Below are 72,089 nucleotides of genomic sequence, written 5' to 3' on the forward strand. Positions count from 1 at the left end.
GAGAGGATTTTGTTAGTAAAATAGATAGTACTTTTTCAATAGTAATTGTATTAGCTATTTATTTTAACAACATACTATCAAATTTCATACTTTAAAATAACGATAAACATATTAACCTCATAGTCTCTATAGATCAGGAATTATGGAGGTTTTTTTGCTGGGCAGCTTTAGCTTGTCTTATCTCACAAGGTCACAATCAAAATGGCAGCTGAGACTGCTGTCACCTGAAAGCTTGGTTGGAGCCAAACACTTTGGTTTTAAGGTGACTCACAGGGCTGGGCAGTTAGTACTGATTGTTAGAAGGAAGCCTCACTTCCTCAGTTGGCTTCTTACAGGGACCACTTACAGGGGCCACTTATAAAGTAAGTACAACTTATTCTTCATGAGTATCCATGGTTGCCGACCTCTCTCACAGCTCGCCACTCAAGAGACCTAAACTCATTTCCACTTCTGAACTTTCTATTTGTTAACAGTAATGTAGTCTGGCTCTCATTGCAGAGGACGGGAATAGGGCTCACCTTTTGAAGGGAGGGGTGTTAGAGAATTTATGTAGGTATTCTAAAGACACAATGTGACGAACTAATGGTACTTCTTATACATGATATGTTACAGATTCATTGAAATAGAATAAACGTTAAGAATAAATCAAGCTGGGTAGGATAGGATGAGAGTAACAGGGTTCTGCTACTTTAGGAATGGTCTTTCTGAAGAGATGGATGAGAAACAACCAAGCGTAAATCTCTGGTAAGAAAGCTCCTGACACAGAAATGTTGGTGCAAAACCTACAAGTTTCAGAGTATCTGGGTGCACTAGCAATTAGCAAGGAAGCTAGTAGAACTGCTTTATTTATTTTTCTTTAGGGTATTTTATAAATGGTTTTAATTAGCAAGTGACACTTTTATAGACAAGTGTATAGTTTTTTATTAATATGGAGAATAAGTGTTAATAAGAGTGATGAAACTTTCATTAGTTTATTTGAGATTATCCTTTTATAGCATTTTCTAGCTGAAAATGGTACTCAGAAGGACTTGCTATGCTTTCTCCAGGCTTTCTAGAAACAATTGTTAAGAATAAACGTTGGTGGGGCATCTGAGTGGCTCAGACGGTTAAGCATCTGCCTTCAGCTCAGGTCTTGATCTCTGGTTTGTGGGATTGAGCCCCACGTCGGGCTCCCCAATCAGCGGGGAATCTGCTTCTTCCTCTGCCTCTCCCCCCTGCTCGTGCTCTCGCTCTCTCTCTTTCTCTCTCTCTCAAGTGAATAAATAAAATCTTTAAAAAAAGAAAAAGAATAAACATTGGTTTTACACCACACAATTGTATGTTTTCCATAGGCAATATTCTGTGTTTTGGAATAACTTCCTTGAGAATTGACTTTATTACTTCTATATTCTAATTCCTAATTCTTTAAATTTGTTTATCTGAAAATTATCTTCAAGCTCTCCTACCTTTATTCATCCAACTCAGTAGTAAATAAATAAAATCTTTACTCAATTTCAACTTCAGACCTTACTGGGCAACAACGAGTAGTTGCTTACTGAAAAATTATTCAGTCAGAACAATCACTTGGTGTGTAATTGGCTCTGACAAAGGGAAGTGCCATGTTGGCCAACATAACAAGTGTTCATTATAGAAATGACTGAATCTGGTTTTGTAGTAAATTTCTAATGGCTTATTTTTATAGTAAAGCAGCACTTTCATTACAGGTGATTTCCTTTTCTCAAAATTTCTGAGAGGCTTTTTTTTTTTTTAATTATCTTAACTTCTATTGTTTTTTTTCTCTTTCTTTCTCACGTTTGTGACTCACTAGGCATCAAGATCCAAAGTGAAATTTTTAATTGTGTGGATATGTTATCTATAGATACAAATATTTATATATTCTGTTCCTTCTGCTTAATTAATTACTGATTTGTGACGACCATGATTAACAAAGTAGGTCAGTGATTCTCAAAGTGTGATCCCCAAATGGAAGAAGTAACTGTAAGAAAGAAAATTCTTGGGCCCCAACTCAGAAGATCTAGGGGTGGAGCCCAGATCTTTGTTTCAGCAAATCTTCCGGATGACTCAAATGATTGCTCAAGTTTGAGAACCACTGGGAAAGACAATATTAGGCTTCACTTATTGCTGCTTCTGTTAGTCCTACGGAAGATGTGAGGAGGCTTATTAACACCATTAAAGCTTGTGGTTAATTATTTTCAAATGATGATCGGTACGTATCAATAGCATAAAATCAGATCTCCGTAATAAAACCAAAAAAAAAAAAAAAGGGAAGAAAGAATTATTTTTATTTGTGGTTTGACTTTCTTCACTCCTCCCACTTCTTTACAATGTTAGCCGTCATAGCAATTGAAAATGCTTCAGGTAAACCTAATGAGGGTTACTTCTGCACTGGAAGATTTGGGTGAAATGATAATTATTCAATGTTATTAAAGGATTTGAATGTCTGAAAAACACTGTCAGAGCAAAAAATTATATAGACTTTTAATAAATTCTAACTTAGAATTCAACACTATTCTTTTCCAAAATTAAAAGAAAATTCGAGAAATATGAAGATGTGAATCTTCATATCCATTTTATAACATATCCAATGAAGTATTTGCAAAATTCTTTGCATTTATATCTCACTCAGAAGAAAATCCAGTAACCTACTAGAGTATGTAATGTATTGTTACTGTGGAAACAATGGGAAGGGTGTATGTGTGAATGGAGTGAAAGGCTTTCAGGAAGAGTAAATTAAAGGTTAGCGTATATATTAGAGTCTCTTGGATTTAATCAGGTTGGGAAAGGTAAACAGTGTTACAAAAACAAAAACAAATCTCTTTCAGGAAGCATTAGAAACCCTTCTTCAATTATTCTGTCCTTTGTCAAAGAGATTCTATTTTAGCTTTGTAAATTTCTGTCCCTTCTCTGCTTTTCCTACTAAGTTTTGTTGTTACATAAGTTAAATAGGTAAATATCACATATCCTTAGGGGGAAAATAAATAAATTGCTGCTATATTCAAATAAGCTTGTTTTTATTCAATGTGGAAAATAATAATGGCTTTAATCACAACAGATGAGATAAAAACTTTAGAGCACAATAATCAAATGGAGTAGATAAAATGTGGGGTAGAGAAGGAATGAATGGTTACTATCTGGAGGCTACAGAAAACAGTGGAAAACGTGTATCAGAGTGGGTTTGTTTGTTTGTTTGTTTGTTTTTACAATTCTAGGGGAAAAATTCAAATTCTTATTTTGTATACTTAAGAAGTTAAAATGATTTATCTTTTTGTTGAGGTTCTTATGTCTGGAGACATCTAGGTATAATACCACACTGGGCAAAAAGTATAATTAAAAATTTCAAGTAACTTTAGATGTTTTAAATGTATTACTACATTCCTATTCTTTTAAGTGGAATTGACTGATGCAAGAGCAATTTTTTGTTCCAGATAGACTAAAGTTTCCAGCATAGGTGAGTTCATAAAAAACACATTTTTTAAAAATTAGAATCTAAAAATCTGTGAGGATTCTATTTGCTCTAGAATGGAAACATGGACATTAGAGTAACTTATATTTGATTAATTTGTGATGTAGAGCTAAGTTCTATAGCAGGGTAATGTTAAACTAAGACATCTGACTAGAAGGGAGGCACCGTATGGTGTCTACATGAAACATAGATGACGTAGATTTTCCTACCTTCAGTATTAAGGCATCATAACATCTTTGTTAAGAAAAGATTTAGGGCGCCTGGGTAGTGCAGTCATTAAGCGTCTGCCTTTGGCTCAGGGCGTGATCCCGGCGTTCCAGGGACGGAGTCCCACATCGGGCTCTTCCGCTGGGAGCCTGCTTCTTCCTCTCCCACTCCCCTGCTGTGTTCCCTCTCTCGCTGGCTGTCTCTCTGTCACATAAATAAATAAAATCTTTTAAAAAAAAGAAAAGAAAAGAAAAGATTTAGGCTGAATAAAAATCACATACACAAAATTATCTCAAATTTTAGTTTTATTTATATGAAATGTCATTTCTTTCTTCTACTATGTTTGTGACATGTACCCATTAAACATTGAAATACTTGAAAGTAGATTTTATTTTGTATATCTTTGTTGGAATTATAAAGATAGCATGCAATTAAATTTAGATCCATTAACTTTCAAATATCAGATCTTTGAAAAATGTTTAGAAGAAGCTTTTTCTTATTTTTAAGACAATGGAAACATTTGGGAATTGTCATTATTCCCAAAGAAAATGTGCATGTTCTAAAATCTAGCAACTTCAAATGGTGAAGGTACCAAATGAATTGTCTTAACAAGATTACAAAACTTATACAAGAAACTAATTATACTGCATGGAATTCAAAACTCAAAACCAAGTAGGGTATAAACTTTTGTAGCTGGCATTTTGCTCTGATTTCAGGAGAAAAAATGAGGTGATGGCTGAAGATTGAGGAAACATTAAATTATGATTTGGGGAAGGGTCAATCTTTCTTTTACAAAAGAAATAAGCAAATCATATGTTATCATTGTTTGAATGAAGAAATATTTTGATGTTTTAGGCAAGAACAAAAATTTAGCTCAAGTCCATTTGTCAGTATTTTTATTTGAGAAGTTTTCATTATGACGATCTCAACTTGTGGTGCTGAGAATATCTCTGTAACAACAAAAATACAGCAACAACAGACATAGAAATTCTACAGGAGTAGAGAATTACATATATCTTAAATTAGCCTATTTTTTTTAAGCAGAAATAGTCAAAAACGTTGAGGTGGCATTTTTGTGAGACTCTTCTGTTTTACAGACATTATTTTTATTTTCTCTTGTTTTTATTGTTGTTTTTATTTTATAAACAGTAGTAAGCTCAATATAAGTGTGTATGAAGTGCCTAACAAAAAAGCAAATTTAATCTCAGTTTACATTAATAGGTTATTGTATTAATATTGGGAAGTGGCTGAAGTGCAAAGACTGTGGAATCAAATTGCACTACTTTTACTAGCCGTGTTTAGGCAAGTTATTTAACCTTTCTAAATCTCAGAAACTGGGATTAATAATGTTACCTCATAAGTTTTTTGTATAGTAAAATGAAGTAGTGTGCTTAAAACTTTTACAAAGTTTGAACCAAGTGAATTGTCCTAATTCCTAGACATAAAAAATCATCATTATTGTTATTATGAAGGTGATAATCATTTGGGGCTCTGTTCTAATCAGATTTCAACTGAAGGGGTTGTTCAATTCTGATCACACATATACACCCCTCTTTACAAATATCTGTTAGGAGAATAAATAAATTAATTAATTATGATCATATTTGAACACACATTTAAAGTCAATTAGATTTGTAACAGAACTATTCAAAGATATAATGAGGTGTCTTAAGAGATAATTGTTTTATTTTCACAAAAATGTGTTCAGTCGTCACCTAGAAGAGCACTAGGCAAGCATGCTGTAGATATGCACAGGCATCTCATGAAATTACACTAAATGGTCTTTAATGTCACTTCCTAATTTGAGAGTGTCCAATAATATGGCAGCTCTGACTGGAAAATAAGTGGATGACTTGTCTTTTACTTATCCCATTCCCCCTCCCTTTTACATCCCCCTCATAACTTTGAGACAATGCACTGTTTTTGGCAACTACTAGTCTGGGAATGGAATGGGAATTAAGCATAAAGATGGTGGTGATTGGTGCCATATCCTCACCACTGCACCGATGGCTGTTCATCTTCTTGTGTCACAACTGCGGACATGGGGTTAAGATGCTGGTTCAGAATGCTTATGTAAGAACAATGTGGCCAAAGTATGGGTAGTGGTGACCATATAAGGGAATAGAGCATCATGGATTATTCAGGGATAAACAACAGATTAATGTGTAGGATACTAACTTCAAGCATTTGTTTTGTTAATACCTGGCTGTGCAAATTTAGAAAAGTGGCTTCTGCTCTCTGAGTCTCAGTTTTCTTATGTGACATGGAAGGAATTGTCCCAGATGGGCTCTAAGTTTCTTTAAATCTCTAATATTCTATGAGTCTATGGTAAATTTATGAGGTCATACAAGCCATATCACCTCGAAATTGTATCCTTAATTTCTATTTACTTAAAATAACTGGAAAATAAAAAAAACTAAGTATCTACATTATTTTTTACTTATACATGATTAGTTTAATGCCATGGTAATTTAGCTTTTATTTTTAATGTCAGTTTTCAATGTGGTCAGTCCTAATAATGATATTCCCAGGTATGTCTTCTATCTTTTTAATATTATGAATACAAACACAAAAATTTCATAAGCACTTGGATATTATGAAATAAACCAGGTAACAGCAATTATAGTCATGTACAATAAAAGATAATAGGTATTCACCTGACAGTTTCTTTCTGTATATTCTTATTAATTTCACTCTTCTAGAAAGAAAATAAAATATTCATGTATTGCAATGGAACTGTTTCTCATTTCTTTTATCTCCTCTAAATGTTCTTTTCTTTTTATACCTGTTAACTGCTTTTACCATCTTGACTTGCCAAACTGCTTTATAGATATTTTTTTCTTTTTTCAGAAGCAATAAATGATTATATGATTATTGTAGAAAATTAAGAAAATATACAACTGTAGAAATAAATGTTAAGGCCAGATTAATTGTAATCTATTAAGAAGGGCCTGTAAACATCTTTGGATTTCTTTCATTGCAGCATATTAGGTCAAGGAAGTGACATAATATTATGTTAAATAATGTTAAATAAATTCACTCTGTCTGCTGTATGTGAAGTAGAATGTAGGGGCAAGGAGGAGAAGCAGAGACATCAGTTAGTAGGCTACTAAGGAGTGTAAGAGGGAGAATAAAAGGCTTGAATCAGGATGGTAGCAGCTGAAGTGGAGAGAAATGGTTACATGGGAGATGCATTTTAAAGATAGAGCCAAGAGAATTTAATGGAATGAATGTAAGGAAAAAAGCAAGAAAGGCGGTCACCTGGGTGGCTCCTTTGGTTAAGCATCTGCTTAATCCCAGCATCCTGGGATCAAGCCCTTCGTCCAACTCCCTCCTCAGTGGGGAGCCTGCTTCTCCCTCTCCCCCATGCTCGTGCTCTATCTGTTGCGCTCTCTCTCTCAAATAAATAAAATCTTAAAAAAAAAAGCAACAAAGAAAGATGAAAATTATGAACCCAAATGAATGGAAGGATGGTGGAGTTGTTTACTGAGATGCAGAATGCTAAGGAGGAGATAAACTGAACTTTGCCTTGGGCATGAAAAGTGTGAGATATCTAATAAGCACCTAAGTAAAGAATTTATTGTTAGGAAGGTAAACATTTGGAGTGTAGGGGACATGTTCAGGCTGGAGATAATTTGGGTGGTCATCCATGTATAGATATAGTTAAAGTCATGAAAAACATGACTAAACTCACTAAAGAGTGAGTTTTGATAGAGAAATGTAGAGCTATGAAGACTGAGTCCTGAAGCTCTTCAACATTTGAAGGGAAAGAATCCAACAAAGAATACAGAAAGGGCACATTGTAATGGGGAAGAACCTTAACACTACGGTGGCCAACTGAAATGGTTTTCAAAATGAGACTGCAGCTGTAGCAAATAATGCCGAGAAGTTAAGCTATATTATCCTATCTCAAACATGTTTTTAAAACATTGTTTGACATAATGTCTCCTCATTTATGTACACCATAATTTATTTAACCAGTTCCCTAAAACTGAGTACTAGTTTCCATTTCTTGTTGTTGCTTTTGCAAGTGATATTACAAAAGTATACATAATGTTTTTGACTGAAGAGATGAGTTCTTCAGTAGATAAAATATAGCGTAAAATTTGTTAGAAACACAAGCAAAAGGGGGAAGATCAAAAGGAGAAACAGAATGATGATGAAAAACATGTCTTTATTTCTCTCAGGCAAATATCTAAGAGAAAAATTTCTGCATGTCATAGGCTTCAATTCATAAGAAACTGCCAAAAAAAGCTTTTCAACATAGTTGTATCATTTTACACTCTCACAGGACTGAACTCCTTCTCCAGTTGTTTCCCATACCTGCCTATGTTTGATATTATTATTTTAAAATTTCAGTCATCCTAGTGGAATTGCAGTGGCATTTTCATTGTTGTCTGAGTTTGCATTTGCAACTAATAATCCTTAATGAATTCTCAGGTGTTTATTGACCTTTTAAAAATCTTCTGCAAATTGTTTTTTCTAGGTTTTTTGCCCAATTTTTAATGGAAGTTTATCTTTTTATTGATTTATTAATGTTCTTTTTTTACTCTGGATGCAATTTCTATGTCGGATACACGTATTGCAACTATACTCTCCCAAGTTGTGGTTTAGGTATTGATTCTATTAGTAGTATTTCTAGTTTGCATAAGTTTTTTTATTTTAATGAACTATAATTGATTGATTTTGAACTTTGTAATTGTATATCTTTCCATGCCCTAGGAAATTTTTTACCTACCAATGGTCATAAAGATATTTTTCTTTCTAGTTGTCTGGGTGTTTTTAAAATTTTATTTTGAATGACTGCTGAATTTTATAAACATGTACACAAATTTTATTAAAATTTTCATTTAAAAATCTGCACACATTGAAATGATTGTATCATTTTTTTGTTTTGTTAATTTAAGTTACATTGATGCTTCAATGTTCAATTTTGCATTTCTGGATTTGCTTTGCTAATACTTTGTTAAAGATTTTGCATTCTTATAAATGACTATGATTGATGTAGAATTGTCTGTTGTTGCAATGGTCTTGTCTGATTTTAGATTCAAGATTTGTTTGCCTTCATAAAATGAGTTGAGAAGTGTTTCTTCCTCTTCTACTTTCTGAAAGAATTTGTCTAATACTGGTATTATTTCTTTTTAAAGTTTTTGAGAGAGGGATGCCTGGGAGGCTCAGTTCGTAAAGCATCTGCTTTCGGATCAGGTCATAATCCCAGGGTCCTGGGATCGAGCCCTATGTCCAGCTCCTTCTTCCCCCTCTGCTTGCTCTGCCTGCCTCTCCTCCTGCTTGTGCGCTCTTTCTCTCTCCCTGACAAATAAATAAATAAAATCTTTAAAAAAATGAAATATTTTAGAGAATTTACCAGACACACCATCTGTTCTTAAAGTTTTTGCTGTAAGAAGATATTTAATTATGAATTCAATTTTTTGAATATGGGATTTTTCTTTTCTTTTTTTTTCTTGTGTCAGTTTTGGTTTATTTTCTTATATCTATAAATAAGTCCATTTCATCTAAGTTGTTGAATTTGACAAAAAATAACTTATGTGTGTGGAAACTGTAGTGATATTTTTCATTTTTAATCTGTTTTTGGCAATGTTTTTCCTGTTCAGTCCAGTCAGCAATTGAGCAACTATGCTGATTCATTAGAAAAGAATTAACATTTAGTTTTGCAGATTTTTCTCTAACATTTGTATGTTTCTATTTCATTTATTTTCACTCTTATTGTTATTATTTCCTTCTTCCTATATACTTTCCAGTTGATTCAGTCTTCTGTAATTTCTTAAGGTGGAAACATAGCTCATTGGTTTAAACTTTATTTTTTATAAAATAAGCATTTAAAGTTTATGATTTGTCTCTAAACATTGTTTTAGATTCATCCCACACATTTTTATTATTTTGCTTTTACTTTCATTCACTTTGAACTAATATCTAATTTCCTTTGTGAGGTTGTTGACCTAAGGCTTGTATAGTGAAACGTTGGATAATATCCAAATACTTGGGGATTTTGTCACAAATTCTTAAATTCATTTCTAATTTAGTTGTATTTATTGTGGTCATAACACATACTCTGTGTAATATAAAATCTTTGAACTTTATTGAGACTTGGTTTCACTATACATGAAATAATTTTTATTTTGTAGTGTGTGGCTATCGTCTTATTTACATATTCATTAAGTGAAGATCACTGATTTTATTTAAATAAAGTATAACTTTACTTGATAGATTGTTTTTGTCTATCATTCCATCAGTTTAAGAGGAAAGCCACTGAAATTTTCAGTCATCGTGGCATTTTTTTTCCCACATAGAATTGTCAGTTTTGCTTAATGTATCTTGAAGTTCTGTTTTTAGTTGCATATACATTTAGGATTGTTATAGCTTTCTATTAGATTGACTCATTTATCATTATGAAGTATCCTTAGTAATATCCTTTTCCTGAAATATTCCTATTTAAAAATGTGTCTCTTGTAAACACTATTTGACTTCTAGTTTTTAAATCTATTAAAAATTTCTGTCTTTCAATTACAGTATTTTTGATGTAATTATTTATATGTCTGGTCTACTATCTTGCTACTTGTTCTTTACTTGCTCTTTATTCCATTTTTCTTCTTTCCTGACTTTTGGATTAATTGAATATATTTGGTATTTTTTAATCTCTTATAATAGCTTTTGAGTTACGTCAATTAATTCATTTTTATTTTAGTGTTTTCTTTAGGCATTACAATATGTATCTGTAACATCGCTCTCTACCTGTAAATAAAGTCAAATCAATATATAACGTAATAATCTTGTACCAGTATAATCCTATTTATTACTTTTCATCCCTTATGCTATATTTGTTACATATTTGCCTCTGCATATCATAAACTCCATAATGCATTATTTTTGTTGCTGTTATTATTGCTTAAGTACTCAATTGTCCTTTAATGAAATTAAGATGAGAGAAAACAGATTATTAAAATAATATATTAGCTATTTCCAGTGATCTTTATTTTTGTGTAGATCCAAATTTCTATCCTATAGTTCACTCAAGCCTGAAGAACTTCTTTTAAAATGTCTCAATATAGTTCCGAAAATGGCAAATGTTTACAGCTTACATTCCCAGCCAGAGTAATTTCTGAATGCGTACTATCCTTATGTTATTTGGAATAAGAGTTCACTCAGGGCCTTCTTTTTGATAAATGTGTCCTTGAAGAAAGACAGAATTAAACAATTCTCTTTTTATAGTGCTACCAGAAAAACAAATGACTTTGCTAAGCTCTGTTACAAATAATACTGTGGTTTGTTTGTTAAAGATCATTCTATGTTCCCTTTCTCTTTCATTGAATAATAGTAATTTGAGAAAAGGAATATGAGCTTGGAATGAAAAAAAAATGGTTACATACTATACGCAGGAAGTATGGTGGACATTTAAGAAATATAATTTTGAGCTTTTACTATATATACTCTTTTCTTATTGTTATCTCATAATTTATTTTGTAATGAATATTCACTTAGTAGTTCTTTTTAAGCTATGTATAGGGGGAAATATCTTTCGCATTCTTTCAAAATATCTATAGTTCTAAAAATTCTTTTTCTAAACCATTTTTATTTCTATAAGGCAATTTTATTTTTAAGGGAATAAGGCTTCTTGCATTGTTATATGTAAATGCAAAATCCTACAAAATTACTTTTATTAAAAAAAATCTAAGTATCTGGCTCTTGTAGTGGATTTTTCAACTACTTGAACCACATGTTTAGTAAATCTGTCAAACAAGGAGTGCTATTAAAAGATACTCAGCATTAGCTGACTCACAAAGGCTAATGGTTAAATTTCCTTAGCTCTTGTTTAGTTATTATGTTATAAAATAAGAACTACAAAAATAAACATTTATTTGTAGTCATAATAGCTGCCAGTTCTATCATGGTTTCTAAATGAGCATATAATTAACTAAAATAACAAGCTCGCAAATATGTACTTGCAGTACAATTTTTGCTAGGTGGAAGCTGGTGAAGTGCAAAGTCCCATGCTGTTGCAAATGGTGTTACTATTAAATATCTCTTGGCACTTTTAACCTCTATTAACAAAAAGAAGTAAAACTGCAAAAACATTAATGCATTCATATTATTTTCCTTTCTATCAAAAAAGGTTTTAGCATTTTCTGCTGAAAAAGTAGACATTTTATTTTCAATAATTCTTTTCCTTTGAATCCCAAGGAATTTCCTTTAGAAATGATTAGATTGAAATAATGTATTTTGCTATTTCAGGTATCTCTTCATTTACTTTAAAAAGTTTTATTTGTTAAAACCTCTATTAATTTAGTTGGTCATGGTAATTATAGCTGGATTAGCAATGGGTATCCTCTAGAATTAGTATAAAACATTTAATTATCATTTAAGCTATCTCTTGCGAATAAACTGTTTCTTCAAAGGATTGAAAGAATAAAGATTATTGGTTATGTCTTAGCCTTTGGTTGATACATAATCTTTGAGATACAATGGACATTAATTTTTTAAAAAGATTTTATTTATGCATTTATTTGAGAGAGAGAGAGAACAGGGGGAGGAGCAGAGGGAAAGGGACAAGGCAGTTACATGCGGAACACAGATCCTGACCCAGGGCTCCATCCCAGGACCCTGAAATCATAATCTGAGGGGAAATCAGGAGTTTGGCACTTAACCAACTGAGCCACCCAGGCGCCTCCACCATGGTCCCTAATTTTTTGGAAATTCTTATTTTGCCTTTTAGTATAATGAGGCAAATTACAACTCATAGTTGTTGCCTACTTTGTAAAACCGGAAATAAAATAGTACCTAACTCATTATTAGTTGTTCAAACTTCATATGTGCAGTCACATATTGTAAAGATTTAGTGCATGCAAGTCTTTGCCTTGTTGCCTGGCTTATGGCAAGTTCATAGTAACTGTTAGCTCTTCTCTTCCTTCTTTTATCGACTCCCCTCCTTCTCCTCACCCTGCTTTTATTATCTCACTACTCAGTTATAGTACTTTCATTTTATTATGTGTGTAATTTAAGAATCAATATCATGAGACTGATACCCATTATTCATCAAATGGTATTGTGCCCATATATATCTGATAAGTCATTTGTATAATTTCTTTAAATTAACACCTATTTGGGGGCACCTGGGTGGCTCAGTAGGTTGAACATCTGACTCCTGGTTTCTGCTCAAGTCATGTTCTCAGGGTGGTGGGATCAGCCAGCATTGAGCTCCAAGCTCTGAGCATGGAGTCTGCTGGAGATTTTTTTCCTCCTCCCTCTCCCTCCCACTCTGTTTCTCACCTAGCTCTCTCTCTAAAAGAAATAAATAAAGTCTTATAAAAAATAATAAATTAACACCTATTTGGCCGATGAGGTTGGTGAATGGTTAAATTTCCTTACTCAGGGTCACATAGGTATTTAGCAATGAAGATTCAATTTGGATCTGGTTTTGTGTTATATCAAAATGTGTGCTATTCTATATTACATTTGCTTTTAATTTTAAAAAGCAGATTTTATACATATTGTAACAGGTGGAAAAAAACTCTAGGTAGATAAAAATAATGTTATTTTTTTAATTCTCTTTCTATGCTTATGTTAACCATTTCAGTATATTTCACACTTATTGTTCTTTTTAAAATTTTACCTAAGTTATACCATATATATATGAAATATACCACATATATATGTATATATACACATTACTCCGCAACTTTCTTTCCTCATCGTACAGCAAAGCACATTGCAAACCTCCCTCTAGCTCAATAGACACCAATCCATCTTTTTAGGCCAATTCATCCTTAACAGCTGTACAATTTTCCTTTGTAAGAATGTGTATCACAAATTTTCAGTCTATTCTTTTCTGTGTGGGTATTTACGTTATTTTTAGTTTTGTCACTATAAGCAATGTTTCAATAGATAGAGATACACGTTTTTATTTGTGTCTGTATGTACTCATATATTTATTTCTAGATAATAGTTTTCCGAAAGTGGAATTACTTTATCAATTGATGTTTGTATTTTAATTTTTGGTAGGTATTTTCAAATTACTTTATAGAATGGCTAAATCTATCACATCCCCACTAGCAATGTTCTGGCTGTGCATTCTTACTGTTATTGGAAGCAATCATCATTTAATATCTTGTCAATGTCTTGGGAGAAATAGAGTCTCATTATTGCTTCAATTTAAATTTGAAAAAATTTTCAAGCATTTTATTGCTTTTTGCAATTTCTTAATCATAAATTCTTGTTTATACTTTTCACCTGTTTTCTCTTGGATTGTTTGTTTCTCTTATCAACATGCCTATAATATACATATTTAATATCTAGAATAGATATTTTAACTTTGTTTACATATTTTTTCTAAATAATTTTTTGGAATTTTTGCTAGTAATATCTGGTTTGTTGTTTTTTTTTGCGGCTTTTATGCCTTTTGTCTTTTTTAAGAAAGTCTTTATGTCCTAATGTTGGACAAATATTATTCTAATTTTGTTTTCTGAAACTGATATTAAGCTATTTTTACTTTTCCTATTTTAATTCATTCAACAAATATTTATTGTTCACAGAATATGTTGGAAGCCAAGTTATAGGTGCTTGGAAAGCCTAAGTGTTAAAAAGTAAAAAAGTTGACAGAATTGTGATATGTACTGCAGAAAAAGGTGTAATGGAGCAGAGTATGGGGATCAAAGCATAGAGAAGTAGGCATCAGTGCCTAGTTATGATTCTAAATGGAACGGTCAGGTAGCCCTCATTGAAAAATAAAATTTTAACAAATGCTTGAAATTTGTAAAGAAGTAAGATGAGCATATATTTAACTGAAGAAGATTCCAAGCAAGGGAAAGAGGAAAAATGGAAGTCCAGTGTGGTTGTGAGTGGGAGTAGAGTGAGAGGAGGGTAGGGTGGTAGGAGATGAGGTTAGGAAAGCAATAGAAGTTGATGGTAGCAACAATGAGAAGAAGAGGTTGGAAGAGAAATTAAGTCAGACCGTACAGACCATTGTCAGGAGTTTGACTCTAACTTGGAATGAAATGGGAAACTAGCAGGACTTTGTGGAAAGGAATAATTTGATCTGAATTATTGTTTTAAAAGGTCATTCTCAGTGTTCTGCTGAGAGTGGATTTTAGAGGCACAAAAGTGAAAACAGGAAGACTACTTAGGGGGCTAGTGTAATCTAGGTGAAGGGTAATAATGCTTCTACCAGAAAAGTAGCATTGGGTGTAGCAAAAGTGGTCACATTGTGTATTTAAAGATAGGACCAATAGGATTTTCTGATAGACTAGAGACAGTGTATGAAAGAAGGAAAGGCACTGAGAATGTCTCAAAGGTTTTTTTAAAGTGACTGGAAAGATGGACTTACAAAAACTGAGATAAGGAAGGGGGTGAGTAGTGCAGGTTTAGGTATGGAATAGAGAAGAGATGAGAAGTTCAGCTGGGCATTGTTAAATTAGGGATGTCTCATAGACTGGTTACTTCATTTAGCATAATGTCCTCCAGGTTCATTCATGTGATGAATGACAGGATTTTCACTACATTTTTTTTATCTGTTGACTGATGCATATATATGAATTTTCCAATATTTTATTTTTTCCTCATTAACATTTTAGTATTGGTTCTAGCTTAATTGCACTGCAGTCAGAGAACACAATATAAATTCAATTCTGAAATTCCTGATGTGTGTTAGCAAATTAAAAAAAAAAATTTTTGCAGTTTTTGTTTGCAATGCTGTAACAGTGAAATACATACATACACACTTATTTACACACATTATAAAGACACAATTAAGTCAAGTTTCCTAAACATGTTTTTTAAGTTAACTGATTAATTATTACTGATTCTGTTGTTTCTTGTTTTATGTTAAAGAGCTAAAGAGAGAAATCTATTAAAACTTTTTGATAGCGTTATAGATTTGTTTATTTCTGATTTTTGTTCTATAATCTTTTTCTTCATATATTGTAAGCCTTTATCTTTATGTTACAAAAAATTAGAATCGTGATCTTTTAAATCAAGTATAGCAAACTTTGCTTTTAATAAGAGTTTTAGCCATTTATCATTAATGTAACTACAAATATAATTGAATTGAAATTTATTTTACTGAAGTCTTTCTATTTCACCCTTGTCATAGGTTCTTTTGTTCACTCATTTTTTTACTTATAAAAATATTTTGTGTGGTTAAGCTAGAACACATCACATGAATCTTAACTTGTCTTAACTTTCTTCAATTTATGCTAGAGTGGGGTTTGTTAATACATGCAAATGCCAATAAATGATATTATATTTTCCCTTTTTTTGTTCCTTATCTCATTTTGCAAGATGCTTTTTGTGTAAACTTTTCTTTTCTTGTAGAATTCCCTTTAGATTTTCCTTTACTGCAGACTTTCTGAAGATGTATTATCTCAGTTTTGCTTGTCTGAAAATGAATTTATTTCACCTTTATTGTTAATAAATATTTGTACTGGACATAGAATTCTAATTTAACAGTTATTTTCCTTCAGCATTTAAAGATATCATTTCGTTATCTTCTAGTTTTTATTGAATTGATTGATCAGCTCTCAGTGTTATTGTTTTCCCTTTGAAGGCATCAATCTTTGATTCTGTGGCTGCCTGTAAGATAGCTGGACTTAGTTCTTCAGTTTTCAGAGGTATTACTATAATGTGATTTGAAATACATTTTTCTTTTCTGTTTAAACCTTCGTGTTTTCAGGACTTCCTGAATTTGTGGCTGATGTCAGTCACTGCTTTTGGAAAGTTCTCAGTCACCATCTCTTCAATATTGAGTCTGTCCCTTCCTCTCTCTCCTCTCCTTTGGGGAATCTAGAATGTGCATTTTATATTTTCACCTTATCTCTTATATTATTTACTTCTTTTTCTTTATTTTCCCTGTTTTTTTCTCTCTATATTTCAGTCTGAATATTTTCTTCTTTCAGACTGTGGGTCAGACTACCTGCTGAGTTCTTAATTTTAGTTATTGTTATTCTTAATTCTAGATTCTCTGTTTAATTCTTTTCTAAACACTCAATGTTTCTGCACAAATTTCAAAGACATATTTTAAAATCCTAAAAATGTTAACTTAGCTATTTTTTATCTTATTAACCTGTGTCTAATCACTCATATATGGAGAACCTGTGGATCTTTTTCTTTTGTTTGTTGTTACTGTCATCCACATAACTTTGTCTCTGTGTCATTGCTTATTTATAATTTTGTGATGTGCATTATATTCTTAAAAGTTGAAATGATTTGTGGCCTAGGATGTCATCTTCATACTCAAAGGTTTTACATTTGCTTCTCTCATGTGCCTAGAGCACTAACAGTCTGAGAATATCTTAACCCAATTTCAGGCATTTAGATAATTTAGAGTTGGGCCATAGTCCTTCTGAGAGCCAGATTACTTCTCGCTTAGCCTTTTCCCCAAGGGTATAGCTTAGTTAGGTCCCAAGCAAATTCAAGATATTTGCCACACTCTCCCAAGCTTAGGTGGCTGTGTTCTCCCACCTTTGCCCCTTTAGCATGAGGAAGCTGCCAATCGATGTACCCAGAATCTCTTAGAATTAGCAAACACCCTAAAGTTGAGAATTTCTAAATACTGAATTCTTATGTCTGAATTTCTGTCTTCTCCTGGATCTTGGCTTGGTAATTATTTATTTCTTAGCTCTCCTGTGCCTTCAAGCAGAATTTTTCCCTCCAGTTTTCTTCAGAAGGAGGGTTAGTCTGAATTATCTAATCTGTAATTCCAAAATCATAAATCTTTATTGATTTTTACTGAGATATGAAAGTATCTATATAAAAATAAATAACATAGTTTCTAAATGACCTTAGCATTTTGAAAATCTATTGAGGCACCAAGTAGTCTGAAGTTCAGACTTATTAACCTGTGGGTGCTTTAGTAAAGACACCATTTGTATTTCATTCTAATATATAAATGTTCGACATGGGACATCTGTCACTCTAACTATATACAGAGTGCCAGTACCTTCCTGCTTCTCTTTCTTGATCTGATCATCAGCTAAATTAGTGATGTAATGCATTCTTTTTTTCAAATGTTCATGTCAGTTATGACTGATGTTTCAATTTTACTTGTAATTCCATTACTAAACCCTTTTAATGTAAAGCCTCCCCTAGGTAGTACATTAAAAAAAAAAATTATAGAGTTTATTATAAAAGAGGAGATTTGAAGTAATGATTAGTAGAAATCCTTAAAAATTTTTGAGTAGACTAGATTTAGATCTTTTATTTATATATATTCTTACCTTTTCAGTTCCGTTGAGTTGCAAGAGATAGACAGTAACTGTCTTTTATCATAATATGTTATGGAGATTTTCTATATGCTTTTCTGGATTTTACTCCTAAAGTTAAGCCTTAATACTAATTTGACTATGAAATCACTTTAAAATCTAGATAGGTTCAGAATTTTTTAATCTTTTGAGTGTCATCTGTTTCAGAAATCTATTTCCCAGAGAACCTTATATTCCATTTTTTATCATTTAACGATATAAATTTAAAGTAGTTGCTCATCCAATTACCTTAATAACATTTATCAATTTGTGAACCTTTGGGGTAAGCAAATGATTGGTTAACTTTCATGTATGGTTTTTATTTGGACAATCCCCAAGTTGTGTAAATTGATCTTCAGAGAGACTGTTACTTATAATTTCATCATTTTTGATGTTGTCAACATCAATAGCATATCCTGATGGTTGTTATGTTGCCTTCGGACTTGAAGATCAGTCTCAGAATTCATTACCAGATTTTAAAACTTAACTGTACCTTAAAATAAATATGGCATAGCTTGTATGTTAGAAAAAAAAAATTCTGTATTTGTTTGTTTTTTTAACTGGAAGACCTCTGTATATCTAATATGATTTTCTTTTTATTGACTAAGTTTCCCTTTAAAGTAACAAGTGTGGATATAAAAGAAACACATGGAATTATGTATCAGAAGGACTAATGAGGTTTTTGCTCTTTATTGTTTAACCTGAAACTAAGCAAGTGCTTACTGAATTATTTTGGTTATGTAGATGAATTAATTGTCATAGAAGATGACAGTAGCATTTTGGTAGCTAGGCTTTGTGGCCATTAACACCAAGTGTGTTCTTTGCATGAGGGTTGATGCTGGTTTCTGAGGGTAAGTGATTAATGTTACAGACTTCTCCCTCAAGGACTTTTTCTCCAGGGAGACAGTCAGAGAAGTAAATAATGGTGATGCACTATGGTAATTACTCTACTAGAGATTTGATTGCAGGATGACATCACAAGACAAGAGGAGAAGTGAAGATTGATTTTTTTTTCCCCAGAGATAATCGAACTCTTAACTAGGTAAAAGGTATTTGAGCTTAATCTTGGGGAAAAAAATAACAGCAACAATAATAATAAGTAACTTATTTGATGCTTTTGTCAGTTTCAAAAATTTATATATATACATGTATAGTTATGATTTATTTTAATACAATTATAGGAGGCATTATAATTAATACACTTTCATTAGTGAGTAGATAAATCTTAGAGAAATTAAGTAACTTGACAAAGACTACCCAACCAGTCAATATGAATTTGCACTTTGCACAGTCTGAGTTCAGAACCTGTATATTTAACAGTGATGCTAAACTGCCTCCTATTGTAACAGAAAAAAAAAATTGGGAAGAAGCTCAAGTTGGTAAATGAATTTTTCAGCACAAACAATACCATTGAGATGGAGAAGAAAGGACAAGGTATGGAAGATACTTTTGTTAAACATATTGTCTCTTTATGGTGATTACTCAGATAACAAGAGAAAGAAAGAGAAGGAAAGTATACATTTAGCTTTGACAACTTGCAACTGTTGGAGAATATGCCACAGATTTGTGGAGGACAATGGCTTATTGTCCCAGAGATACTCACATCAAGTTTTAGGGTTTGTGTCTATTGGTTTGTTTCTTAATTGTATAATGCTTTCTTATATCAACCAATTAAAATACCCAATATAATACTGACCTTGTGTAAAACACTGTAGCCTGATCTTAGATATGTTTTCCTTGATAAGCAGTGAGTCTGGATATACAGTTGGGGCACAATGGCACTGGGAAAACAGAGAAAATTGGCACGGGGTGACCAGCAGAACAGCAAGTCCAATGCAGATGGCTGTCTGTGGTGACCTGAATGTGCTCAGCTTTCACTAGCCCAGGAGTAAGAATCAAATCAGATCGACAGGCCTGATTTCTCATTACCCATATCTGCCTATCTACCACCTCAAAGCTCCACAAATATCTTAACCAATCACCTAGCCAACCTGAGGGAACACCCCAGAGGTGCTTAGGCATAACTTTGCATATACACTCTTCTTCTTTGGTTTCCTTGTTGGAAGACAACGTCTGAGGTAGTGAAACCACTATTGTTCAACTCATTCAAACTGCATTTGGAAGTCTATCTTTATATATGTGAAATTATTTTAAAAGATGGAATCTTAAATCCTTAACTTCCTTTCCAAGATTTTATGTTTCTGTGATCCTATGTCATGAATAGGATTATGTGGAAACTGTGACTCTCAAGGCTACAAATTCTGCTTAAATCCAAATCCTTTGTTCATCAGAATAGACCCATAAGCAGTCATCAATTGCCTTCATAAGCCTCAAAGTTGCAAGTGGCCTATATCTTCTTGATAGCCTTAATTTGTGTCTTGAGTGACAATGATATAAGAGGACAAGATGCTGTGTTTTGGGGTTAAATTTAATATGTTTCAGTCAATTTGTTCTTAGTCTGGTTGATGTTACTTAAACATGAGATGGATAAAAATTTCCTTTCTCAGAGAAAGATATCCCTCTGTTTCTAAGAAGAAATAACTAGATTAATCAAGTAGTTCATTAATCTGCACTACCCCTGCAGCTTGTTTTTCTTTTCTTTTCTTTTTTTCAAGGAAAGAATATTTTAACCACACTATAGCCTATGACTTCAAACTTTCTTTGGCTTATTGGATGCCTAAAGCCTATGATAATTACGAGACAAATGACTTTCTTATTGTAACAGTTGTCAAAGGTCAGCTATATGCCTGAAAGGGAAGAAAAGAAGGAGCATACCAAATGTCCGAATTTACAGTGAAAGCAAATAACGTATGAATCTATGCTATACTTCTAAGAGAATAATCCAATATTCAATATTAATACAGCAGACTTCAACAATATTGTTGGAGTTCTAGCCACCATAATTGCAAACTTCCAACACAGGTGACAGACAGTTTTAAACAAAGAAATAAGAGCAATAAAGAGAAATGTGCATGATTTAAAATAATTGTAGCAGAATTATAAACAATATGTGTTTCCCAGAAAATGATAGTAGTAGCAGGCCAACCTGGTATAAAGAAGTCAGAATTATTAGAAAGAAAAATTCTAAGGCACAATGTCTAAGTCTGTATATTTCCACCAAAGCAGAAATAGCTGTACAAACTATCCAAGAGAGTTCTCTTCCTTAGACATTTCAAGAAGTTGCAAATTTACTGCTCATACATTATCTTTAATAATTCTGAAAAACAAAAGTCAAGATATAAAATTCAGCTGTCCATTTCTGCCCTAGTTTCTTTAAATAATGACTGTGAATTAAAAAGAGATGTTTATGTGCACATGGCATCAAAATTCACAGTCTTAGACACATTTCCACATATAGAAAATAATTATCAGTAATGACACCTTGATATAGATGGAGAAAGCAATGTTAAACTGGTTGATGGCTAAATAGACACTTTCTCAAGGAAAACCTAGAACAAAGTTATAGCAGCCATAGGAATAGGATTTAACTGAATGCATGGAGTATGATACAGTCTAGCATAATATTCAGTCAAAATATCCACTTAAAGTGTTATATAATAACATTGCTATATCCCATATATTTCTTCATGTCAAAATGTGTATCTATTTCTTTATTGAAACTAACATGACTAGTGTTCTACCATTCTTTCAATTATAATATAGCAAGATCACTATTCTAAATAAGATCTGTGTGTTACTTGAAGATAGTAAAGCTGATCCATCATTATAATGATTCAATAGGCTGTGTTATTTGAAATTCACCAACTTCAGAGACCTTGAATGGCTCTTTTGCATAAACTTCTTTTTACTTTCTTTAAGCATTTTGAGCAACCATTTATCTTTCAGATACCTTGTCAAGCAAACTACAGATAAGTCTTTGTATGTAATGTTACAGAAAAGTTACTATAAAAAGGACTTCATAGTTAAATAATTGCAATATTGTGATATAATCTAACAATAGCTGTTGATTCTGGAACTGAAGCAAGCATCATTCTCAACTGATACTATAATGAGAGGAATAAAAACAATGTTGTACAAGGGAAGGAAACTATGTTAGATGTAATATGAGGTGTTAGGGTTTGATCAATTTTATCACTGTACAAAATAGAGTGTAAATCTCCAAGATGTGTTAAGGTTTTTGGTTTGTTTTTTTTTTTTTTTTTTTTTTTGGCATTATTTCATCATGACTTCATATAAAAGATACCATATACACTTATGAATTCTGTTCTTTAGGTTAAACTGTTTTTAACATTTTCAGTATTGCTTTTACTTGTTTAACTTGTAAGGAAATTAACTTTAGTAGAGAATTAAACTAAAATATATTACTCATAATAGAATTTCATTATAATAGCACTGGTGATGATGAAAACACTGTTCCCTACCTCCTCACTCCACCCCAGCATTATTACCAACCCCATGTAATGGGGAAAATATAGAGGTCTCTAATCCATTGTTTACAATTTGAAAAGCAAAATATTTTATGTTTTCTAATAATTTTCCATTTTCATGTTGCCTTTGAGTACTATATATTTCTGAATTACTCAGTTTTGCTTTTGTTGGCCATCTTTGTTTGCTAGGGCCTTATGACTGAACATGCTAATTGACGTGCTTGTTGTCTGATATATGGACAGCTCTGATCATCATTTTAAAAATATTTGTAAGTTATTTTATTTTAAATACAAGTGAGGCTTTTTAAAAAAAATTATTTTGGGGGGCATTTACAGCTTTGCTGTAAACTTACACAAAAGAGAATTTATAATTCCAGTGCTGACACAATGACTACTATAAAGCAGGAACAGCCTTGCTATAAAAGCGCTTATGATGGCTTTGGCTGGCTTTGCGGAAGCTTGTGCTCCAGGACTGCTACAGTAGGAGCCATTGTGGTTGCTGGTAATAGTGTGCTTTACACAAGATTCTTATCTGTTCATCAGATGCTATTTTTACATTACTGCTGAAACTTTTTCCTTCTATACTTAAAGTGCCATTCACGTTATATTTCCATTCAGGGAAGATAGCTTGTAATGAGCAATCTCAATTAAGCTGAACTTCAACATGTCCAACTTTCAATAAAGTAATAAATTAGATTTGAGGCAATTGACTTTGACATGTGCTGTCACACCCTATCAAACTGAAAGCATTTTGCAGCACTTGTAATCCATGTGGAGTTTGGTTGGAAAACTTAACCAATAGAGTTTAAGGAAATTCAAGAACTGTTTGAAATAATGCAGTTAGGTAAAGTTTCTCTTCCTGAAAAGTGGTCTGCTGTCCCTGGGATGTGTTGAGAAAATAATAAGCATGGTTTATGAGGTCTTGAGAGACTAATGGGGCTCCCGTGTAAGAAGAGAAGGAAGAGTAAAACCCAATGGCCTAGCTGGATTGGTAAATGTAACCCGAAATTCTAGAAGTCAAACAATTTGCGTCTGCCAAAAGCATTAGCAATACAGAACTTGCTAACTTAGTCACTCAGTTGTAAATTCCATCTACCAGAGATGGCAGTGTTTATTGATAAACTCATTTTAAAGGATTGTTTCTTTGATACAAACATACTTTAGTCAATGCTTTGCAGTTTTAGGACTTTTTTTTATCCCCCAGAATGTATTATTGCCATTGTCACTGAGTTCCCTGCAAACCAAATCTGAGGATGTTGTATATGTATAGAAGTAATATGTTATATATCAGTTTTAAGGTATTCAGACTCAAAGACAGCTAGTATGATGGGGCAGAGGAGAGAGTCTAAAACGCAGGGTGTTAATTGAAATTCTATGAATGGTAACACAATCAGACATTTACACCAAGCGAAGTACTAGAGGATTTTTTTCTAGAGAACTGGGGGGTGTAGGGTACTTGGAAGAACTGGGGTAGTTGGTAGTTTACTCTCAGAGTAAAGGCCTCTAATTCTGTTAGTAAGAGGACTCCCAGCAATCTTGTAACCCACCTACTCATCCTAAAGCAAAGCCATGTACCCGCAAACTGGAATTCTCTATCAATATTCCTATCCTCCCATTTTAAACTATGAATAGAAAATCAAAATCACCAGATATTTGAAAAATGTATGGCAAAAAATTAGCCTACCCTATCACTCAGGAAAACTGACCCAGAGAAAAATGAAAGAGTTTAGGAAAGAGAAGAATTTTACACATGCATGCACGTGCACATGCACACACTCACTCACACACACACACACACACACACACACACTCATATGCAGGGACACAGACAAATGTCCTCTGGGATTTGCTGAGGTATCTGAGAAAATGATGCATCTAAAGAAATACATTTGATGCAAATCAGTAAAATGTTTGGAAGATAAATACAAGGTAATGTCTCAGAATATATGAAACAAATAGAGTCAAAAAATTTGAGGGAAAATTATAATTTAGAGGGTGTTGTTTTGCAATACCAGCTCTCAGGCTAACTTCATAAATATCTGAAAATGTCCATTAGTGAAAACAATCAAATACTTCTTAGCAGCTGGCAGAGCAATAAAGGAAGGACAAGAGAAGTGTTATTATTATTTTTTTTGCATGCATGTGCATTTCATCAGCTCAGACTTTTTTCCTACTGCTGACTGTTTCTCAATATCAACAGTGAAGTCTGACACAGATATAGCTAATTGAACTTGATAAACTATAAAACCATAATTTTTGAAATTATTTTTATCACAATATGCTCAGAAAGCTATTTAAAGACTTAAACTTTATTCATCAAAATAATATGAATATGTTCCTTATCTTCCTTGTGAAAAAAAGCAAGTCTTCTAGATCATGAGTAAGCAAACCACTTCCAAAAATCCAATCCAGCCCCCTGTCTGTTTTAGTAACTTAAACTGTATTATAACACAGTACTTCCATTTATTTATGTATTGTCTATTAATGCTTTTGTGCTACGATGGCAGAGTTTGGTAGTTGCTGCAGATACTTTGTAGTTTACAAAGCTGAAAATATTATCTGGCCCTTTATTGAAAAAGTTTGCCAACCCCTGATACAGATCTGTGATTCTAAAAGCATGGTTCCAAGACCATCTCGGATTAACATTCCATGAGAACTTCTTAGAAATAGAAAATCTTGGGCCCCAGCCAGAACTACCGAATCAGAAATTTTGGAAGCAGGGCCTAGCAATCTGTTATAGCTAGTTTTCCAGGTAACTCTAATGCACACTCAAATTTGAAAATCACTGCTTAGAGCAGGGGTTGGTAAACTATGGCCCGTGGGCTAAAAATCTGACCTTCCTCATGTTCTTTGATATGCCTTCAAGCTAAGAATTGTATTTACATTATTTTAATATTAATTGAAAAAATCAAAAGAAGAATAATATTCCACAACTTTTACAAATTATATGAAATTAAAGTTTCAGTGTGCAGAGATTTATTAGAACCCAGCCATACTTGAAGTACTTATGTATTGTCTATGGCTGCTTTCATATTACAACAATAGGATTGAGTAGTTCTAAAGAGACCATATGGTTCAAAAAGGCGGTTATATTTGCTGTCTGGCATTTTGTAAATAAATTTGCCAACCCTTTGCTTTAATCATTATCAAAATGTATTGCATAGTATCACTGAATACCATAGAGGTGAGAAATTTACTCATAGAAGTGAAGTCCTTCCTCTAAGACACTATTAAGTACCAGTACGAAGCCAGAGGTGCAGACACGTTTGGGGAGTGCCGAGATGTCGGAAGCCACCATTCTGTATTCATCGGGGCTTCTAGGCTCCTAAGAAGAACTGGGAAGGAACAAATTAGGTGGGGCAAGATAATAATAAAGCAAATAACAAGTAAGCAATAAAAGGTGAGAAAAAAAAAAGCAATACCAGCATGAATTAAAACTTGTCACTTTTAGCATGAGTTTCTAAAAAGCAGAAATAGCAGTAGGTATAAAATCTTTATCTTTTATTATACTTTCTTTCAAAAATCTTGCTCTCACTGGGAAGCCTGTTAGGAGGCCAGTGGAACACACTTCCAAACTATTTGAATATTTTCTCCACTTGGGAGGGTTATGCATAAAGAATTCATAGTTTTGAAAGACAAGGATTTTTATTTTTTTTTATTTTTTTATTTTTTTTTAAAGATTTTATTTATTTATTTGACAGAGATAGAAACAGCCAGCGAGAGAGGGAACACAAGCAGGGGGAGTGGGAGAGGAAGAAGCAGGCTCATAGCGGAGGAGCCTGATGTGGGGCTCGATCCCATAACGCCGGGATCACGCCCTGAGCCGAAGGCAGGCGCTTAACCGCTGTGCCACCCAGGTGCCCCGAAAGACAAGGATTTTTAAAAGCACCCCCCTAAAAGGAGAAATTAGTGAACAAATGATATAAATTTCCCCTATCCCACTAGATCCAAATTAACAAAACCTTCTAATAATAAATTAGAACATTGGAACTTAAATTCTTGAGAATTTTGTATGCATCCATTGCTCATCTTGTGCTTGCATATAATGGTTGCTATGGGTGACCTAGAAATGAAACCTATCATGGCACTGTAATTTAAAACTAAAACAGCTGGCAAAAATCTTTTCTCTCAGAGCATGTTGTCGTAGGAGTAAATGAAAAGGTCGGGAGACTTTTCATTTGCTTCTGTGATAACATGGACTACTTAAACTGAGGAACATATTAATGTTTCCTCTGAAGCTTTCTATTATGTGTCAGGAGCCCCATTCCAGGATATCACACTGGAGGTGATAGAAAAAGACAGATGATAGAATGAAACGGTTGGTCCTAACACAAAATAATCAGGCATCTTTATATTTCCACTTTACATTATAACAGGAAACCTGATTAGATTCTGTGGTTTTACCTAAAAATAAACCTGGCTCAGGAGGAAGTTTTTGTCTATATGCACTGATTCTTATTATAAATGAATTTCTTTTAAAGGCACAGGCACAACCTCACAGGATACGTTTTATACTTCTTATATTAAAAGCCAATAAGCTCCCAAAGTGAGTTCTCATATGTTTCAAATAGGATAGTAGTGAACTTTTCTTAAAAGAAATCTCCATTTGAGGTTTTTGAATGTTGATCTATTGCAAAACATAAAATAAGAACCACATGACTGTGGAAAAATATAATTTTACTACTAAAAGGGAAAATGTTGTAAAACTTTGTGTTTAAAATTAGAATATTGATTCTACTAAATAGACCCTTTTCATAGACTATAGAATATAAAAAAATTCTATAAGAACCACAAGGTAGTTTAGATTATACCTACCAGTGGCCTCTCAATCAATAGTCTTTTGATTAATCATGCATTTTAGCTAGTTAAAAGAAGAGAATCTATAAGAAAATGTAGTAATTTAAGCATTACCAAAAGAAATCTGCAGAAATAAGATTGGTACACTGAATATTGGTACACTTGATAAATTTCAAGTATGATAAAAGACATATAAATAATAAAGCCGTAAGTGTACTAAACAAAAATATAGGTGAATTCCTTGAAAATAACATCATTGGGAGCTTTTCTAATTATGACTCAAAATTCAGAAATCATAAAGTAAAGACTGGAAATTCAACTACATAAAAAAATTTAAAATATCTGCATCTCAAAGCACCATAACAAAAATCAGAAAACAAATGACAATGTTAAAAAATCTCAACTCATATTGGAAAGAAGTAATCTCTCTAATATATAAAAGTTTTCTAGAAATGTATAAGAAAAGATAAACAAATATAAAGTGAAAATAGACTGTCAAATATAAAGCTTAAAAAATATAAACAGGCAATTCAGAGAAAAGACCAAAAAAATAAAAAATGACAAGATGCTCATCCTCTCATAATAAGACAAATTCAAATTGAAATGATACCAAGATTCCATTTTCTACCCCATCAAACTGTCAAAAATTCTGCAGTTTGGTATCATACACTATCAGTACAGAAAAGAGTCTCACCCAGCTGGTGATGCGGGTAAGTGATACAATCACCTAGAACATAGTTGTGAACTGGGGTGATTTTGCCCTCCCAGGAAACATTTGGCAGTAACTGGTGACATTTGTGGTGATCATAAATGGAGCAGGGGGCTGTGGGGGCAGGTGCTACGGGCATCCCGGTGGATGGAGGCCAGGGATACTACACAGCATCTTAAGATGGCAGAACAGTCTTCCACCACAAAGAATTATCTGGCCCAAATGGTCAACAGTATTGCTGTTGAGAATCCTTGTCCTAGGTGACAACTTTATAATATTGCTTAATTTCATCATAATATAGTCTTTGTATCCAGAAATTTATCCTCCAGTTGCAGACGAATGCAATGAAAGAAAGCACAGGTTTCTCAATAAAAGGTGGTACAGAATAGCAAAAAAACTAACAAACAAAATGAGTAACCATAATGTTCGTCGCTGAGGACTGGTTAAATTATGATGCGTACATATGTGGCTGTAAATGAGTGGAGATACCTTCTTTGTTTGATTAAAGAACTATCTCCAATATATATTACTAAGCAATAGAAGTTCAGTGCTCATCGGTGGTTTATATTATGCTAACCTGGATACTGGAAAATGGGAAAAGAAACAAGAAACATCCATATTTATATTATTTATGCTTTCAAATAGTTTTTTTTTAAAAGATTTTATTTATTAGAGAAAGAGAGAAAATGAGTGGGGTGTTGGGGGAGGGGCAGAGGGAGAGGGAGAAGCCGACTCCCCACTGAGCAGGGAGCCCCATGATGATGCGGGGCTCAATCCCAGGACCCCGAGACCATGACCTGAGCTGAAGGCAGGTGCTTAACCAACTCAGCCACCCAGCTGCTCCTATTTATGCTCTTATAACATAAAGCAGCCCTGGAAAGATTGCTGAAAGCAAAGTGTGTGATTTCAGTTCCACCAAATGTTTAGAACTGAAAACCACCACAAACTCTTTATGAATGAGACCAATGATCAATTATTTCCTGAGAAGTATCCCTTAAGGGCGAAATATGAAAATGACGAATATTTCTAAGAAATTCTTAATAAGTGGAACAAAAACAATAAAGAGGAATTAATAATAACTGAAGGAACATATATTTTTGACTGTGTTGTCAACCCAACCAAATCAGAGTTAGGGTTTTGGATGTTTTTATTTTGTCTTCTACACATACTCTTGCAGTGCCCAATGGCTGTTACATGCATCATTAGTGTACTGATTTTGTCAGGACAGCTGAAAAGGGAAACTCAAAACACTACACTGAGTAATTCTAAGACATTCAAATAAAGGGGAGAAAAAGGGCAACTACAAATAATTCTAGAGGATAGAAATGGAATTTTCAATCCCTGGATCTGTGAAAATTGGCGATTAAAGTACAGGCAAATCTTGTAATAGCAATTATTTTTAACATTAGCCAAAATCGTTGAGAAAAGAACGGAGAGGGATTTTCTTCACAGTTCCAGCTTCCAAGATATGCTGCTGTGTGGTGTTTCTTCCAAGCTTAATAAGAAATATGATGATAAATGGCCCCTGCTAATGTTTTTAAGGCAGCCAAGATTAGAAGATAGGGTTCTTGTTAATAATTGTATATTATATGGAAGGAATCTGAGCATGCAGAGAATGACAAAAGAGCTGCTATTAGTTTTGAAAGATACTATCTAAGCTGCACTTAATTTTTTAAATTTTGGCTTCATTATTGTCCCAGAAATGTAAAAGTTAATTTGCTCTTTCTTGTTTCCATTCCCCCCGAAATCGGCTGTCATGTACCTGTATTTTCTTTCAGCTGCCTACTTCATCCACTGATTTACTAATTCCTCAGAATTTGCTTATGGAAACAACATGTATTTATTGTAAAAAATTAAACTTGGAGGCAATAAATCAAAATAATGACACACATTAATTGTCCTGCTGCTAAGTGATAGTGCGATAAAAAATATCTTGTTGCATCATAGGTTATATTGATGGCTAGCAATTATTTTGACTGAAATTAATGTCATCTTGGCAATTAACATGATCTCAGGACAAGACTAAATATAAATCACTTGCTATATTTTTTAAAGGAAAGAGGTTTTGAGTTTTTGGCCCCTAAAAGTGCATGTGAATTAGTGATTCTTTAAAAATACTACCAGCGTTCTCTTCAACACAACTAATCTGTGACTATGATCTGTCGGTGTCTTTGTTTGATAACTGAAACTAACTCAAGTCTGAAAACAAACATTTCATTTCTTGAGACTCACCTGTAATTAATACTGCCTGGATGTTGTTCAGCTTGATTCTGCTGACACGCTTATCACAGAGGCTGTCTCTGGAACCAGAGAAAAGAAGATAACATCTTCGAAGTGGACAGCCTGCAGCGCAGGCCGAGAGCTGCTCAAAGCAACCTACCCCCATTATGTTTTTTTTACAAATTACAACGATAGCTACTTCTGAATTGCCGTATTAGTCAAAATGGGAGAGAAAGAGTGTTAAAATATTTTAAAAACCAGGAAGATTTTCTTCTCAGCAGGAATCATGCTTCAATTCATTTTGTGTGCTAAATGTGTTATTTATTTATTTTTGGTATATTTACTGATAGCAGAGCTCTGCTACGGCTTCTAGAGTAGATCTTCTAGAGTAGAAGGCTTCCTCTGTTGCTTGGGCATGCTGCTGGAGCTGGAAGTGTCTTTTTAAACATTGTTAGGCAGCCTTGGTTCCCTCTGTGAAGTCCATAGACTAACACCAAGGAGATGACATTTAACTAACAAATTTTCACTGAGATGAATGATTCGAGTCAAGTGGCATAAAATGACTTCAAAGTGTTCCGAAATTGAATCCAAGAATCAAACTATGCTGAACAGCAGCCTTCTGGGCCTGTTTTATATCCATGTCAAAAGTTCAACTTTTCTTTAACTGGACGACTTGAGACTAATGCTCTGCATGGCAATTCCTGTAGTCTTAATTATTCTATCAAGTCCAATTACAAAGTGGAGATTCCAAGGACCAGAAAGCTCGAACGTTACTAGGAGAGCGAATTAGGAGAACAACCAAATTCTGAACGATGTACATTCTAGACACCACACTGCACAGAATCCTGCAGCTGGGTACTCACATGCCTGGATCACCTGGTGGTGGTAAAATTACAAAGTTAGGGAATCAGCTTATACCATCCCTCTTATGTTATTTTTTATTTTGATCCCACTTACTTTTGGAATTAAATTTTTGTTCGAGATAATTGTAGATTCACATGCAGTTAAGAAATGAGGAAGGGATCCTGTATGCCCTTTACCCAGTTCTCCCCAATGGTAAAATCTTGCATAACTATATGTAACATAGGATACTGACGTTGACATAATCCTTTGATTTTATTCACATTCACTGGTTTACATGCACTTTTTTGTGTAATCACAACCACAGTCAAGACAAATAACTGCCCATCATCACAAGGATCCCTTGTGCAGCTCCTTTAAAACCACATCTCTCTGCTTCCACCCCTCATCTTTAACCCCTGGCCACCATTAATCTATTCTTCATCTGTATAATATTGTAATTTCAGAAATGTTACATAAATGAAATCATACAGAGTGTAACCTTTTGGGGTTGGTTTTTCTCACTCTTCATGATTTACTGAAGATTCATCCAAGTTATTGCAAGTTACCAATGGCTATTTCCTTTTTATCACTGAGAAGTATTCCACGATAGGGACAAACTGGTTTGCTTAACAGTTTACCCATTGAAGGACATATGGGTTGTTTGCAGTTTTAGATTATTACAAATAAAGCTTCTATGAACATTCATGTACAGGTTGTTGTGTGAATATACGTTTTCATTTGTCTTAGATAGATGTCCAAGAGTGCGATTACTGGGTCTTATGGTAATGGCACATTTAGTTTTATAAGAATTTGCCAAACTGTTTTCTAGAGTAGTTGTGCCATTTTACATTCTTATTATCAACATATGAATGATCCAATTTCTCTGCATTTTCTCCAGCATTTGGTGGTGGTGTTTTTTTCTTATTTTAGCCATTCTGATAGGTGGGCATTGATAGCTCATTGAAGTTTAAATTTTCATTTCCTTAATAGTTAATGATGTCAAATATCTTTTCCTGTGCTTACTTGCCACCTGTATATATTCTTCTGTGAAATTTCTATTTATTTCTTTTTCCCTATTTTCTAATTAGATTGCTTATTTTATGATTATTGAATTTTGGAGTTGTAGGTATCAGGTCTAGATACAAGTCCTTTCTCAAGTGTATGGTTTACAAATGTTTTCTCCCAATCTGTAGCTTGTCTTTTCATCCATTGAAAAGGGGAAATGTTTCTATTTCAATTCACAGAGCACAAAGTTTTTGATTTTGATGAGGTCTAATGTATCAATTTATGGATTATTCTTTTAGTGTCAAGTCTAAACATTCTTTGCCTTGCCCCAGATAATGAAGATTTTCTCAATTTTTTCTAAAAGTTTTATAGTTTTACATTCAAAGTCCTTGTGACTTTTAAGTTATTTATTCATTTTTCTAAATAAGGCATGAGGTTTAGCTTGAAGTTTACTTTTATGGCTATGGATGTCCAATTACTCCAGCACCATTTATTGAAAACGTTTATATTTCCTCCACTGATTTTCTTTGGTAATTTTGTCAAAAATCAGTTGGGCACATTTATGTGCATTTATTTCTGGGTTCTCTGTTCTATTCCATTGATCTACGTATCTACATTTCCACCAGTACCACACTATCTTGCTGACTGTATCTATAAGTAAACCTCAAAAAGGAGCAGACTGAGTCTTCTCACTTTATTCTCCTTCTACGAGATTGTTTTAGCTATTCTAGAGCCTGTGCCTTTCCATATAAATTTTAGAATAAGCCTTTCTATCTACAAAGAACCTGAAAAAAAGAGATGATAAAAACCTGAAATAAAAATCTCAATGAGTAAACCTAAATATTTCAGCTAATTTTATAAGTCATGGTAGAGAGTCGATAGTGTATTAGTTTGTTCAGACTACCGTTCAAAATACCATAGACTGGGTGACCTAAACCACAGAAATGTATTTTCTTCTGGTTCTGGAGACTCGAAGTCCAAGATCAAGGTGTCAGCAGGATTGATGTCTCACGAGAGCTCTCCCTTTGGGTTGCAGATGGCTGCCTTCACACCTTGTGCCCTCATGGCCTTTTCTTAGTTGTGCAAGGAGAGGGAATGCAAGCTCTCTGTTGTCTCTTTTTTAAGGGCACTAATCCTGTAAATTCAGAGCCCCACCCTTAGAATCTCTTTTAACTTAATACTTCTTTAGACCCTCTATCCAAATACAGCCGCCTGGGGGTTAGAACTTCAACATATGAATTTGGGGGGGGGGGACACATTCAGTCCATAATAGATGGAATCACCAAATATCCCCAGAAGGTTTGTAATCATTGCCATCACTCTTAAGACTGCTTGTAAGTAACAACTCCCTTCATCCTCTTGATGCCCCTGGAAAGTAAGGGTGATATTATTATCCCCTTTTATAATTAAGGAAACTGAGGCCTGTGAAGTCTATGTAACTTGCTTAAGTTCACTCAGATAAGAGGAGTTGGAAGCTTTTAAACTACATCATACTACTTCACTGTAGCAAATTATTAGAAAGAGGAAGGAAAAAATTTGGTTGCTATATTTATTTCAAATAATTTTTATAACAGCAGTAATTGCTTCAAGTACAAATGCAAAATAGGAAATATGGTGGAAGAATTGTGATTTTTTTTTTTTAGCCTGCAACAATCCTGCTTTTCAGTATCATTAGTAAGGACGCAAAATGACAACGGAAACCTGGAGACTCCCTGGGAGGCAGCTTCTGTAGGAGATCAACAAAGCAAGCTCATTTTTCTTTTGTGGAGCCAAGAATAAACCAATAAGAGTTAAACACAACAAACTGAGTTGAACAAGAAATGAAAGCATGCCAAGGGCAACAAATAGATTTTTAATTTTTGTGTGTACAGCTTTCCTCTCCTTAGTGTCTCTCTGTGATGAATGAGGTGAACAACAAACCCTCTGTAAATTACAGACTCTGGATAAATTATGAGCAGAGTAACAATGCATAAACCACAACATTCTTCTCCGGCAACAACTGCTTTGCTTTTTATCCTAGGGGGTCTTCTGCCCAGAGGTAGAATCTGGGTGTTTAGAGGCTCGTGTATACACTCTACACTGTAGCCTGCATGTATTGGAGAGGAATTGAGTTTAGAGGTTATTTAAATGTGTTGACTTTTTGCTACTTTTCCTTCTCTATCTCTTGCCATAAACTTGTGAGCAGAAAGAATTAGGGATAAACTGAGTTTCTTATAAATTTTAAAAATAGTGATTGTCCTTTAAAAAAGCCATAAATGTGTTTGAATAACATGAAATGTATGTTGCCACCCTATTTACCTGGTTATTTTATTGCTTTTCAGTAATTATTTAGATTTTCTAATAACCAGAACATTAAAAAATATTTATTATAAAACATTTTACAGATAATTATTGTATTATTATAATTGATATCATGTTTCACAGGCATGTTCTTCCTTTTTCTTTCCTTATCTACATTTTTCTAACTGACTTAATAGTACGAGGCCTCTCTCTACCTTGGTACAGCACCTGGCAAAATGCAACAACAATCTTTTGGGGAATCAAAAAATTTAGAACTGAAAAAAAATGTATAGACTATGTAGCCCAAATTTCTCATCATGCAGTACACACACACACACACACACACACACACACGCATCAATTTTTTAAAGGTAAAGAGAAAGAAAAAATGGAAATCTTTTCACAGTTTACCCACTAGAGGCATACTATATACGTAACCCTTTATCCATGCCATGAAAATCTATGCAGAGGGGAAAAAAATGAAGAAAAAATAAATTTTGAGCTAGAAAGCTGTCCATGCTATATTCATAAATGACAACTGCAATAAGTTACAGGAAAAAAACAAAAAACAAACAAACAAAAAAACCCCCACAACCAAACAGCAGCTTTTCTTCCAAGGGAAGGATAGTGGAAGGAAGAGAGGAAGCTAAAAGCTGACTCCTTATTTAAAAACGTTCTATGTTGGGACACCTGGGCGGCTCAGTCGGTTAAGCAGCTACCTTTGGCTTAAGTCATGATCCCAGGGAATCAAGTCCCACATCGGGCTCCTTGCTCAGCAGGGAGTCTGCTTCTGCCTCTGCCTGCATCTCCCCCTGCCTTGTGCGTGGGCGCGCTCTCTCTGTCAAATAAATAAACTATTTTTTTAAAATGTTCTATGTTTACCAGATAGCGAAAATAATTCAAAGAACAAAAACTGGGTAACAGGGAAAAGGAGTGAAAAGAATCAAGAATTAGGGCACATTGATGCAGCTTGGCCACTTGGAAAGAGAGCCAGAAACGTGGACGTTGCACTTCTGTTGAATGAACTGTGGGTGCTGTCCTGCCAATACCGTTCAGGTGGTAACTATGGGGAGCTGTCGGATAAATTTAGTTTGAGCTAGTGTTCCACCTGCAGAAACTTCCAGTTCTATTTCCCACAGAAAATGGTGAAGCTGTCTAGTAAAAGTGTACTTTTTTGCCCTTTCACGAAATAAGCAGGGAGGTAAATGTCACCAATTTGCCTTTGCCTAACATTTTCCTGTGTAATTGGGTACCCCTGGTAGAGCTTCTAAGTCCCTGTCCTGTGCCCCTAAATTAGACTGATCCTTAAAGTCCTGCAATTGAGCAGACTTCTTCCTCTGACCTTTTCTGCTTCTGTTGTAAATCCATTAGCATTAAGGTCTGTCTGAAGGTACAATGAAATGTTGGTTTGCCAATAATCACAATGCATAATCAACATCTTCTTTCCTTTTGTAGATTTTTTAAAAACCTTACAGATATTAGCTTTTGCAAATCTTCTCTGATGGTGGTTGAGGAGGAACTTAAGCTTAGAAATTAAACTATAGAGGATTATAGAGTAGACAAATGCTAACTATCAGTACTTTTCTCTAGGTTTTTTTTTTTTTTTTTTTTTTTTAAAGATTTTATTTATTTATTTGACAGAGATAGACAGCCAGCGAGAGAGGGAACACAGCAGGGGGAGTGGGAGAGGAAGAAGCAGGCTCACAGCGGAGGAGCCCGATGTGGGACTCGATCCCGGTACGCCAGGATCACGCCCTGAGCCGAAGGCAGACGCTTTAACGACTGCGCTACCCAGGCGCCCCAGTACTTTTCTCTAGGTTTAGTCAGGGCAGGGAGCTAATAAGAATGAGCTAGAATCTCAGTGAACTATAATGTTTTTTTAAGGAATTCTGCAAACTATGGTCTACAGACCCAAATCGAACCCATGTATGATCTGGGAATGGAGAATGTTTAAAAAATAAAAATAAAAATAATATTTTGGGACACATAAAAAGTAAAGTTGGCCTTTGAAAAATGTGGAAAGTTTAAACAATCCAGGTCCACTTATTCTTCCTTGTGATTTTCTTAATAACATTTTCATTTCACTGTATTGTAAGAATACAGTACATAATACTACAAAATGTGTGTTAATGGCCTATTCATTTTACTGGTAAGAGTTCCAGTCAACAGTAAGCTATCAGTAGTTCAGTTCTGAGGAATCAAAAATTACATGTGGATTTTCAGCTTTGTGAAGGGTTGGCACACCTAACTCCCATGTTGTTCAAGGGTCAACTGTATAGGAAGTTCAAATATCAGTGTCCATAAATAAAGTTTTATTGGAACACAGTCATGCTCACTCATTTACACATGTCCATGGATCCCTTCACAATACTACTAACAGCAAAGTTAGTGTTTGGGAAGAAGCCATATGACTCACAAAGCCTGAAACAATTACCGTCTGGCACTTTGCAAAAAAGTTTATGACCCTGATTTATTTTATAATAAACCATTGTACCCCAAGGGTTCTTGAAACTTATTCAAAAATTGTTTATTCCTTCTTTTCCCTGCTTCAAATGAGCAATTTCTCTGGACTGTTAAGTAAATGATTGGACAATTTTCACAAAATTCCCAAGCTAAGAAAACATTTGGGAGTGTGTTCCATTTTTTCCACGGCTTGCTGGAACCTTTTATCTCTTCAAATAGGCATTGTTCAGTCCTTGCCATTATAGAGTCTTGTCCTTTCCCACCTGTCTGTAGGGCTCTCCCCCACTTTCACATATTTCCCACTTATTATTAATTATTGTTCTCTAAGAACTGGTTTGTTTCCTGTTTATAGATGACATTAATGGCAGATATATTGACTATCATCATCAGACAGTTAATAGGAATGAACAGGATTCCATGTTAGGCAGGAAAGCTAACGCCACCTCTTCACTCCTTCTCTTACATTTTCCCTGACTTCTTATTAAAGAAAAGTCTTTGGACTGTGCTACAACTTCTTTCCAAAGCTTCCCTTTTCCCCTCTCCAATCTCTTTTCTGTGCCTCAGCAGAGGGGAGAAACTGTTCTGGTCGGTGAGTTTAGAGAACTTGAATGTTCCTGGCTCAGCCTAAGGAATCACTTGCCTACAGCAGCTAGTCTACTCTTCCATTAACATAATTCACATGCTGGTGACTTTCATCCTTGTAAAGAATACATGGAGTTGTCTAGGGGTGGAGTATTAGAGAACTTGAGGTACGGGTGGCACCTCAGTCACCTTCTCCTATCACATTGGGGCTTAGCAAAATCAGTTTGCTGTCTCAGGTATCTTACTTGCTGTTTGGTTCAACCTCAGGAAAAGAAAAGTATTGGTTATTGATTTCTCAACTTCCAACAAAACATAAGGGAATTTTTGACTTATCATCTTATAATAATTTTGCACTAGAAATCCACACTTAAATATCATTTTCTACAGGAATTTTGAATTGCAAATGGATTCACTGCAAAGTGTCAAAGATAAAAACGTTAAGAGTTTTCAGTGCACTAGGGATCGTCTCCTCCAATTTCCTCTGTTTCAGAAGAGGATTAAACTTCAAGAAAAGTAAATTCAACAAATACCTATTGAGGATTCATTAGATGCAAGGAATCCTGCTAGGGGATGCAGTAAATTAAAAGCAAAATAAAAGATTAAATCATAAGGTACTTGCAATCTAATTGGAAAAAAGAGTGGTTAAAAAATTGCAGGGACGTTATTATATGAGACAGTATAATAAGTGTCACAGGCAAGAATAAAACAGAACTCTATAGCATTTCAAAGGACAGTAAGATCACATAGGATTAGCTGAATCAGGAAGAGTTTTGTGGGTGAACTATATATGGAATTAAAGGTTTTGAGCGGAAGAGAATGCAGGGTGGGGATTTTGAAAATGAAGAGAAAGAAGCGCGTGTGAGAATATCTTCCCATATCAATTCTTTTCTAATTGATAATCACAAATACTGTAGCTCTGAGGTCTGTTCTTTTTGATGAAGTCACACGCTGCTTCTTTATTCTGTGCCCCCACTCCCCTGTGCAGCTGTCTATGCAGTGGGAGGTAATTTACGCTCATTTCTCTATTCCATCTGTCCTTCAGGATTGCTAAAGTTGGTGTTAATTAATTAAGTGACTGTGACAGTGTCTGTCCCAATGATAGAACATGAGTATAGTCATAGACAGGAGATTACATTTGGGGAAAAAAAAATCAGTGCCCAAGCAGGATAATTCAAGGAAGCCGTTGATACATTACCCTGTAACGTTCAGCACATTGTGCAGCGGGCTGGCCTTATTAAAATGGAGAAGAGACTGAAATGAATGACTCCTAAATCCTCCCTGCTTCAGGTTGAGATGTTACTGAAAGCCAGGGTTTACTCCACTGTGGACTGGGGACAATGAACTTCCCCTGTTCCTTGTCTTGTGTTAAGTTGCACTTTTTTACATCAACAAAAGGGTCAACTCTGTTCTCTGAAGTGAGAGGCAGCTCAGTTAATCTTCTTTATGGTGAACTCTGGGAGAGGCAAACCACTTTTTTTAAACACACGTTTTGACACTACGTAATTGACAATCCCTCAATATTCCTTTGGGGCTCCCACTGTTCCAAGGAACAGCCCACAAATGCAAGCAGTGTCAGATATTAACGCTGAATTAAAACTGCAGGTAAAAACGGGGACACTGGCATATTCCTGTCCATGAGCTCGACAGGAAATTTATTTTGCTGTAGCTGAAAAGTAATTAACCTCCACTGTGAGAGAATTCTATTACTAGTAGCTATTCTGCCATGCAAAGTGCACTACATGGAAATGTTACAGGCTATCAAGCAGAAACGGCAGATTTGTCTGCATTTTAAACTGAATTTCCATTACCCTATTCTCTTCTCTTCTGTATCTCTCCTTTCTCACCACTTTCTCTCTTGTTTTCACTGAAGCTGGAAATTGAGACACTATGGAACTGAAAAAAGGTTCAAAGCAGAAGAGTGCTTATAAGACCTATTTTTTACTGGTTCTGAATTTTCAAAAAAATATATATTGTTTTTTTGTGTAGTGGAAAAATGCAAAACTATGCAAAAATACCCAGTCACAAATAATTTTACTATGGATATACAAAAGAAAATCAGAATTCATTCTACTCCTTTTCTCATCTTCAATGGTATATACCCACAAGCATACACGAGTATACGCATAATCTGTATAAGGAAGAAATTTGAGGATAGATACTGCCTGGAATCTATATATAGTTATTTCTGCTATAACACTTGTTTTGAAAATGCGGATTTGTTTGAAAGTGATTGATATATTAGAGAACAGTTTGAACATAATGCAAATTTTGTGCTCGTTTATGCCTGATTTTGTCTATAAGAAACACTAAGTGAAAGCAGAAAGGCGTACTCAGCTGAAGAGAGTCCGGTAGGAATACACAAAACGTACACACATACACACCTCAGCCACCCCTGGCTCCCTCAGTTCATCCCACGCTATGAGCCACACCCATCCATATCTAATGTTACAACTCTCCTTCTGATTTCAGAGCACCTCCCTTCTGTGACGCCACACCAACAGGCTACCGCCCTTCCAACTGTAACCTTACGTCATTTTCAAGGTAAAGTGTCATATTTATTGCAGTACTAATGTATTTCTTAATCACTTAACTGTGCTAGGGTTTTTATTAGATCACTACTTGTCTCCTGATGGAGTCACTGATGAAGTTTTTCGAGTGTTGTCCTCCTTGCCTCACTTTCCCATAAGTGCTGTGGTTTTCTTAATTCACAGTTTTGCATAGCACATTTTAAGGAATATATGTTGCCTCAGAGAACTGACCACACTTCTCATTTCCTTTTATTATTATGATTAATGTATGTTAATCTTGTTTCATCAATGATGAATATTTCTGAGTTTTCTGTGCATTTGTCATGTAAGTACCAGTCATACTGTAAGCTATTACGCCAGAAAAAGGGAAGATCTTTTCTCCTAGAAAACAATTGCTAGAGTAAAGAACACAAAACAAATGGTTTTAGAACGGTTGTTGGCTTTCTGATATAATAAGAGCCAGCACTCATAGGTGCTTGGCCTCCAGCTGTACCCTTCTGCATGGATTCCCATGCCAACATGGACAAGAGGATAAGGTTATCCTCTTTGTTCGAAGGATGAGGACTCCAAGGCTTTGTGAACCTAAGTAGCTTGTCCAGTGTTTCTGAATTATTCAGGATCGAACAGAGGACTTTGAAGAAGTCCAAAGTGAAAACTGAAGTGCTGCTATCTCTAGTGTCTTTCTTGCTGGTTTCTGATGTGCCAAAGCTTATTAACATTTCTACTTAGAGATTATTGGGTTTAGCACCCCTATTTAAGAAATGAAGATATTTAGGCACAGGGAATCTCTGCAACCTATCATAGGTATTCTGGTCAAAATTAGAATTTAGGACCTAGGTTACCTGACTCGCAGTTAATTTCTCCAGGCCCTTTGTGCTATGTTTTAAGCAACCCGGTGAGGGGAGATTAGTTCCTGAGGAACTGTTTGGTCTCATAACTGCTGTATGATAATTCAACTGATGCTTTGTTTTCTTCCGTTTCTTAAAGTAAAATAACACTCATGGTCATGAACTCCTTGAAATAAGGAATAGAGTAGGGAGCAACCACATCACATTTGTATATTTCCAGAAATAAGATAGGAAAAAAAAAAAATCAATCCCAAAATACCAGGTCTTTTTCTTAGAACAGCATCTAAATGTGGGGTATTTTATGGTAATGACCATTTATAACCCACTATTCTGGGAACTGAACTTTACAAACACGAAGGCCAACTTGTAAATTTTTCCTGACAGAGAATAACACTGAGCTCCAGAAAGCAGAAAGTGTTGTTCATTCTCTCTGGGATCTGTCACTGCTCGTGATCATTAAGGAAGGCAGATGGGATAAACAAATTTCTGTTATTTGACCTTACAGGAAAGTTGAGATGGAAAACAAAATCGCTTCTCTCTCCCTTTCTTTTCTTTTCTTCTTCTTTTTTTTTTTTTACTCTTGAAATAGCTTCCTGGGCTGTCTGCCTTCCCTCTAAGAAAATGCCATGAACTGGTGGTGGTAGTTGTGGTTCAGTCTATTTTAGATGCCAAGAAAGCAAAGCCTTCACTGAAAATTATAGGGGATGTAAATTTTAAGAATTACAGACTAATGGCTCCCTTCTTCTCCTGGATTGCCTAACAGCCATGTGTGTGAGTGACAGCTATGCACTAACAGCTTGCCGTCCTCCTTCTCAGGAAGAGGTGGCTGATGGCATGTTTTAGATGTGAAATGACTTTGGCTTTAATGGTGGACTATAGGAGACTGGGTATTTCTTTTTTTATAAATTGGCATTTTTTAAGTGACAGGAAACTCTAGGATTTCAGATTACTATTATTAATGAACAATGTTTAAATACCTTTGTAAGAGGGATTTTGAATTATAATACAGTTAGGACAGATTTCCGCTTCTTTTTCTCTTGAAAAGTTTTGGAGAAGAAATAATTAACTTTACAATCTACAAATGTGAAACCATTCAGAAGCCTTTTATTCTCCTTTTACCAATCCTCTGAGCTAGTAGAGAAAGAGGGAGAAAAATTGATGCGTATTGGACCATATTGATCAATTAGTGGTCTTTGATTTAACGATCAAGCTTCTCCCCCACCCAGGTTGCAGCTTTAAAATTCTTTGTTGAGAGTTTATCTCATGGGCCTATGGAACAAGTCAGATTCAAAGAATTCTAGCAAAATAAGGATTTGTACTTATAGGGTGAACTAATGACCAAGTGTTTGAAATAAATGGATCCTCAGCATTTTTTTTTTTTTTAAGAGCTTGGCTTTAAATGTTTTTAGTCCTGAAAAATCAAGACCAACTCCAACTATAATATTCTGGAGAGCCAATGTGTATATATTTCATCTTTCACTGCACAATTTTGCAGAGGAGAGTAGCAACAGGGAGAGAAGGAATCCATTTGTTTCTGGATCTTTGGATCCAAAAGCTTCATTTTTACCCTTGAAGAAAAGAAACACTTTTTATTTTTTTTCAAAGGTTGTAGTGTTATTCCCCCAGTGAATGAATTTCAGAAACAGAAAAATTTAAGAGCATTTTTAATTGATTAAACTTATAGACAGAACACAAATCATCTCTGATAAGTAACAGAAAGTAAGGGTAGGGGCGTATGACATTTTAACTTTCAAATGAGGACCAACTGAAGGAGGTTGGTTCTTAACTTTCTAATTTAACTTTCTTTAAGTTTAACACATGACCATTGGCTTGAGTCTGGATGCAAATCAGAATAAAAGCTCTGTGTGTGTGTGTGTGTGTGTGTGTGTGTGTTGATAAGTTATATAAAATCTCTCTAGGCATAAAATATTAAAATGAAAGTGTACTAATTTTCAAGAGAAAATATGGATAGGAATAGATTAAATACCTTTTAACAAAGGTATATATAGGAGGAATAGGAGGAGAAAAATTATATAGGAAGATATCTAAGAAACAATTTTTTTTTATGACACTTAGAATGAGTCTCCCCCCAACCCCACCCCACCCCACCCCACTCCCGCCCCTTTTCTGGACTAAACAAGGAATAGTAAGAGAGTCTTTTGTGAAAAATATGTCAGGCGGAAGAAGAACGATGGGAACTCACATAAGAACATCTGTTCTGCAAAGCCACTTGAAAAATAACTGAGTATTAACGTGAAAGAAAATGTGCTCAGCATGAAACTAACCACAAGTAACGTGGTAGCAGGGAGGCGGGGAGAGTGACATAAGGAACTTGCACCCTACTGAGAGATAAGTTCTGAGTGTCCGAATCCAAGTCACCCCCTCAGCTAATGTGAGAGGAAGTGGCGGCAGACATTATCCCGGCAAATTGCCCGTGAAGTGGCACGAGTTGCAACTGAATCAAAATCTAGAGATACAAAAGCCGTATTACAACAAATGAGATCGCAAATAAAATTTCACTGGTTTTCTTTTTTCCTTTAGATACCAGATACATTCATAAAATCAAGACGGAATTTCTCTTTTGATGGTTTACTTTTTAAGATAGAGGTAGATTTTCTGAATTATCAATACACAATTGTAATTGTGCAATTTTAAATTGTGTATTATTTTTGGACTTCCCTTTTTACTTCAATTTCAGAGACAATTTTTAACAATGGGAGAGGATAATCAAATGCTTTACATTTTCTAAGATTCTGAAAATGCTTGATTTTTGTATCTGGGATAATAAGAATGCCACCAAATTTGCTACTATTTCAAAGAGATATAGTCAAAAAGGACCTTTCACGATCTCTTTTAATTTGGGACTGTTTTAAAATAGCATTTGCATTTTTAGCTTATTTATGTGTTCAAGGAAATAGGGAAAGGGGAAAAATGTTAACTTGGTCACTTTTGCAAACATAATCTCTTTTAAAACTCATAAGAAACCCCAAACTATTTAAAGTTGACATGTTAGCCACTGTTATGTGTCCCACTTCCTCTCCCTCCAAACAGAAGAAAAGTTGTGGAGCAGAATTGCTTCCCCTTGAAGTCACATGTTTACTCTTGATAGGCTACCAGGAGGTTCCTTGATATTTGTCTTCCTGCTTGAATGTAATGTCTGCACAAAAACCTCAAGAATTTGTGGTGTTTGTTCTATTTCTTAAGCTGAGTGTTGCTTTTTATCGTGCTGTAAATTGTACATATATGTTACATGAGCACTGTTGTACATGATTTATATGAGTAAGCCATTTTAACAATTCATGCCTATTCTTGATCTCAACACTACCTTATAACTATTGTTCTTTCTTCCTCTTTCCTTCTCTAAATCCCTTGTTCTCTACATTTATTAATAAGACCTTGAAAGAAAAATAATTTAGAATGTGAAAACCAGACCAGTGTACAGTCCTCATCCATTTCAACTTATATTCAGACTGATCTTTTCTTAATATGCTTGTATTGATTGCATCTAAAGACAAAAAAAAAAAAAATCAAATCTACATTATAGTTTTATACTTCATAAGTGAACTGTCAAAAGCCAGTGTAACTGATTTTTCTAAGGCAGATGAATCTTATACATGACAAAATAAGATTATGGATTTCATTGCAATGAAAGAGAAAATTTAAAGAATAGCAAGGCTTTATTAATGGAACTTATAAAAACAGGAATGCTATTATTGTTAAGGAATTTGTATGGACCATTGGAATTCTGATTGTCTTCAACGTGCCATTATAGAAGATTTTACTGACAAGGCCACCACTGTAGCTTGGGTTCCCTAGAGAGCCAGAACCTGAGGAAAAGACGTATATGTGATCTTATTACTGGTGGAGCAAAGCAGGGAAAGAAGGGGGGCAAATCAATGAACTACAGAGCTGGCCATCACTGTAGGCAACTGGCTTCTCCCTACTGTGGAACCTTCTGAGAAGCTTTGTGAAACATGTCTCTGGACCATAACCCTGGGAGAGAAAGGAAAATGCATTTAACACTTTATCGCAGAAACCAGTAGCTCCCATTGACCATGCAGCATTTTAGCAAACAGGTTTCCTCAGAGTCCCATGTCTACTTCTCACCAGAGAAGGCTAGAATTGAAAGGGACACGTTGCTATCTTGATGCTGTCAGGTCGCCCCATGGCAGGCTGGGCTGTGCCCTTACCGAATGGTCACTTCTGTGGTGGCTGTACCATACTAGAGGATTGAAGTCCTACATAACTGATGTTCAAAACAGTCAGTTTTAGGGGCACTGAGGTGGCTCATTTGGTTAAGTGTCTGCCTTTGGCTCAGGTCATGATCCCAGGGTCCCAGGAGCCCTGCATGGGGCTCCCTGCTCAATGGGGAGTCTGCTTCTCCTTCTCCCTCTGCCTCTGCCCTTGCCCTCCCCCCTGCCCTGCTTGTGCTCTCTCTCTCTCTCTCTCTCTCACTATCTCTCTCTCTCTAAAATAAATAAAATTTTAAAAAACCCAACCAGTTTTGATGTAAATTTGGTAATGATACACAATCTCCAAGAAAGAATAAAAAAGAACAAACAAAGCAAGCAATAAAAGAATGTGGAGAACTGGCAAAGAACACAGACAGGAAGAACACTTTTTGAAGAAAGAATGGTAATACTTCATAATAATTCCAGAAAACCACAAGTTAACACTTATTAAATTAATTTGAGAGTGGAGGAAATATTCTAAGGATCAGTTACTTTTCATTCAACCAACTTTTGTTTCGTACCTAGCGTATGCCAGGCTCCATGCTAGGTATTGGCGGCCCACAAGGCAGGATTCATCTGCCTTCCTTATGAAATCTCGAATCCACTGGAAAGACATACAGTGGTCTTACTAGTGTTACTGTAGTAATACTAATTTCCAAACTTACTAGTTTGGAAAATGCTACAAGGGAGAATTAGTGTGATAGGACTATTTTTAGAGGGCATATGACCAGTCCTGTGCCCAGAAAAGAACTCTCTAAAAGTTATATTTACACGGATACATGAAAGGAGGCAAAAGGAGGTGGCAATTCTATTCCATACAGCTGGACTGGCTGCGACCCTCATCGAGTGCAATGTGTTTCACTTCCCATACACCTCTGACATCCACCCACATTTTTTCTCTCCCACCGTCACCACTACACTAGTGCTTGGTGAATGGGAGTAATTGGGAGTAAAGAGGGGATGAAGAGATGAGGCAGAGGAAGTTTTAAGAGAATGTCCTTGACGGGTGTGGGTACCAGGGCAACACACTTGGAGGAAGCAGCCCAAGTTAACCTGACGTGCAAAGGAATTGTACTGGAGGCATCTTTGAGAAGCCTCTTGGGGTATCTTTCAAGATCAAAATTTCAAAATGGGTTTTAATGATATTCAGAAGAGAGGAGGAAAGTGTAGGGTCCTTTAGATATCACTTGGCTATTCGTGCAACCCGGAGAAGGCCACACTGGTATATCTTTCCAAAAGACAGGCCTGGGCCTGAATGTGTGCTCGGATCATATGTGTTATACATTTAACACAAAAACTGGTAGCAATGACTAACTTTTATTGAGAGTTTGCTCTTATGATTGGCATTACTGTGAAGGCCAACTTGTTTTTCACATAAACTCATTTATGTCTCACAACAATTTGAGAGATGTGTGATTATATTACCCCCATGTTACAGATGAAGAAATTGAAGTACAGAAAAAAATTACAAATTTTCCCATGGTCCCCTGCCTACTGAGTAGCACCATCAAAAATAGACCCAGACATTCTGGGTCCCACAGTTGAGTAAGAACTTACAGAAAACTAGCTGTTACCATCCTCTTCTTCCCCTTCCTCATCATTATTTTATTAGAATTTAAAAAATATAGTGTGCTACAAGATTATACAATGTGTGTTAATAAATTCAAGTCTTCTAGATTAGAAAAATGTTAGATGCAGGATATTTAAAGGGAAGGAGCATGGGTTTTAAAGTCAAATTCTCAAAGCAACTTTCTAACTGTCCAAACTTAAAGTCTAACCTTAATCCAGGGATACAACTCTTTGAGCTGTTTTCTCACCAATAAAGTAAGGATAGTAACATTCATGTTTCAGGTCAATTGTGTGGATTAACGCCTACCGGAGATCTTATGCTTAGTAAATATTAATTCCCCCCCCTCCCCCTTGTAGCTATTTAGGATTAATCAAGAACAGGATAGAGAGAATTTGACTAGTGTGGTTAAACATCTTTATATGAGTAGTATTTGACTAGTGAGTGTTCTGTTTAAAAGGATGATTAATTAAAGTTATTCCCATCAATATATTCAGATACACCGAAGCCAAAAAGCAATTGTTCAGTGGTTTTGAAATAGCTCTACAATTAAGAAAAATGCATAAAATAGTTTGGAATAATTCATTCATTTAGAAAACATTATAAATCGATATGGCAAGCTTGAAGAACAAAGAAGAAAAATATTTTTTTTTCTTTCAAACAAATATTTAGGATAAAACAGAAGTTGTAGATATCATAGAATTTTTGCTAATTTTTTAATGTCCTATAATATGGTATGCTATTTAATATTTTATTTCCTAGGCATATAGTGGCAGATGTATCAAAATATTAGCTGGTAAAAATTACTTTTATTAATGTAATAGAACTATTTCAATGTCTCTAATATTTTGCCTAAAATTTGTTACCGTGTAACCATTATTCTTGTGGCCTAGGTGCAAGATAAAGATTATTTGAAATTTCCATCATAAAGATATTTTTGAATTTTTCTGGAGGGATCCAAGTTTAAAATATGCATTTATTAAATAGAAAGAAGTAAACTGACCATACCATCTATATTAAAATAAGTATATCTTGAGTAATATTGGTTTTTATCTGAAATCTAGCCCTCAATAAATATTTAATTTTCTGATGACAAAACAATTATTTAAAACAACATCAGTACTATCAGTCATGGTGCATCCATACTAAAATGCCGGCAAAATACAATGTGTTATGATTACAACTAAGATAATTTTATTTGAAGTATTATGGAGGACAATAAGGCAATAAATAGAGCAAAATTAGAAATTCAGAAGTATATATTTATACAGTTTGATTCTTAGATTTTTCTAAGGCAGAAAAAAAATGTTTGTAATAAGAGAAACTAGAAATTTACTTCAGAATTTTCACCATAGAGATATCCCCCATTTAAATTCAGTCAAGTTTCTGTTATTAGAGTGGTCTACTGTCTACGTTTTTAAACTTCTGATGTTTTACACTCCAGAAGCTTTATAAGTGTTACATTTTCTTCATAATTTCATATATGTCAATCTACTTTTTTCTAGAGACGTAAATCTGTCTTTTAGAATTTCCAAATTTCTTGGAACAGAGGAGTTATTTGTTAGTTTCCTTGTTAAGCTTGTGTTTTCTGCTCTGGGGGGAAAAAAAGACAAGTCAGAACTCCATAAAAAAGCCCTGAAAATATTTGGGGGATTTAAGGATGAAGGCAAGTGATAATTTTCTCTGAAGAAATATGAAAAATATAGTTCTTCACCCTTACTCTTCCATCCTATGTCTTGCCTTCTTGTTTCCCCCCTTAGATGTCATCATTTTGGCTATAAACTCTTTATGGATAAATTTTCTTTCCAAGTTTGTCTCAGAGCCTATTTGGTTATTTTGTATTCCGTCACTTAAGGAAATTTTCTTCGATTCTTTCTCCTTTCCTCCCTGTCCTCCTCCTTTTCCTCTTCCTCCTCCTCCTCCTCCTCCTCCTCTTCCTCCCTCCCTCCTCCTTCTTCCCCTCTTCTTCCTCTTCCTCCTTCTCCTACTTTTCCTTCTTCCTCTCTTTCACCTCCTTCTCCTTTTTCTTCTTCTTCATACTAGTATCTTATATTATCCAAAGGATATATTGAGGTAGCCCTGATGAGTTTTCTGCCATTACATTGTAGGAATTTTTAAATCACCAGAATCACTTTACTTTTTTAATTTTAAAAATCTAATATTTATATATTTTGAGGAAATTTTTCTTATAAAATTTCAACATTCCAGCCCAATAAGATTACAAATGTCCTCTTGTTTAGAAAAGAATTGCCCTACAATGCCTCAGTACTCAGATGAAGAATGCAACACATTTTATAGTCTGGATGCTTTTTCCATAGAAGACCAAAAGTCAAGAATGGCTGAATAGTTCCTGCTCCACTCAGATATGTTGGTGTTGTACACAAATAGTCAAAATCTTTCTTTTATTACTTGAATTGCTGTTTCAACAGCAGCAGGAGAACACTGCTATGGACTACATTCTTGAAATTGCTAAAATAGTCTACTGGTTATAAGAAGCTCCACATTAAATCATGGATGACTCACCAATGTCCCTCCTTCCATCTGAGTCACTAGTCAATGCCATAGTTACCCTTCTGCCCAACTGGGTGGAAGTCCAGCTTTTCACTGGAATTAAAGATGCAATGCCTGCACCATAAGGCTCATTATCTGAGTCTGAAACACCTGCTGCAAGAGAATAAAAGGCAATCTTGTAACGGATCATTTAATAATTGAGTTAGAGAGGAAAAATCAAATGGCCTTTTGTTGGTAGTTGATATCATAACTCATCTTCTCAAAGTGGCAGTGGACCCAGTAGAAAGATAGTTTCTTGCTGAAGGGAGAAGTATCACATTCGGTCTAACATAGTCTTTTAACAGTTCTTTTCTTTTCTTTTTTTTTTTTAAGATTTTATTTATTTATTTGACAGAGAGAGAGAGACAGCCAGTGAGAGAGGGAACACAGTCAGGGGGAGTGGGAAAGGAAGAAGCAGGCTCCCAGAAGAGGAGCCCTATGTGGAGCCCTATGTGATCCCAGTCCTGGGATCACGCCCTGAGCCAAATGCAGACGCTTAACGACTGAGCCATCCAGGCGCCCCTCTTTTAATAATTTTGTAGTTACTCCCAAGTACTTATGTTCAGATCTCACTAACTGCACACCGAATGGGTTTCCTGATTTATTTTCTTAAACACTCCTGCAGGGCTGACTTATCAACACTTGATATAATGTTAGACATAGGTGAAAGAGATAAAGTGAATCGAGATTCTGACCATTGATAGCTTTCCAAGGCACACAGTCCGAGTTCAGGTCTTCCTGGGGAACTCTGAGGCTCCATTAACCACAGTGAGCAGGTTACTTTGAGATTCTCAGTTGAAAAGCATAATTATATATCTCTGTGGTCCAATTGTAATATAATTGTTACACAGCTCTCCCTTTATTGAGCTTTAATCTCTATCTAAAATACTAGCTGACAACAGACCCTGGCAGTAGGCAAAAGGGGCACCATTGGCACGCCAGAATTGAGAATCAGGCTTCAAGATGAATGGGGCTCAAATGGCTTCTACAGTTAAGTTGTTTTGAACATAAAACAATTACAGCAGTGCCTAATGGTGGTTCAGTCCTCAGCTAAAAATCCTATTGTATTGACATGCAATTCAGGTCTAAAAGAAGAACTAGAAATAGTAAGCAGATTTGAGTCCTATGGTAGATTAATTTGAAATAATTAATAAAAATGTGGAGACTGGAAGAATATATAATCTTACCAATGAGAATGAGTGAAAAAGCAGAACATAGAGACAAAAATGAAATTCAGATTTTGGGCTGTATCACAGGAAGCATAACATTTCACACACCAACAGAATAAACCCAAATGTTGAATTGGTGGGAACTTACAGAAAATAGCTTAATCAACTTCAGAAACTGAATGTTATTGTAACTTTTTATTTAGGTCAGATATTCTTTGCAAATATTTTTTTTTTCTAAAAGATCTTTTTTCTGACAGTAAGTGTAATATATTCTCCCTGATAAAAATTCACAAAACACAGAATAGTAGAATAACTTATAAGCAGAACAAGAACTTGTCTTCTGAGAATTGAGTTAAAACAAAACAAAACAAAGCACAACTCTTAATGTCTGTAAATAGAAATATATACAGTGGACTGATGATATTAACATATCTAAAGAAAAATTTCAAAAAATGTGTGTGTGAATGTTTGTTAAGAGATGATTGATTAGTTAGGAAAAATAAGGAGAGGAGAATGAAGCCAGAAAAGCCATTTTGTTATGTCACTCTTTCTAAGCAATAGTACTGGAAGATGTTTCCTCAAGGCCTTGAACTCTTGGAAACTTCCTGTAAGCTGCAGACCTCTGGGTGAGCTGGAGGCCCCAGGCTCTTTGATTCATATACATATGAATCAGAGAACTACTCTTTTTTGTTTTGATGTTTGTTTCAAGCTCCAAGCCACTTCTTAATAGATAGGATTCCTACTTGTCTTCAGAGGCCAAGAATCCGCTAGTCAGACTAATGCAAAGGTTCTATCCATTTGGCACCTTTGTAATAAACTTACTGACACCAGATTTAAACGCTAGTTTCTTAGGAACTTTGTGAACGTGAGGCAGCGTCCACTCCAAAATGCTAACAAATCAGCTGTCAGTCTTGCTAAGGAAGCTGAGAGCAAGACTTTTGATATGCCAAATTTATCTGCTATTAATTGGCCTCCTCCAGGATGGTGTTGATTTATACTAATACATATTTCTTTCTCACCAGAAATTGTGCAAACAGAAAAAAAAATTGAAGAAAATAAATTTTCCTGTAGACTTGGAGGAGGTTTTGAAGGATAGTTTTCATGTTAGTTAAGGCATCCATAAATATAAATTTTCACTTTCATGCATTTTTTAGCAAACTTGAGTGGCATGACTGGTGAAAAATTGTAATTTAGCTGAAACATGAATTTAAACTGTGCCCATTTGAATGAAAGATTGTATGAAAGATTTAGGAATTTTGTAAATTAAATGACTGAATGTCTGAAATTCACATCTCTGTACCTCTGTTATCCTCCAGGAGATATAACTCCTAAGGAATATATTAAGTTGTTTATAGATAACTGGTGAAGATAACTGCTCCTGGTGGTAAGGCTAACTGCTAGCATTGACAATGAAGTTGGGAAAGCCTAAGAAATCATGTAATATTTTATTTGGAATTAATTGTACAAGCATTTTCCCATATCATTAAATTATTTTAGGCAGATTTTTATAGGCTGCATAATTTTTCAGTATATGGATATACCATATTTAATTCACATTTCATTTAATTTAGGGATCTTTAGCTCATTTCTCATACTTAATACTTTAATAAGACCTTAGGGTATTTGAATGTAAAATTTAAATGTAAAAATACCTTAGGGTACAAACAATTTCCTTAAAATATCTGAAATCTTTCCATTTGCAAAAAGGAGCTGTTTTCAGGTTTCCGGAAATGTTCACCAGATTACAGGTGCTGTTGTAGATTGCAGTACATGAAATCAAATTTGACTTGGTTTACAGCTGTTCTGAAAGTAAATTCTAAGAGACTCCACTGTCTATCGTAATTCCTTTTTCCATCTGACTGGGGACTAGTAATCAATCAAACAAGTGAGATAATTATCAACTCTTTGAGATTCACCTAGAAATCATGATATACAGGAGTATTTAAAAGTATTACTAACAAATTATGGCTCTTTTCAAGATTTTAGACAAGGACTGCTGTTTTATTTCCTACAACTTCATGAAGAGAGCAGTTGGGATTGTTCAAACGTTTATTCTTTGATGCTGAGTATGAACAACATTAAGGTTCTATTATTAGAGCCTGAAGAATACAGTTCCATTTCTGGTTCCTGAGGTTTTTTGTTGTTGTTTTTGTTTTTATCTTTCTTTTAAGATGTGAGAGTTTCCTGGTTGCAGACTGTTTTGCTTTTTCAGTAAAATGGTAATAGTGCCTTTGATGTTGGCTTTGTAGGATCTTAGGATCCTTTCCCAACATGCATTTTATCTCATTTTATAAATATCTAGTGATAGTTATTGTCTTTCTCTTTCAGAGACTACATGTAGTGAACCAAAATTCTCTGAGTCTGATAGTATGGGGATTTTTAAAAATTCTAAAGTAAATATATATTTCTTATTTTAATTAGGGTATGCATTACCTTTGATATCCAGAAAAAAGTAGTCAAACATTTACCTATGATTCCCTCCTTGAAATAAGTATTTTTAATACAATATCTTTCACATTTAATATATTGCTTTTTCACAAAGAATCAAAAGCACCTTTCAGACGTCATTTAATTTATCATTATTATTTTCTAGAAGTCTAGATGTAATTCGTTTTGACACATTATTTTAGAATTAATTTCTTAAATATGTAAAAAAATGCTAGGTAGCATGTAACACGTGAGATTGAATATTTTCCATCAAGTGAAGATTTCTTTTCTAGTCAGTCATGATAATTTTTCTCACTTTGGTATTATACTTAAAAGCAAAGATTCGAACATCAGGCAGGCTTGGGTCTATAAAATACCAGTTGGCATGATACTGGCGGAATTATACTTCTTGTATCACAGTTTCCTTATCTATAAAATGGGCAGAATTATAATTAACACTCAAATAGTTGTTAAGATGATCACAAGGGTATGCAAATTAGTTAGCATAGTCCTAGTCAAACAAACTGATGGAGAGATATTTCTATAATTATTATATTTGCCAGGACTAGGCTTTATAAACAAAGGAAAAAGAAATGTTTCATTCTGTCTTCAACTTTCAATATGTGTAGATCACTACAACCAGGAGATCTAATGTAGCATATTTATTATTGTTACTCTTATTATTACCATCATTATTATTATTTTACATGTGTACAAGTGTTCTATGGTTTTGTGTGATGAAGCTAGAACAAAATGTAAATATATTTCAAATTATAATGTCCTGAAGATTTTCTTAATTTAGGCTGGTATGTAAAAAATACATAACTGAAAAGCCTAACCCCACTTCTCTCTAAATAGAATTGCCACCTAACAGATTCACGTAAAGCTTTAGTTGTCATTTAGAAACATGATCTGAATTAAGATTCTCTGTCGTATTTCCTGGCCTACCTCATGCCTCTTATAGAATTATCTCAATCAATATTAATTGAGGGCTCACAGTGTGTATGGTTCTGGATGAGCTATTTTAATTTACAAGGTAGAAATGCATTAGATACCTGTGGCATTTAGCTTAACTTGAAGTAGTTTCTGATAGTTAGACTTAATCAGGTCAATTTCAGTTCTCTTTGTATACATTTAGTCAAACTTTGCTTGATGATTTGTTCATGTATTCATTCTAAAAACTGTCATTAGTGTCATTATGAGTCAAGCACTTTGCTAATACCAGGGGATGCAGAGAGATGATTTTATTATAGCCCTGACTCTTCAGAGGCTCAAAATCTGGTGGTGGAATTAGTCAAGGAAATGTATATATATATAGTGATATGATAAGTAATTTGGGAAAATGGAAGAAAGAGCATTTTTTTAAAAAGAGCATTTAATTCTGCCTGGGGAAAAAAACACTAAAGACTATTAGAATGGAGTAGTTTTAAGAAAAATGAAATGATTTATTTTTTGGTACTGACAATTAATTCTATTAGAGAAAATTCTAAAAGTTAAATTAAGCTGAAAGATTGAATTGAACATCCATGATTCCAGCACTCAAGGACAATTATTGCCAACATGATGGTGACTATCCTTCTTGTCAGTGAAAAAAATATGTGTATATATTTCAGATAACACAATCATGACAACACACACAACTACGCTGTTTAGTGTTCAATACTTTACATTCTTGCTTAATAATTTTTCTTGATCATATTTTATATAAACAAATATCTACTTGAGGTGATTTTCTATGAATGACTAGAATCCCATGATAACAATGTACTGCAATTATTTAACTAATTTTATTTTGTGTAACATTTAGGTGGTTTTCAATTTCTCCTGCTGCAATGAGCAACCTTGTAGAAAAAAGTTAAGAGCAATTGTTTATTATTTTCATAAGATAAATTTCTTTAAAAAGGATTACCAATAAAATGGTATGTAGTTTAAACACTGTTAAGTATTACCAAATAGCCTTTTAGAAATGTAATATTTCTTTAAAATTTTTTTAATAATTTAAGGAACTTCACTTATTCATCAGAGTAACATATTTGGGTTTGGTCAAATGTGTGTTTAAATCAAAATCAGTATTTAGTGAGAAAGCACACAAGTTTCTATGTAGGGGATGCACAGAGAAAATAGCAATAATGTAAGCCATGTTATAAGGCTTTGGAAACAAAACCCATACTGGTTAAATGTTCTTGCATTAAACTATCTTAATGGTTTACAAATACTGTAAAATAACTTGTATATAATCAGAAGAGGCTTTAGGTTCCTTTCACTACACTGTAAAACTTTCCTTAAACCCGATTAAGAGCAAGGCAGTAACCATTTTCAGGACTAAGAAGCTCAAACAGTAGCGGAACTGCCATTTAAACCTGCTATGAGTATATTCCATATAAGCAAACACTTCCAAAACAGTCCAAATATTTACGATTAGATACTTCTCAAGTTGTGATTATTTGTCTCAAATATGAGGAAAACATCCCTTCTTTCAAATAGCTTTGGTTAAGTAGCAGTCAGAATCTCTGAATCTTTACTGAAATTTCTCACTGATAAATGAATGTTGGCGTCTTGATTTTCACTTTCCAAGAACATGATACAGAATGCTGTCTACAGCCAGAAAGTCAGGCCTGGGTTCTTTTGGAATATTTAATCCTAATATACACTTATATTTAACTCAAACAATTCTATGCAAGGGTAATCTGCTTGACTGCTAGATTTTACTGCAGGTGGGTTTGGAAGAGACTAATTTGGGTCCAGGATTAGCTGGATGTGTTAGAAGGAACAATTCTCTAGATTGCTGATTCTGATGTTAATAACCCAGATGTTAGTAAAAGCTGCCAGCTGGGAACACAATGACCAAATTCCCTGCATATGTACTCTAATGATGATGAGTGAATCATTTGACCACAACTAGCATTTTTGGCTTAACCGAATATTAAGGTTTGTAACCTCATTGCTTTAGCTTAAGATACAGTACAGAGATTTAACAAAATGAATGCTCTTTAAAAATCTCCTGTCTGTTTGCTATTAAGTTTTTATTTTAATTCCAGTTAGTTAACAGTGTTATATTTGCTGTGTGTTTGCTATTTTTGTAGATCCAAAATATAGCTTGCCTTTGTTTTGATAGTTTCATAAGAAATAGAGTTATGCACAAAAAGTCTTTGTTTGACTTCTCCCGCTATAGGAAAATAACGAAATGTTCAGTGATCTATAGATGCCAGCCCCCCAAACACCCCTACCTACCTCTTAACAGAGATGCTTCATGAAATCATTTGAATCATATATACAAGAACCAACATTTGAAATGCTAGTGCTTTGTCTTCGATTGTGCTCTCTCCGGTCTATTACATGGCTAGGAGGAACTAGATAGCTACACTAAAGATATGGGGAACTAAAGTTTCATCAGCAAGTAAAAAGGAAGTGAAGCAAAGGTAATATTAGTTCCTACTTTAACACTGTTTCCATTTGTGGATGGATGAACCACATTAAAGGGAATCCAGCTTAGTATGCTGGTCATCTCTATGCAGCTGATTTAGTTGTATTGTGTGTATCTGTCAGACCTGGGTGTTTTTTCTTTTTTCTTTCTCTTGGTCTGAGACAATAGGATATGCAGCTATACTGCCCCATATTTTCCTGCTAACATGTTTTCCATTATGTAGATAAAATCTATTAGGAAAATATTTGAAATTATCCACTAAAATCTGTAGAGTTCAAGCTCCAAACTCATAACAGTGGATTTGTTTATTTGTTCTCTTTTTCGGGGTGGTGGTGAGGAGAAAGGAAATCTGTGTCATAATTTTTCAAACTTAATTAATAGTATATGAATACTTTTCTCAATAGCCCGTCTAAATTCTTGTGAGCAAGATGTGAGCTACACACTAAGTATATCATCAACTTCTCAAATCTATTTATACAGAGATGAAAATAGGGAAATTTTATAGTCAAGCATATTCTATAAATTCTCATCTTTGTGCACAGCATGAAAACATTTCAGAATTTCTCAGATTGATGAAGAGAAATGCCTCATTAAATAACATAGAGCCCCATGCAGTATTATAAAAACTGCATGGACAGTGTTATAAAAAGGTATTTCTTAGATCAAGAAAAGAGAAATTTCTGTGTAGAAACCAGGGGCTTTGTCTGAAACCTGAAAACAGGATAGAAATCGTAATCATGTATACTAGAAAATATATATAATTACAACTCTATACATTACGCTGTGCTTAACCACAAGTATAGTTACCATCTGTCACCATACAGCACTAGAAAGCCTCTTATATTAAAGTAGATTTTTAAAAATTATGTATATGTAGTATTTCATTATGTAAGCTCATAATAAATTAATGAGATGTATGTAGCACAATATGGCTAATATATATTTCTTTTTGACTTTAAAGGAAATGTTTCAAGAGTATAAAACTAAAATATGGTGTTTACTCTAGGTTTTGAGTAGATGCCAATTATCAAGCTAAAGAAGTTTCTTTCTATTCTTATTTTTCCTAAGAGATTTCATTATTAGTGAATGGTACTTTTCTGCCTCCTTTAAAAGAATTTAAGAAGTTTTCTCCTTTAATCTATTAAAAGCATGAATTATATTATTAAATTTTCTAAGTCTGAATAATCTTTGCAGCTCAAGGATTAAACCTTACTTGGCTGTAGTATCTTTATGTATACATCTTAGATTTGATTTGCTAATATTCCCTTGGGATTTCCACAACTTTGACGTATATGAATTTGGGCTACATTTTTTATTTTGTATTCTTATATATCCTATTTTAGTATTAAAGTAAGAAAAGCCTGATAAAGTTCAGGAGTTTGCAGATTCTGCCTATATTCTGGATCATTTGCTGAAGTTTTTATAATACTTATCTACGAATCTTCAAGTTCTTATGCTTTTTAGGGGGGATTTTTAAAAACTATTGATTAAGAAGTTATAGATACTTGCGTGTTTTATACTTATTCTTTAATCAGTTTTGGAAGATTATTTTCCATTAAATTGTCCTAGAAATAATTTATTACATACAGTTACTTATCATTCCATTAGGATTTCTCAATCACTATAGTCTCTCTATTTAGATGCCATTTAAAATTCTACTAATTTATTGATTGATTAATGTATTGATTGCTATTCAGAAAAATAATCAGAAACAGTTGAACTGAGGAAGGACACCAGAATCCAATGTGCCACTGAGCCAGTGTTGAGTTTATCATTGTTTTTCTTCCAGTGCCCCCTGGACTGAACTGAACATACTCAGGTACCTGGGAATGCAAACCACTGTAGAGATAGGGAAAGCCTCAAGAGAAACCCTTTAAAAGTTCTGGCTTAAGTAGTGGTAAAGGGGATGTCTAAGCACAGAGAGAGTAGAGGAAAATCCTGTGTTTTGTTTTTCTTTCATTCTTTTTCCTCTACTGTCTTCACCCCAACCCCAAAGCAGTTTTATGGTGGCAGCTTTGACAGCAGTAAGAGTAGCATCGCTGTGAGCCCGCAGGTCCCCAGCCCTGAGGGTGTGGAACTTCTTTGTGTGATGAAGCTATAGGCATGGCAGAGTCTCATCGCATTTTGTTTGTTTCTTAGTCTCTGTTCTCCTGCCACTTGGTCCTGGCCATGACACAATTGTGGAAGTGAATAGTTACTAGCCAGAGGAATTTCAGGGGGGAAAAAAAAGGAATTTCAGAGAACCAGAAATTATGAGAATGATTGCAGAAAGTGAGAAGCTCAGGAAAATGACCCATAAAGTTGTTAATAAACTTCAATATATACATTCTGGAATGTGGACCTAATTTATACACTAAAGACTTCAAGACTGAGTCAATGCACAGACTTTATGCAGATGTCAGATTGAACCACCAAGTGGTGCATACATGGAATGAATCTGAAGAGTGTTGCAAAATCTACGAAACTGAACTGACGTTGGAACCATAGCATAGAGAAGGTGGGTAAGAACTTGCAGCTTGATTTTCTGTCAAAACAACCTGACCCATCAAAACAAGAAATTATCAACATTATCCATAGGACTTATACAAGACCCAGAGGCTTAAAACTTAATGTTTAGAATGGCCAAGATGCAATCTAACCTTACTTGGAATGAGTAAAGTCATGAGAATCTCAACTTTCAATAAAAAAGAAAATCAAGGGGTGCCTGGGTGGCTCAGTCAGTTTGTGTCTGCCTTTGGCTCAGGTCATGATCTCAGGGTCCTGGGATCGAGCCCCTGCATCAGGCTCCCTGCTCAGTGAGGAGTCTGCTTCTCCCTCTCCCTCTGCCCCTCCTCCCACTCATGCTCTCTCTCTCTCAAATAAATAAACAAAATCTTTAAAAAAAAAAATAAAAAGAAAACCAACAATTCCCCAAAATGAAATGACATAAATGTTAGAATTATCTGATAATGTTTTTATTTTCATTTTTTAAAATTTTTTAACATTTTATTTATTTATTCGTCAGAGAGAGAGAAAGAGACAGACAGCACAAGCAGGGGGAGCGGCAGGCAGAATGAGAAGCAGGCTCCCCACTGAGCAAGGAGCCCAATACAGAACTTGATCCCAGGACCCTGGGATTATGACCTGAGTGGAAGGCAGGCACTTAACCAACTGAGCCACCCAGGTGTCCCCTGACAATGTTTTTAAAGCAGTAATTACAAAAATGTCAAATAACTTTCAGTAAGTTAAAATGGAAAGTAGCAGCAAAGAAATAAAAGACATAAGGAAGAACAAAATGAATTAATTGAAACAGTTGCAAATATTGAACAGCTACTACCAGGAGCTAGCCAAATTTGAGGGTAAAGTCACAATCTTCCAGACCACCAAGTCTGCCTAAGACTTTTGAGTCCAAATAAAAGAGTTAAGGCCTAACTACAAAGACAGAGGGAAGAGTCCACGTAAGACCACACTCCCTTCTGACACCAACTACGAGTTCAGGGGTTTAACAAATCATCCCAACCTTTGATAATTTACTAGGAAGACTCCGAAAACTCACTGAAAACTAAGGTCAATCCTACTTTTGAGGAGTAAAAATGTGGATTGTTTCTAACAAGGAAAAGCTGCCATTAAAGATTTTTAAGCAGAGAAGTCACATGCTGGATCTGTATTTTGGACCAGTAACTATGTTATATATGGAATTTGGATTGGAGAGGAAAGAAGGAAGCAGGCAGATGTGTTGATCAGAGCCTGAACTAGTACAGATAAAACAGGAATATTTACTTGCTTATTTCTAAATATGTAATGATATTTGAATGTAGTTTATCTGAGTTAATTTCTCTGCTTTTAAAATTAATTTTAGTTAATTATCCTGTATTTGCCTATTAGCATAATTTGATCTAATTGCATGTTAATGTAAATAACTTTAATCACATAATTTGTATGTGTTAATGACATAATTAGATGATGCACAATTATAATTTTAATGATGTCATAAAATCTTTATAAGGCATGGCTAAACATAAGCTTACCACATGGCAGGGTCGTGCCCCTTGAGGTCAGAGACCGTGGGAAGTGAGTGGAAGGGACCATATTTTGTCAAGCTCAACCCACTCATTTAGGAAGTAGTATTTTACCGAGTGCAAAATGGGAATTTGCATGGCATCTTTCTAAACTTATTTTTCTTCTCTATACACCAAATGAGATTAGTTTCTTTAAAAAATTAAAGGGAATAAGATCTTGAAGGAATGCAATAGTCCTATGAAAGGAGAGGAAGTTCTTGGGCTAAAGAGTACATTGATGCATGGGATGGTTCTCAGCTCATTTAATTTATTTATCCATTCATTCATCTGACATTTACCAGAAATCCACTTATCCTTGGACTTTAACCCAGGTCTGCTTGACCACAGAACATCAAATCTGAAAACTATGTATTATATTGCCTCTCATGAATAAGACATGGTCTATAATAATAAGAAAGAAAATATACGTGAATCACACAATACAATGCAGGATATTCTATAATAGGGCAAAGAACTAACTGGTATTATAGAGGAATGAATAATGAAATGTACTTTCAAGAATTTGGGAAGGTTATAGAGAAGGGATGATAAATGAGTTACCTCTTAAAGGGGATACAGGAATTTAACAGGTAAAGTACAGGAGAAAGTCAATTCTGTCAGAAGTCACAATTTTTTCAAAGATAAATTATTATAAAGGCCTGGTGTGCCTAAATGCCAAACTAGGATTTGTGTGAGAGAGTGATGATGTTGGACATTTAGTTTGGGACTGGAATATAAAAGATATCATTTACCATATTAAGAGTTCGAGTTCTGCTTTATAGACAATGAAAAATTGATGAAAACTTTTAAATCTAGAGAGTTATGGGGGCACCTGGGTGGCTCAGTCAGTTAAGTGTCTGCCTTTGACTCAGGTCATGATTCCAGGGTCCTGGGATGGGGTCCGGGATCGGGTCCCTCATCTGGCTCCTTGCTCAGCAGGGAGCCTGCTTCTCCTTCTCCCTCTGCCTGTCGCTCCCTTTGCTTATGCTCTCTCTCTGTCAAATAAAATAAATAAAATCTTGAAAAAAATAATCTAGAAAGTTATGTGATCAGAGTTATGTTTTAGAGTGACAATTCTGGGAGTGAGGGTGGCTTAGAGGCTCAGCATGAGTTACAAAGCAATGAGATGGAAGGGTTTTATTAATTACTTTAAATAAACTAATGAGGGTGAACTGAGGATATAGAAATGGAAATTAATATGTAAAACATGTCCATGTTCCAGTGACATGATAGATATAATACTGTAAATACAGAGATCAAATATAATATTATAGATATAGAAAGAGATCAAATTATGACTTATTAGCACAATGAATGGGGGATAAAATGGAAAGGGACAGAGGAGAATCACTGTTAGAATAAATATAATAATAATAATAATAATAATAATAATAATAATGTAATAATAATGTCAATAACCAAGTTAAGAAATACGGCAACAAGAACAGACTGGGGATGAAGAGAATGACTTCATTATGTATCTATTGAAAATGTGGTCTAGCTAAGAATATATATTCAAATATCCTAATATTTTTGACACTTCGGTCATTTGAATATTTCTTTATAATTCTTGTGAAATCTCAACATCTGTACTATAATTTACTTAATTCTCATCTTTAAATTGATTCACATTTTTTTAAGAACACCTAGTACATTTGTCATTAATGAAAAAAAGGGTTCTCAATTGTCCTCCATGGAAGTAAACATTAAAATAATGCAATAAACCAAAACATATTAAAAATTTTCAACTAAATATAAAAACAATATATCATAATTTTAATAATAAAAATATTACATGAAAACATTTTTCCTTATAGAAATAAAACTCTTTAAAAATTTTTCGACTCTTGGTTTCAGCTCAGGTCATGACCTCGGGGTCCTGGGATTGAGCCCCCCCAGAAGGCTCTGTGCTCCCTCAGAGTCTGCTTGAGATTCTCTCCCTCTCCCTTATCCCCCCACTTGCATGCACTCTCTGTCTCTCTCTAAAGTAAATAAATAAAATCTCTTTTTTTAAGTGTTATTTTGCTTAGTTTTACTGGGTTTAAATGAAGTTCTATATTTATATAATAATTTCAATATTTAGTTCCAAAATTCACTGACACTGAGAAAATATATAGTTCATATGGTGAGAAAGACTGCCAGACTATAATTTAAATGTTTACCGAAGATTGGAGCTCTTCAAGCAGTAAGAAAGGAGGTGGGATGCAACCTGGTGATTGCCTTCAACCTCTCCCTGAGAAAAGAGATGGCAAGAAACTTCTTGTGAAATAAGAAATATATATTGGTCTCTGCCCCTGGTTCCCAACACAGGGCTCCTGAAATCCTTGTAAATAGGAGGCTAGGAGAATCTTTTATTCTAGTATTTAGTCTTTGATCCCAGTTTCCAGCATAGAGCTCCTCAATTCTTTTGTTCAAGTGAGTTGACTCTGGGTGGACTCCTGGATGGCTCCTGGATAGGGACTGGTTCTAAGTACATCTATTTGCATTTGATAAGATTGCATATCCAGAAAACCCAAGAACTTCAACATAAAAACCAACAACTACAACATAAACTTTTCCTTTCTAATCTTTTTATTCCCCCAATCCAATTGCTTTCTCTTTAATTTCTTTTGATAATAGTGACGTTACTTAAAAAAAATCATAATAGTAATATCAGATTTAAATAGGGAATATAGTATTTTCGCAGTAGGTAAGATACTAGCTTTTTGTCTGTACGTATGTGTGTGCTTTGTAAATGTGCCTGTGTGTGTGTGTGTGTATAATATATATATATTATATATTGAGATTAAGAATGTACACATTGATTCCCATTTTGTTAAGTGTTTTAGTAATATTTGTGGAGAATTTTCTGGAATCTAAAGAGGTGATGTTATAATTTTTCCCTTAAATATGCTAATATGGTGAATAATATTAATCAATTTCCTCATGTAAAATTTTTAAATTCCTACCTTGCATTCTGAAGTAAACCTCACTTGGTGTTATCTTTATAATATACATTTATTTGACTTGCAAATAATTTATTCGATATTTTACATCAATATTCATAAGTAGTGTTTTTCTTTCTTTTGTACCACCATTGTTGGGTATCAATTTATAGTTGCTCCATAAATTTTTCTTGTATTGCATTTCACAGAAATAATTAAGTAGCCGCAACACTATATAAATTTTTAGATATTTGGAAGAATTCCCAGAAACTACCAGAGATTGGTTATTTTGTGGAGAGGAGGAGTCCTTAAAAACTTTCTCTATTTCTTTTTTGGACATTGTTATTTTAGATATTTGATCTCCAATGGGATTTTCATGTATTTCAAAAAAAGTATCCAATTCATCTGGATTTTCAACTTTATTTTCATAGATTTGCACAATGTAATTTCTTACAAGATTTTTTATTTTAACAGTTATTACATTTTTCATTTCTTATTATGTATATTTGTGCTTTCTATTTCTCAAATGAAATTTACCTGTGGCTTTTTTGTTATTGTTTTTAAGAATCAGATTACTTAGTATTAGATCTGTATTTCTCCTTTTTGTTATTATTTTCTGTTTTTACGTTCATTCTTTCCTTCTTTCTACTTGTTATTTTTGTACCTTTTTAAGGTCATTGTCAATTCATTATTTTAATAATTTAATTTTTACCAATATATGTATTTAAGGCCATGCATACAATATTTATTCTAGTCTTCTAATCATATCCCTATTTTGCTTTTAGTCTTACCCCTGAATTCAAATATCAAATAGAAATTAAAAGAACCAAGAATAAAAGTAAAGAACAATGTAGAGAGAATCTGAGAAAAAGTGATAGAGACAACAGGCATAGAAGACCCAAAATTTTAGTTATAATTGGTTAAAAAAAATTCAGTGATGAATCTTAACTAAAATTTACAATTATAATTCAAGGAAACTTTCATGATATTAAAGTGGACCTCACTTCTGAAAGACTCCATTGGGAGTCTTTTCTGGGATTATTGAGCCAGGATAATACCAGATATTAAGTTAAGGGGGGAAAAAGTCATTTATACAGGGGAAAAAAGAATCAATTCGTTATCCAACACCTGGACAGCAACTATGCTCAAGGCAACATTGGAACATCCTTTAAAACAAATATAAGGAAGGAAAGTGTGACTATTTTATAAAGCAAATGAAAATCAAAAGTTTTCAGCAAACACACACAGAAGAAAACAATGAAGCAGAAGATGTTTGAACACAGTACAATTTTTAAAATATAATTAAACAAATGCATCTAATACCTTGGAATAGAAAGTCAATAATCCAAAATAACAACTAAAATGGGGTAGAGAGACTATTATACCTGTTTATATAATTTTGACTTTTGAAATGTACATTTCTATATATTAAAAATAATACCACATAAAATTAAATTAAAATGGAGAGGAGGAAAAACCTCAAAATTATGAAGGAATGAAAACACATATCTACTTGTATATAAAATAAGCATAGAGAATTATTTCAAAGGATTTTTGGATACAGTATTTTGCACGATCTTAGTTAGATATATTCTAAACTTGAAAGTAACTGCAATTTTGGGACACCTGGCTGGCTCAGTCAGTAGAACGTGCAACTCTTGATCTCAGGGCTGTGAGTTTAAGCCCTACGTTGGATGTAGAGATTACTTAAAAAAAGAAAAAAGAGGAAAGAAAATAACTGCGTCTTCAGGACTCTTATTATTTGTAGTAATTCTGGGATTTTTATTTACATAAATTCTAGGAAAAATCAAATAGATATTTTAATGTTACTATCTTCTTTCAGTTTAAAAAAGACACAATTATAAAATCAAGGAGACATGAAAAAGTCCTATCCCTAATTTTGGAACATGGAAATATTAGCATGAATTGGAACATGGAATTGGAAATATCAGTATTAACTCAAATTTATTTTGTTACTCAATAGAAGCAATGTTATTCCAGCAGCAATGAGCATACCCATGTGCCCAGATATTCATTGTCCAATAGGACCCACTCTGTGTGGATAATTCTTTCTCTGGCTCTGGATATAATCTTAGTACAGAGCATAATTTACTCATCATTCTCAGATAATAAAAAGTTCTCTAGTCATTTTAAAAAGGTACCAGTCTGTTCAATAATAATGTCTAGTTCAGTGTAATTATCAGTATTCTAACTTTTATTTTAATTTTAATCCCCTTCCCAGTTTGAGCCAGCTTCACGTAACAAGATTGCAATGGAAAAGGGAAAAGTGATCAGGTCATTCCATCTCTTCAAATCTACTCACACCCTTCTTCCTAGCTTGCTTATTGTACTTCTGACATATCCAGCATCACATTTAACCTTCTGACTGTAAATTGGATCTGGCACTTTCTTGTTGGGCATATGACTAAAGTCTTTCTTTCTTTCTTTCTTTCTTTCTTTCTTTCTTTCTTTCTTTCTTTCTTTCTTTCTTGGGGAATTGGGGACTTTATAGTTTCCCCCTGCACCATCCTCTTCTTGGCAGATCAGATTCCAATAGCCTCTGGCAAACCAGTAGTGAGTGAGTAGACCTGCACAGCCTTTGTCTTGCAGATGGCTTTCTTTGGAAGACCATAAAACAATTATACACTGTTTCTTCCTCATGTGTGGCCTTACACCCTCTCTAATCTGCTGGCATGCGTTGCTTTAGCCAGACCCATGTCTTTTAAATAAATTCAAAATAGTTGTCATGGTTTTTCGAAAGAATTACATCATTTACTCTTTCCTTGGTCTCTTTAATCTCATTGAGGGGTGGAAATTGGGTTGTAATCTATGGATTGCAGCATTAGGTTTCAATCAACTCCTTTGCAGGTCCACCTTAGGGGGTCTGGCATACCATTCTGGAATATGGGAGAAGGTGATGCTTACCATCTTTGGGTCTCAGATAAAACTAAAACTAAAGACATTTCCACTTAAAGAGTCTATATATTTGATGTGTCTGCCACAAAATACATTGCTGCCCTTAAGCTAAGTGATCTTTGCTATTTCAAGGTCTGATTGTATATGACATCTTAGGATCAGTTCTTGGAAACGGATCTCTTATACATAGTGTGTTGTTATTTACTAACCAAATCAAGTTGGAGAAGAGCAGATTCCTTGTCAATTCTTTTCCAATTACAATTATTCAGTATCACAATAAGTTAATCATGAAGTCTTTGTTAATATAATACCAAATGGAAATGGTTTATTTAACTCAGAATTTGTCTTTAGTTCCAGAGAGGGAATGAGGGAAATCTAATTTTATTTCTTGATTTTGACTCTGTTCTTAAATACTTTACAGAGAACAAGACATTAGGTTTGGAACAAGGCCTTAGATTTCTAAGCAGTAGTTCAATTTTTTTCTCTACATACCTTCAATAGTTGCAAGATGTTCTTGGTCCCAATGTAAGAAAATGCTGTTTGTTTTTAGCAATACCCTGTCCTTTCTTGAAGCTGCTGTTGAGAGTACTTGCCAGTTGGTTAAGTTACCAAGAGGAGTGCACACAATTGTGCAGTAGAGCTATCACAAAGGTGTGATATTGTAACTCTTCCTTTGGGTTCCGGGTTCAGTGTAAATGTGTCCAATATTTTATAGTGCCCGTTGTCACAGGAACATATCAATGACAAGTTGTTCTTTACAATCAAATCTTCTGTGTGTACTACTTGAGTCTGACAAAAGAAAATAATACAGTTAATTAAATTTATGTTTACTGGAAAGTCAGGGCAAATGAAGCTTAGAAAAGCTTTCTACTTTTGGATATCTACTTCAGCTACAAGGGTATAAATACTACCAATATCAGGAGAATAAAACAGTAACCAAATTTCTATTTAATTACACATCCAGGCAACTATTCAAAAAGGGTACAGACATACCTCATTTCTTGTGCTTCACTTTATTGTATTTTTTACAGATTGAAGGTTTATGATAACCCCATATGGAGCAAGTCTGTTGGTGTCAGTTTTCCAATACCATTTGCTTTCTTTGTGTCTTTCTGTCACATTTTGGTAATTCTCACAATATTCACACTTGTTCATCATCATCAACATCATCATTATCGTTACTATTATTATTATATTATTGTTCTAGTGACCTGCAATCAGTGATTATGACTCATTGAAACCTCAGATGTTGGTTAGAATTTTTTAGCAATAAAACATTTTTAAATTAAGGTATGTACATTGTTTATTTAGGCATAATGCTATTACAATTAATAGATTATGATATAGTATAAGCATTACTTTTATATACACTGGAAAATTTTAAAAAATCATTTGATTAGCTTTCTTATGATATTTGCTTGATTGCCTGGTCTGGAGCCAAACCCACAATTTCTCTAAAGTATGTCTGTATGTATCTTATATTCTCATAAAAGATATAATTTTTTTTCATCAAGCAATCTAGGTCCAGAATGTCTGTGAACCTAGATATTCTACCTTGATTCTTAGATACACCAATTAAATAATACAATTTGTATTTTATGATATAACCACACATAAAACTACCTTTAATATACAAAAGATTAAATAAATATTCTAAATAAAGTTTCTTCTTTTTTAATGAGTCAATTCAGAATTTAGAAATGTGGGAAAAACAAGATGAATAAGAAAAAAGTTCTGTCGAGTAGAAAAAAATCCCATATATATCTAAATTATAACAATATCCATCTGTATAAGTTATAATAATAGTTATTTAAAAAGGACAGTAGAGGTCCAGAAAAAGACATATTTAAATGATGACAGTAATCATGAAGATTTTACAAAGATAGATTTGACCTGAAACTTGATCTTATTCCAGGCAAATAAGGTATATTTTTATCGTAAATAGAACAGAGATAAAATTATGTTAAAACATTCGTAGAACAAAATGAAGAAAAATGATTTAAAAGTGACAGGTGGTATTTGAAGAGTTGCTCAACATGACTAATCATTAGGGAAACACAAATCAAAAGTATGATGACATACAGGTTCAGGGCCATGAGGATGACTACTATCAAACAAACATAAAAATAATTCACCACCACCACCACCACCACCACCACCACCAAAAATAGAAAGTGACAAGCACTAGCGAGGCTGTGGAGAAATTGGAATCTTTGTGCACTCCTGGGGGGAATCGTAAAATGGTGTAACCACTATGGATCACAGTATGGCAGTTCCTTAAAACATTAAAAATGGATTACTACTTCGGAATATATAACCAGAGAAATTGAAAGCAAGGACTTGAAAGGATATTTGTACACTCAGATTTATATAAGCATTATTTGCAATAGCCAAAATATAGAAACCACCCAAGAGTTCGTTTACAGGTGAGTGGATGAACAAATATGATACATACAACAGAATATTACTCAGCCTTAAAGAGGAAGGACAGTCTTACACATGCTACACCATGGATGAACCCTGAGAACATCATGCTAAGTGAAATAAGCCAGTCACAAAAGGACAAATACTATATGAAATCACTTTTCTGAGGTACCTAGGGTAGTCCAATTCATCGACATAGAAAGTAGAATAGTGGTTGCCATGGGCTAGAGGGAGAGGGAGTTGGGAATTATTATTTAATGTGTACTGAGTTTTAGTTACGCAGGTGGAAAATAGTTATGGAGATGGATGGTGGTGATAGTTGCACAATAATGTGAATGTACTTCATGCCACTGAATTTACACTTACTACTTGAAGATGATTAAAGTGGCAAAATATATGTTACATATATTTTACCACAATAAAAAAGTGAATAATAGAGGAGATGGTCAGGGCCAGATTAATGATGTCAAACTAAGGAAAGTAGGCTGCTTTCAAGCTCCGACTAATGAAAAGGCTTGACAAAGTAGGATGCAAGTTTCAGGGCTAATCAAGTATTGAGATTCCATTTATCTCCTGGCAGGCAATGGTGTGATAGCTGCTCTCTCAGATAGTTTTAGATTTCCTCCTTCCCTGTGCATGCATGCCATTCTCCTATAGGGGATAATCTTTGACTGAAAGACTGTTTAAGCTGCAAACAATTTTTTTTTTTTCTGAGGAAGATTCCAGCACTATCATAAACACATCCTTGAAAAATTACATTCCATTTACCAGCCCCCCCCCAAGATCATCTTCATCACCTCTCAATCCATCCATTTTTGCCTTTCCCCAACAAGTCTGGCAATGAGATTGTAACCAAAACTACTTAGCTCAGGTGACAAAGGGGTGTGTTTGTCCAACACCCATTCTTCTTTCCTCATGTGTCTTCCTTTAGGTTCCTTTGGGCTTCTTGCAATGTGGGAAAATAAATGTTTGTATTGCTTAAGACAAATTAAGAGACTAAAATAAAGCATGGTAGTGGGCTCAGGTGGGTGAAGGTTGATGGTAGGAGTGTGCACAGTTAGTCTATATTTTCCATTAATAAATAAATATTAATGCTAGGTTAGTTAGCAAGGAGAAAAGGAGCAAATCAATATTCTCCTATCTTCTGTCATCTTATTTTCTGAATTGTTTTTACTGATTCCTTCCAAGCTTATGGAAAGTTCTCAGTCTTCAAATTGATAGGTGCTTACAAAAAAAGAAAGTTCTAATTCATAGAAGAAAAAGGTTTTTAAAAAACTTGATTTCACTCAAAAAGAGGATTTCTAAAATGATAACTTTCCATCACTTATCTCTCTTTTCTTGGGTCTTAAAAGCAGACGTTATTCTCAGTTAAAATATTTTTTCCTTTAAATGGAAAGAATAAAGATGTATACACAGTGATTGCTGTGTAGCTGTAGATAAGTGATTACTTTTTAATAAAGTGAGATGAGAATCTTAATCATTAATAAAATTTGTCAGGTGTGGCAGAATCCCAGATGCTTGCATAATTCCTCTCATCCCCTTGCTTAAGTAAAATCACCTGGGAAATATGGTTAATTGTAGCATGAAAATATGTCCAAATGTAGGATTGTGAAAAAAATAGAACAATGATTTAATTTGCAGACTAGCATCCAATAATTGCAGAACAAATAAGACTTGGGAAAAAGAAAGAGATCAAATCTAGGATTGATTAAGATATGATAAGGTACGGACGCCTGGGTGGCTCTGTTGGTTAAGAGGCTGCCTTCGCCTCAGGTCATGGTCTCAGAGTCTTGGGATCTGGGATGGAGCTCCAAATCCGGCTCCCTGCTCAGTGAAGAGTTTGCTTCTCCCTCTTCTGTGTGCTTTCTCTTGCTCTTGCTCTCTCTCAAGTAACTAAATAAAATCTTAAAAAAAAAAAAAAAAAGATATGCTACGGTATTAGTGTTTGAAAATGACAGGAAAGGAAAAGCAATCCAAAGACGCTAGACGAAGGGAACAACATGGATTGGATAGGACCTTGAGCAGAAGCAAAATCCTTTAGTGATTTAAAGGGGCAGGTATATTGAACCAGACTAATACTGAACCGAACTAAGTATATACTGGCACATTAATTTGGAATGGTTTCTCCTCCAACAGGTGGCAAAAGTGTGGCAGTAAATCTCACAAAGTATAGAACTTTAGGATTTGTTTCTCATTCATATTAAGTTCAGAAGAAATAGAACTTGGCTCATCTAGGAAGCACTTCATTATTAAGCAATTTGGCTCAGTTTATCCCTCTGTCAGTAATGCCTCAGTACCTAGAAGAAATTTAGTTTAAATTTAGTTTAAACATTAAGTTCTATTTATTAGAACATTACTCTGAAATTGTCTCTTTTTATTTGTTTCACATGAATGTCTTATTAAATACTCAAGTACGCTAACATTTACTCAAATAAATATGTGCTTTAAAGCCTATGGTAAGGAAATACATTTTTTTCTTTCTTTCTTTCTTCCTTCCTTTCTTTCTTTCTTTCTTTCTTTCTTTCTTTCTTTCTTTCTTTCTTTCTTTCTTTCTTCTTTCTGACATTTCTTCTCTCTTTTCCATTCTACTTACCCCAGTACCTAGTATGGTAGTTTTTTACATAGCAGAAATTAGAAGATTTAAATTAGCCAAAGGATTTTTAAAATTATTATATTATTTCTTTTAGCCAATTGAATTTTTTATTGAAACTCATGCATATATACCAAAATGCAACTCCATGCAATAGTTACTTCTTTAACCAACCTGTTGTTGAGTGTTTTAAATATAAATAAATGCAAATTAATACATTTTGAAAAATATGAAAAAATTTTAAGCACACAAATTCATCTCCTACTCTTTCAGTCTAAATTCCTGATAACAAAGTGTGGTTGTCGAAAATTAACAGAGTAGTTGCTAAGTGTAAGAGCTGTTGACAGCTTTTGATAGCTGTTTCCTAAGATGTCTTTCCCTATGTACTCGGGAGAGCCAAGCTAAACATTTTGTACTGCTAATCTTAAGAAACTATGACATTACAGACTTTACAGGAAAAATTAAGAGTGAACCTACATACACAGTTCACTGTTATATTCTTATTTTTAAAAGAATCAATTTCTTTGTACAAAGTGAGGTTTTTACCACATTAAACTTTCAGAACATTCAGTAAGAGGAACTTAATAGCTCTTTTAGCAGTGTTTTCCTTAGCAAAAGATGATAGTATTGACTTGTTTGACAGAAGCATTCTGTGTAATAACAACTAAAAATTATTTCTAAATCCTTAAGACTTATGAAATCTTATATCAATAACCACATTATACTACAGTTTCATTTTTGTCTAATGTTAATTTCTCTCTAAACTATTTTTTGAGGGGAGATTTGAAAAATATTCTTTATATTAGAGGACTTTTGAGAGATTCATGTTTTGGATTTAATAAAAAATATATAAATAAAAACATCAAAAGTGTAATAGCATAAAAGATTCAGTATGTATGTGAGTGTGTGTGTAATGTGTGTGTTTTAATAAAGTCATTTATCAGTGTTGAGCATGTAGGGCTAAGGTGAAAAATACCTTATAGTTTATCAGTCCTTGGGTTTTCCTTGCTAACATAGTTATAAACATGGATGGCTGGTTTCAATTGAAGAAAAGCAATATTAATTTTAAGAAAGGTTTCCTTACATGCATTTTCAGTAAACGATTTCTTTTTAGTGATCATAAGCTTTATGCACTATCAGTATAACACATCATGCCTGGTTTCATCAGCAATTATAAAATGTCATCTTCCAAGATGTGATAAACTCAGCAGGTTAAAATGGATGCAGTTCACTAAAGCCCTTGACTCTAG

This window comes from Ursus maritimus, unplaced genomic scaffold (genome assembly GCF_017311325.1).
Source record: "Ursus maritimus isolate PB19 unplaced genomic scaffold, ASM1731132v1 scaffold_3, whole genome shotgun sequence".
NCBI classification, from domain to species: Eukaryota; Metazoa; Chordata; class Mammalia; order Carnivora; family Ursidae; genus Ursus; species Ursus maritimus.